This window comes from Neopsephotus bourkii, unplaced genomic scaffold (genome assembly GCF_033783945.1).
Source record: "Neopsephotus bourkii isolate Nb327-2 ecotype Australia unplaced genomic scaffold, CSIRO-AGI_Nbou_v1 NB_1760, whole genome shotgun sequence".
In the NCBI taxonomy this organism is placed as follows: domain Eukaryota; kingdom Metazoa; phylum Chordata; class Aves; order Psittaciformes; family Psittacidae; genus Neopsephotus; species Neopsephotus bourkii.
Genome location: NW_026902234.1, coordinates 5,625,515 through 5,697,460, shown reverse-complemented (window position 1 = coordinate 5,697,460; position 71,946 = coordinate 5,625,515). Strand labels below are relative to the sequence as shown.

At 40.2% G+C, this 71,946-nt stretch overlaps 1 protein-coding gene across 2 annotated transcripts; it reads right to left on the bottom strand.

The window, feature by feature from the left end:
* Positions 1–21,663: 21,663 nt before the first annotated feature.
* MRPS9 (mitochondrial ribosomal protein S9) lies at positions 21,664–55,940 on the bottom strand. Of its 2 annotated transcripts, none has more exons than XM_061377621.1 (11): positions 55,847–55,940; positions 48,745–48,924; positions 40,469–40,531; positions 40,348–40,378; positions 37,948–38,027; positions 31,645–31,727; positions 28,906–28,981; positions 26,069–26,237; positions 24,178–24,286; positions 23,187–23,356; positions 21,664–21,859 (listed from the first exon to the last, which is right to left on the bottom strand). In XM_061377621.1, exons 1-11 carry the CDS (start codon positions 55,922–55,924, stop codon positions 21,768–21,770), a joined length of 1,131 nt encoding a protein of 376 aa, XP_061233605.1. In that variant the 5' UTR covers positions 55,925–55,940; the 3' UTR covers positions 21,664–21,767. The 2 variants fall into 2 exon arrangements, with proteins under 2 accessions (XP_061233605.1, XP_061233606.1); XM_061377622.1 differs by lacking the exon at positions 55,847–55,940 and adding an exon at positions 53,972–54,114.
* Between the last annotated feature and the right edge of the window lie 16,006 nt (positions 55,941–71,946).

Here is a 71,946-nt window from a genome sequence, read left to right as displayed (position 1 = left end):
GCAGTTGTGCTAAAAATGCCAGTGCTATAAAGTCACAGGTGAACATTTAGTGTTACACTCTGCCATAGGGTGGCAAAGTCACTACAGTGGCAATGCAGAAAAAGAAAGGCTGATTAATTGCAGCAGCCGTGTTTTATCCGCAAGGTTCAGAAGCCAACTTCACAAACTGCTCCCATCCTGGAAAGCAGCAAAGCCATATGGGATGGGTTCCCCTTCCCTACAAACTAAACTGAAGAAGATGTGAAGTAGTTTACTAGAAATCTGCTTTTCAGTGACAAAACTTGTTAAAAGAACAGAGTTCAGCATAACCAAAGTATGGTGGAGGGGTTTTTGTCTCAGAAATATGTATTTTTCCATTTTTATGAGCACATGTCACAAGCAGTTAATATCATTAGTGTCAGTGTAGCAGAAAATTGATTCCATGGTGCTTTACACCACTGCAATTTTATATGTAGTAATTCCTAAGCCTACTCCTCTACCTGTGAATGCATAGCGAGTCTCTTCTGGTAGCTCTGGTAACCTTTCCTAGCTCTATTTGCTTTGTCTGCTTTTCTGTCACTTCCTACCCCCAAGCCCTTTCCCTCTGATGCAAATAATTCCCAGCAGAAAAAGACCTATGCTCAAAACCATCTTTTCACCCCGAATAAGAGTCCATGCAAATTAAATGCTCAGCCAAGTAAAATCCAGCTTGCTAAATACCAGTGAATTTATGTCATGGAAACAGACTCCCATAACCTGACTTTGCTTTTACCTACCACTTGTCAGACATGATCGTAACAATAGCAAATTAACTTTAGGGGCAAAAAAACCAACCCTGACAGGGCAAAGATACTCGAGCAATATTCAAATGAACCACTTAACCTTTTGGTACTAAAAGCTCCCTGCAATAATGAAACATTAGTCATTAACTCAATGTGCTTTGTTAAATATTAGACAGGAGCTCACATTCAATTTAGCACTCACATTTAGTTAGCAACAAAGATCCATCTGTGTTGACTACAAGCTCCAGGATGGAAGGGTGCTGTGAATGGCCCTCTAGCATAGTAAAGCTCTGGTGGTGAGGCAAAAATGCATAGCAGCCAGTACATCATGGGAAAAGGTGATCCAGAAAGGAGAATAATCCTGTTTATGAGGCTGTTTGCCTTCCTCAGCTCTACCCAGCCTGTGCAAGCACAAAGGTATTCCTATTCCTCGAAATAAAAGACTTACACCTAGCTAATGAGTAGGCAAGGAAAACTCTGCCCAAAGTAGGGTATTGCCTGTGCTGTTTGCATGGTTTTGTGAACAGGTTGCAGCATCTCACTCCTTAAACTGGGAGTTAGAATTCACTGTCACTGGATGGCACAAGCATTGTGACAGAAGCAGTGCTTGCATAAGCCCCTGAAGCACTGACTCAGGGGTGCTGGGTAGAAGAAGGTGAAGAGAGCAATGACTTTAAAATACTTGCCCAATTAAGCATGTGGACACAAGGGCTGCGTGAGTGGGACCTACATCTAAAATGTGCCAAGTTCCTTCATGAGCAAAGAAAAGAAGGAAGAGTTTTATTGCCTACCAAAAAGTCATTTTTGCCTTCTTGTGTTCAGTCCAGAAACTGCTGTGTGGTCCCCTTCCCCACTGGCCTTTCCTAGCCCTTACGGGCTCTCTGTTCACTCTGATTGAAGTGCAGTCGCTTGTTGGTAGCTAATGTCAGTAGGGCTGTGTCTGCTCTCCAACATTTGACATGAGGGATAAAACATCCTGACATACCTCTGCTGGCCATCTGATAAAACACAGATGTTAGCCCAGAGCATGTCAGTGGATCCTCAAACAAAGCCTCTTCAAAATATCTGAGTTTCATTTACTGTATGATTAAAAGTTTCAAGATGAGCTTCTGAGCCATAAACCACTCAATTTCTTCATTTTAAACATGTGTATTGATATACACATTAATTCATGTTAAAATAAGAAACATTATTTGGCTGTCATCATATGTATTTCAATTGCCTGTAATTTCTTTTCTTGTTCCACAAGAACTCAGAAAGTGCTTTAGACAGCTCCTGACCAAGACACAGTACAAGTGTTGTCTTGTTTAGCTTTAATGATATTGCTCTGGGCAAGGTCAGCTATTTCATATTGTTCTGTCAAGAAAAGAAAACGTATAAGCAATAAGATCTGAAAGGTTTCAGGCCTTTTGGGAATGCTTCCTGTAAGGATCACTACAGCAGAAAGTCTCAACTGGAACAACAATGAAAATATGTGGCAATAGGAACAAGCTTCTATAGCAAAACCATTATATTTTGAATTATTTCCAAGTCCTTTAGCCGCAGAGAAATGCTTTTACAATTTCTACTGAGCCCTATAGAGGGCTTTGCATCAGGCACTTGAAAATTCAGGGTATTCTTTACTTGCACAAGTTCCTTATTTGTGACATATATCCAAGCCCATAGTGATGTAGTTCCTATTCGGACAATACCACAGTTAAGTTTCTGGAAGCAAGCAACCAAAATCCCTCTGAGCCACAGTTTCTGTGTATTTGGGGTTTCTGTGCGAGCTGGTTGGTCCCCACTTTCAAGAACAGAGGTGATCTCTACTTAATCTTGGAACGTCTATTAAAGTTGTGAATCACAGGAGTCTTCAGCTGGTGCCTGCTACTTCTGTTGGAAGATGCCAGATAGAAGCACACGCAGCTTAAAAACAAGCGTAAAACAATCGTAAAACAATTGTAAAACAGCAAGAGAAGATTTGCTGCAATTTGTCCTGGATCTCTTACTACAGATTTTTTTCCAGCTACTTCTCTACAATGAAAGTCACCCTTTCCAGACACAGTGAAGAGCTGAGAATATATTAAGTGCCAAAATATAAAGCTGAACAGTTCTTGTCACAGTACATTATGATATGATGATAGTGCTTTGTCTGAATTGTTCCATTAAAAAAGCTATTCTAAGGGGAAAAAACATGGTTAGCAGTCAAAATATTAGGAAGAATTCTTAGTAAATGCCGCCTTTAAAAGTCTACTAGAATAGCTGTGGAGATTGCACACATGGAATAAAAAAAAACCCCAAACAGTTTTATTCTAAACCTATCTTTAGCTAGGTTTAACTGAAAGATTCAACCTACATTAGGGCAACAGAGCAAAGAGGGAAAGATGCTTTTTTTGGAGTATTCATTTTTTGGCCCATAATAAATAGTTGCGTTAAGGGTAACTAGCAAAATGAATTTGTAACTGAAGAGACCTGCTTCTACTGTGAAATATGAGCAGGCACCTTGTAACAATCTTCCAGTACCTAAAGGGGCCTACAAGAAATGTGGAGAGGGACTTTTTTACAAGGGCATGTAGTGACATGACAAGGGGGAATGGCTTTAAACTGGAAGAGGGGAGATTTAGATTAGATATAAGGAAGACGTTCTTTACTGTGTGGGTGGTGAGGCCCTGGCACAGGTTGCCCAGAAAAGCTGTGTGTCCTGGGTTTAGCAGTAGCGGTCATTTTTCTCCTTGGTAATTGGTGCAGTGCCGTGTTTTCACTTTTGGCCTGGGAACAGAGCTGATAACACTGATGTTTTGGTTTGGCCAAGGACTTTGTGAGCCTCATGCTCTGCCAGGAAGGAGGGGAAACCGGAAGGAAGAAGGGATGGGACACCTGACCCGGACTGACCAGAAAGGTATTCCATACCACAGCACGTCATGCCCAGGATGTAACTGGGAGTTACCCAGAAGGACACGGGGTCTTCTGGGTCAGACTCGTTTTTCAGCGGGTGGTATAGTATTCTCTTCCCTTGTTATTTTCTCTTATCATTGTTGTCATTGGTGGTAGCGGTGGTGATTTGTGTTGTACATCGGTTGCTGGACTGTTCTTATCTCAACCCATGGGAGTTGCATTCTTTCGATTCTCCTCCCCATACTGCCAGGAGCGGGGAAGGGGGGAGGCCCCAGGGGCTGGGGAGCACGGGCCTCAACTGCTTCCAGCCCAGCACCACTCACTGGGAATGAGTGCACAAGCTGTCTGGCTGGGTTTAAACCATGACACTGTGGCTGCCCCATCCCTGGCAGTGTTCAAGTCCAGGCTGGCAGGGGCTTGGAGCAACCTGGTCTAGTGGAAGGTGTCCCTGCCCATTGCAGGGGGGTTGGGACTGGATGAGCTTGAAGATCCCTTCCAACCCCAACTGTTCTGTGATTCTAAGATTCTATAAACTCAAAATGCCAGAGGAGGATTTCAAGTGAGGTTTCCCACAGCTCTGGTATGAGTTTGTGGCTCATTTCTGAGCTGCTCAGAAGCTGTAACCAGCCCCAGCTGCCCCAGTGGGGACCTCCTTGCCTCCCCTCCCTGCACCAGCACCTCCAGGAGCCCTAGCTGGGGGCAGACTCCAGGGAGCACCGGTGGCCTGCTCTGTGGCTGTGGGGTTTGGTGGGGAAATTCCACAAGGGTCACCTACAGGCAGGCAGGCTTGTCTATGTACAGACATCCATGTACCTGCATGGGACATTTCAGAAGGATTTTGCAACTAACTTGGGACGTTACAAACTGTTTAAAAGAAGGTGTTCAACTCTTTAATAAAGGTGGGTTTCAAGTTTGGCTTAAATACACACTATGTGTTTTATCAATGCATGTTCAACACATACATATGATTTTGTATTTGCATTTATATCTATACACATATATATTTACATATGCACCTATATATAACTATGCAATTGTCATCCTTAACGACTGATTCCTACAGAGCAGCAAAATAAGCACCATGTGGTTGTCTCATATCATTATGACAAAGTTCGCCCAGAGTTGAGGGGGAGGAGGAGAGGAGAGGGAAGGAGAGAGAAACTGCGTATGAACATTTTTGTTTGGGGGGATTGAAGGCATTTAAGGGACCTTTACAAAACCCACATTTAAGAGACCTCTCGTTCATCTCGCGAATAGTACAACAACAGCTTGCAGGAAATGATAATTATCTCCTACTACCACTTATGGTACCCTATAAAATATTCTTTTTAAATAGCTAATGTGTTGAGGTGTGTCAAGTAGCTTTTTCACCACATGATGTGTGATAAACAGGATATCTCTCATAATCAGAAATCTACAGCACGCGGAATGTAAGGATTAAAAGAGCAGTGTTTTTCTTTAAATGAATGTAATCAATGTGCTTATTAGTTTGCTGCGGCAGAAGGAGGGAGTGGGTGGGTGTTTCAGAGCTGGCACATGTCTATTTGGCAACAGTGAATAGCCTGAGTGTTTATAGAGAGAGCTCTGTGGAATCCCTAGATTCTGCAGATTTCCTTACCAATTTTGTCTCGGATAATTAAGGATTTTAAATAATAAAAGGAAAAGTTAAAGAGGAAGTACAAGCTCCAGCTGGATCAAATAAAAAATTAAAAAAAAAATAAAGAAGGGTTTTTAAGTTCTCAATATTGCCTTAAAACTAAAAATCAGCACTAAAGCACAATTTGGCTCTTAAAAGTAACTATGGAAAACTGGCACCTGCTTCCTCAACAGATCTACTCCCTGGATGTATCCAGAGATATATCTTCTTAAACCAGTGATTACAAAAAGTTTCTACAGCTGCTGGACCTGCAAGACACAGCCCACAAATGGGACAGGATTGAGCTGGAGACTTTCTGGTCTGTACCTAGCCAAACTGCACCACTGCACTGACCTGAGTCCCCAGCCACAGGTTCAGTATAAATAAAGCTGTTGTCAGTCACAGTGATATGCAAGCAACAGCCCCAATGTCTTCAAATCCCACTGTGTCCTAGAGGAAAGCTGAGGTGCCAGCAACGCTCCTTGGCTAAAATGGAGATGGATGTCAGTTTGCACAAACACAGCCTAGCCAGTCATGCCTGGGAATAACGGTGGCAGCTCTCCAGATGGGACAAAGCCTCCCCCTCCGGTAAGCAGGAGCACTTAGGCTTAGGCACAGCGTGTGCATCGCCCATGGGAGGAAACTCAGTGCCACAAGCTGGACAGAGCACTACTAGACCTCTTTTCATGCACATGAGACTCCTGGAGAGCCAGTGTGGCTGCTGCTGCTGCTGTTGCTGCCGTCAAGGAGGAGGTGAAGACACAGAGAAAGAATATCACTCATTTTTGAGGAAGAACTGTCACCAGTTTTGCTAATAGCAGCAAAACCAAAAGGTCTGCCCTGCTCTCCAGACCCACCTTTTTCTCCTTTCTATGGCTCAGCCCAGCCACACAATTCTACAATTACAGAAAGCCATTTTGGGCCAGTTTTGACCACCATCTAAAAGTTACATAGCCATATTATATTTCAAATGTCTCAAAAGCCTGCTGAACTGAGGCCTTGGAGGGCTGGGGGCCAGCTTAGAGCAGATAAGGAGGCAGCACTGTCCTCTGAGAGCAGCATCTCTGGTGCTCTCAGACATGAAGACTTGGCTGAGGACCCAGCACGAAGGCAGCAACACAAGCATCAGCCTGCCTGCAAGCAACCATAAGGATGGACAGACAAGGTCAGGGTGCCAGGCAAAAGCACTCCTTTATTTGGATTCTCAACTGAAAGCTTGGACATGGTCAGAAAGACCAAGAGCTAAATAGGCACCCAGTGTTACCAAGCTCCTGCAGCTCATGGTCATGGTTAGCAATTTCTCTGCAGTCACATACAAGCTCTGGAAAGGAGCAGGAGCTGAACTATTTCCTATGTCCTACCCCAGCACCATAAGAACTTCTCAATTGCGATAATCCTGAATTGCTCCATTCTTTATAGATAGATGATTTCCCTAAGTCATACCTATAGCACGGCTATCAAATTAGCTCAAGAAACACTTTTTTCCCTATTTTTTTAATCAGAAAGAATAAACTACCTTCTTTCTAATACATATAATATATATGTATAAAACCTAGATGCATATGTGTGTGTATATATGTGTATGTATACACATATAGGTATATAACACACTGATCAAATACTACTTTATTGCAAAGTGGGAATGTCTGGTTGACCAGAATCTGTTTTCTACCTTCACCATGACTAAAAAAGACTGATACTCTCTGGCAACATATTATTTTGCCAGTTACAAGAAATCAAAAGCTAAGTAAAATCAGCAGTGATTCAGAATGGGGTAAAAGCTCTATATAGTAGAGATGTTACACCTGGTTTTGTCCACTCAGTGGTTAAAGGAATAGATAAAATAGTGTTCAGGATTATCTGGGTTTTTTTTCAATGCATACCGACTAGATGCACTTTGTCCTTTTTTCCTTTCTAAAATGTAATCCTTAGAAAGCTACACTAAGCCACCAAGCCATAGAACATCACCATGGTCTGTAATAAAAATTCCCATACCACAGCTCTGCCAGACCCCATTGAGGAGGCTCCTTCTTTCCTGTGATGCCAGCTCCTCCTCAGACACTGGCACCCTCCTCCTGCCCCCCCCTCCCCCCAACAAAAGAAAACAGTGTGTGCTCTGATACTCCCTCCGAGAGCCACTTCCTTATTGCTGAGGAGCCGGCAGCTCAGCTGACGCGAGCAGGGACTCTCAGGGGCCGGAGCCAGGAGGGGCGGCACCAGACCTGAAGGGGTAAAATCCTGCCCCAGGGAGCGCCGCGACCGGGTCTGGTCGAGGCAGAGGAGCGCTCGCTTCATGAGCAGGGCCCGCTGTGAGAGCTCTGCTCTGGCTGCCCCGGCGGTGCCCAGCGTAGGCACCCAGACGGAGCAGATGAGAGGGGAGGCTGCAGTGCGGAGCTCGGAGTGTAGGGGGTGCCTGCACCGGTCTGGTGAGGGGAGGGTGCACAGTGGGCAGGGCTGCCCTCGGTGCTCCCTGGGGGAGGTCCTCCTGCAGCAGGGGCTGAGCTGCGGAATGCTGTCAATAGGCTGCAAGATGTCAGGGAAGCTGAGAGGAAGCAGGAATGGTTGCTCCCTGCCCAAACTGTGCAGGGCCTCAAACGTCCCCCATAGCTCATGGAGGAAAGAAGGAGGCAGTTAACCCGGGAAGATGGGAGAGAGCAACAACAAAAACCAACAACAACAACAACAACAAAAAAAAAAAAAGAAAGGAGGAAGAGGACAATTAAAAGCAAGGGGCTTCCTCCTAAATCTGTTGTCCCTACCCAGAGCCGTTTTGCTGTCCTGCAGGGGCTGATGAGGAAACCCACTCACACGAGGAATAGCTGGCTAAGGCACTGCTAAAGAAGATCACTATTGGTGCTGCCAGGAAAAACCAGAGGGTTGTAGTAATAGGGGACTCTACTTTGAAAGGGACAGAAGCACTCAGCTATAGGCCTGACCCAGTCTCAAGGGAGGTGTGTTGCCTACCAGGGGCACGCATCAGGGGTGTTGCAGAGAGGCTGCCTGCTCTGGGAAGCCCCACGGACTATTACCCACTTCTAGTGATCCATGTGGGTGCCAGTGATATAGATAGCAGTAGCCTGGAGAGTAATAAAGAGGGACTGCAGAGCCCTGGGGAGGTGGTTAGAGGCTCTGGAGCTCAGACTGTCTTTTTGTCAATTCTCCAGGGTACAGGGGAGGACCTTAAAAGAGCTTGGAGGATTGCCCAGGTTAATAAATGGTTAAAAGGGTGGTGTCATAGTCAGGGGTTTGGGTGTCTTGAACATGGGACCCAAGTCAGTAGCCCAGGTCTACTGGGGGCTGGTGGAGCTGCTGAGCAGCTTTGGTAGGAGGCTTGCCAGACGAGTCAGGGATGCTTTAAACTAGTTGTGTTGGGGGAAGGGGGCATCATTCCATCCCATCACACCCAGTCAGTTGCCAGCCCTGTAATAAATGCTTGGAGCAATGTAGAGATATTCCAGCCACTCCAGCCAATGAGCCAGCTTCATTTGGAGCTTGGCTCAGATGCCTCTATACAAATGCCCATAGCATGGGTAACAAACAAGAGGAATTAGGGATGTGTTCACATCTACAGGGGTATGATATAATAGGCATAGCAGAACCATGGTGGGATGGCTCCTATAACTGGAGTGTTGGAATGGAAGGTTACAGGCTCTTTAGAAAAGACAGGCCTGGCAGGCGCGGAGGGGGGTTGCCCTTTATGTGAAGGATAGGCTGGAGAGTATGGAACTCTGTCTGGGGACAGGTGAGCAGTTAACAGAGAGTTTGTGGGTCAGGGTTAAAGGGAAAACAGCGATGGGAGATATTAGTGTGGGGGTATGTTACAGACTGCCTGATCAAGAGGGATCTGCGGATGAAGCACTCCGTAGGCAGATAGGAAAAGCCTCACGCTCACAGGCCCTTGTTTTCATGGGGGACTTCAACCACCCTGACATCTGTTGGAATGATGGTACAGCCCGGCACAAGCAATCCAGGAGGTTCCTCGATTGTGTGGAAGACAACTTCCTTCTGCAACTAATAGAGCAGCCCGCAAGCAGAGGTGCCATGCTTGACCTCATGCTCACCAGCAGGGAAGGGCTCGTTGGAAATGTGGCGCTCCAGGGCAGCCTTGGATGCAGCGACCATGAGATGGTCAAATTCAAGATCCTCAGGACAGTGAGGAGAGAGTGCAGCAAGCTCACTGCCCTGGACTTCAAGAGAGCAGACTTTGGCCTCTTCAGGAAGCTGCTTAGTAAGGTTCCATGGGATATAGCCCTAGAGGGCAGGGGGGACCAAGACTGTTGGTTGATATTCAAAGATCACCTGCTACAAGCTCAGGAGTGTTGCATCCGAACTAGAAGGAAGTGCAGCAGGAGCGCCAGGAGACCTCCTTGGATGGATAAGGAGCTGCTGAGGAAATTTTGAAGGACAAAAGAGGCTTATAAAAAGTGGAAGCAAGGACAGGCGGCCTGGGAAGAGCACAGGGTTACTGTCCAGGAAGCTAGGGACCAGGTTAGGAAAGCTAAGGCCCAGTTAGAATTGGACTAACTGATGTTAAGGATAACAGGAAAGGATTCTGTAGGTATGTAGCGAATAAAAGACAGACTAGGGACAACATGGGCCCTCTCTGGAAGCTCTCAGGAGAGCTAGCTACCCTGGATTTGGAGAAGGCTGAGGTTCTGAATGACTTCTTTGCCTCAGTCTTCACTGGCAAAGTCTCTGATTGCACCACCCAAGCCTTGGAAGGGAGATGCAGGGACTGTGAGAATGAAGACCTTAGGCCTGCTGTAAGAGAAGATCTGGTTCAAGACCATCTTAAGAACCTGAGCGTACACAAGTCCATGGGACCTGATGAAATCCATCTGCGGGTCCTGAAGGAACTGGCAAATGAAGTTGCTAAGCCGGTGGTCATCATATTTGAAAAATCATGGCAGTCAGGTGAAGTTCCCGATGACTGGAAAAAGGGAAATATAACCCCCATTTTCAAGAAGGGGAAAATGGATGACCCAGGGAATTACAGACCAGTCAGTCTCACCTCTGTGCCTGGCAAAATCCTGGAGCAGATTCTCCTGGAAGGCATGCTAAGGCACATGAAAATCAACAAGGTGCTTGGTGACAGCCAGCATGGCTTCACTAAGGGGAAATCCTGCCTGACCAATTTGGTGGCCTTCTATGATGGGGCTACAGAACTGACGGACAGGGGTAAAGCAGTTGATGTCATCTACCTGGACTTGTACAAAGTGTTCAACACTATCCCACACAACATCCTTGTCTCTAAATTAGAGAGACATCAATTTGATGGATGGACCACTCGGTGGATAAAGAACTGGCTGGATGGCTGCACACAAAGAGTTGTGGTCCATGGCTCAATGTCTGACTGGAGACCAGTAACAAGTGGTGTTTCTCAGGGATCAGTGTTGGGACCGGTCTTTTTTAACATCTTTGTCGCTGACATGGACAGCAGGATTGAGTGTGCCCTCAGCAAGTTTTCCGATGACACCAAGCTGTGTGGTTCGGTTGATATGCTGGAGGGAAGGAATGCCATCCAGAGGGACCTTGACACACTTGTGAGGTGGGCTGATGCCGACCTCATGAAGTTTAACCACGCCAAGTGCAAGGTCCTACACCTGGGTTGAAGTAATCCCAGGCACAGCTAACGGTTGGGCAGAGAAGAGATTCAGAGCAGCCCTGTGGAGAAGGACTTGGGGGTGCTGGTCAATGAGAAAATGAACATGAGCCGGCTTCAGTGTGTGCTCACAGGCCAGAAAGCCAACCGTATCCTGGGATTCATCAAAAGGAGTGTGACCAGCAGGTCAAAGGAGGTGATCCTGCCCCTCTCCTCTGTTCTCGTGAGACCTCACCTGGAGTATTGTGTGCAGTTCTGGTGTTCTTAACATAAAAAGGACATGGAACTGTTGGAACAAGTCCAGAGGAGGGCTGCGAGGATGATCAGGGGACTGGAGCACCTCCCATATGATGATCGGCTGAGAAAGTTGGGGCTGTTCAGCCTGGAGAAGAGAAGGCTGCGTGGAGATCTCAGAGCAGCCTTCTAGTATCTGAAAGGGGCCTATAGGGTTGCTGGGGAGGGACTCTTCATTAGGGACTTTAGTGATAGGACAAGGGGTAATGGGTTAAAACTTCAACAGGGGAAGATTAGATTGAATATAAGGAAGAAATTCTTTAAGGGTGGTAAGGCTTTGGAATGGGTTGCCCAGGGAAGTTGTGAATGCTCCATCCCTGGCAGTGTTCAAGGCCAAGTTGGACGAGGCCTTGGGTGATATGGTTTAGAGCGAGGTGTCCCTGCCCACGGCAGGGGGGTTGGAACTTGATGATCTTAAGGTCATTTCCAACCCTAACTATTCTATGATTTTATATGCTTATATCGGACTCTCTGTCCAACACCAGTATAAAGCAATCTTTACTTTAAGGCCATTGTACTGCAGCCTCTCCCCACTTGGAGGCATTCTGTCATCTGGGGAACAAACATCAGGCCCCAAACAAAGGTCCCCCAAAGGGCATGGCAGGGCTTGCAGCTCTCTCAAGGCACTCAGTGTTTAATGCCACGCTGCAAGAGGTAGCTGCAGCTCCAGAGGCTTTGCCAGCTTCAGAAGACTCACCAACCTTTCTTGTCACAAGCTGTAGAGGGTGGAGAGGCCTCTTGACTCAGAACACTTCTGTCTGGTGGAAAGGAGAGGGAGAAGGGATGATTCTCCATGCTGTTCGCTCTCTGGTGGACTGGTGGATCTGAAGAAGTCATGGGAGGAGTGCAAACCCATAAACCACACTGTGCCATAGGCATTGATGGAATTCCACAGAGGATAAAGGTCAGATCTTAAAATTCTTAAAAACATAAGGGCCTGATGTAAAGGGCCTTGAAGTCCGTATGATTTCGATATGATTTCCACTGACTTTGAATCAGGTCCTGAGGGTACCACACAGTGGGATACCATCGTTAGGCAAGACCAGGACAAATGTCATCCAGAAGAGGCGGGCTGAGAAAAGAGGCTTTTGCTCATTCTGAGCTGTGAGGTACAGTTGCAGCTCCATGCTGCATCTGTTCTCAGTGCACATAGCATCTGGATAGAACATTTTAAATCGTACCCTTCAAAGCACTTCCCAACTATTCAGCTTTGGCAGTGACCATTTTCTCACGCGATGTTGATTACCCCTACCATTTCCATAGCCATCTATTATAAATAATGGCCATGCACAGAACTGTGTAGGTGAAGCACATTAATGTGCTTATACCACTCTGCAATGGGGGCATGCGAAGCTGCTTCTATGGGAAGGTTCCTCCCCCCTCCTATTTTGATTTTTCTGCTGCTATACTTGATGACTAGCAATAAAAATGGGTAAACAGATATCCAAGGGAAATGAAACTACATCTGCGGAACATTCAGAGCCAAAATACACAAGGTGGATAATTTGCATGCTGCGTGTAAAAAGTAGTTACGCAGCTTTCTTCCTACTCTTTACATCTCCATAAAACATAATAATGGATTTCTAATTATACATCCAAATAATAATAGGCAAGCTGCAAGATGCTGGGAGAAATTGGAAAGAGGGAAAGAAACTAACCAAAGGTACAGATGTAACGAGGCTAGTGACATTTCTATAAAGATGCTTTAATGGCTGTTAAGTAGTCATTTTGAAACAGAAAATTTTAAGTGTCCTAATAGGAGTTTTCATTTTCAGACAATTTGCTACGCAGTTAAGTGATGTCAGACTACAAGCTGTAATCTACTACAATGACCGAAGAGGAGCTGTTTTCACGCCCACTACAATATATAATTGATTCTTAAATTGGCGTTCTACAAAAGAAACCAATCAGATTGATGCCAAATTCAGACAGTGGATGAAGTCTTGACTTTTGATGTTAAACATCTGATAAAACTTTATGCTAAAGTAAAGTGTTCTATTTGTGAATGGTAAGTTCCTTAAGGTAGAAACAGACTCACAGCGGGTTATGAAACACAGCCAGCGGCCCCTTTTCATTGGCAGAATTTGGACTGGCTACATTGCTGTAGGGAAGGGGCACATCCTCTGCCCGTGCAAGGTGTGACAGCTCTGGCTAGCAGTTCCTCCTTCCCTTCCCCACCATTGTCCTGCCTAGCTGAGGCCAGCCCAGCTGCCTGCCTCCTGCTGGCCAGTGTGTGGTGGGGGAGATCCAGGACCCCATCCCTCCTGAATGAAGGGTGACACCCCAAAGGACTGAAGTGCTAGACACCATCACTGCATGGGTTGGTGCTGCAGCATCCACACTGAGCAGCAATTAGCTGCCTGAGCTTGCTTTTCTCCCAGAACCTCCCCAGCCTTCAGCAGCCACTAGAGTTGACCAGATGCTCTAAGTAAGTTCAGTTGCCCTCGACCCTCTGCTGCTGTTCTGAACTGTTCTGCCTCCTGCCTAGTTTTTGTTTTGTACCTTGGGATAACCTTATGGGACAGCCATTTTGCACATTCCTAGTCTGAGGCATCTTCCAGAGGGTAATGCATATTTTTTGCAGGTTCAGCCCATCGATATCGGCTCCATCAGCATAATATCTGATGCAATCAGCTCTCCCCAGCGTGTTAAGGCAGAGATTACCCAGTAATCTTGCTGTTGCAGAAACAAAGCAGCAAATGTTTTTCTAATGAAATTTTCTAAATATCGTTTTCCTTTCTCATTTTGCCTTAGTCAAATAAAATCATTAAGTGTTCTTTGCAGCCTGAGTACAAATGAGTCCTTCAGCCTTGGAAGCAGGCAGTGAGAGGAGGAAATAATCTACCTGTTTGCTTAACAAATTGCTTTGAAATTAAATGGAGTTCAGAGGTAATGTTAGGGGGAGATTTAGACAAGTCTCAAAGTGACTTTTTCACAGGGAAAGAAACACTTTGAGGGCAGCTGTCTGTTAAACCTGAGTGTCTCATCAGCTCTCCTAGCAGAAGCAGTAACTACCAGAGAGTTGTCTTAAGTGAAAGATACAGGAGGGACCCTTGTGGCCTTGGCTCAGAAATGCCCAAGAGATGTCAATGCTCTTGTCAACATCTTCTCAATGTCTCACTAAAGAACAAGGCTTCAATTCCTAGGAATTTAACTGCAGCTGAGTGAGGAGGAAACAGAATTCTGCTCCACCTTGCAGTGGGCACACCTGCAAGGCCCAGGATAGTGTTCCAGGCAGTGGCGTGGGGCACAGCATATGTTTCCAACCATCCGGTGGTTGCTTCCACCATGGTAAGCACATGGTGCTTGCCTTTGCAGGTCGGTGGCAGTGTGATATAGTCAATTTGCCCGGCCTCCCCATATTTATACTTCAGCCATCATCCTCCATACCAAAGAGGCTTTAACCGTTTGGCTTGTTTAATTGCAGCACGTTTCACACTCATGAATAACCTGGGCAATAGTGTCCATTGTTAAGTCCACCCCTTGATCACAAGCCCACCTGTACGTTGCATCTCTGCCCTGATGGCCTGAAGTGTCATGGGCCCACCAGGCCAAAAATAATTCACCCTTCTGTTGCCAATCTAAGTCCATCTGAGACACTTCAATCTTAGCAGCTTCATCCATTTGTTGGTTGATCTGGTGTTCCTCAGTGGCCCGATTCTTGGGTACATGGGCATCTACATGGCATACCTTCACCACCAGGTTCTGCACCCGGGCAGTGATATCTTGCCACAGTGCAGCAGCCCAGATGGGTTTACCTCTGCGTTATCTGCTCCTTTGCCATCAGATCCAGAGACTTTTTTTCCCTTTGAAGGTGCTGGATAGTGTTGAACAAGGCCCTGTAAGCGTAGGCCAAGCCCCAGCATGTCGCCATGATTTGTTCCTCTCTGGTATGACCAGAATGACAACACACCTCATTTAAGTGTTTTACTAATTTTTATGGATTTTGCACTTGTTCAGTGGTGAACTTCCAAATCAGTGGAGGGGCCCACTGGACTAGATACTTGCCCATACTATCCCACACACCCTGCCACTCATGACTGTCCAGCTTCAGGGAAAATCTCTTGGTCCTCCTACATCATCGTCTAACTCTAGACACGACCCAAACCTGACTCTGCTTAACTTTCGAGATAGATGAAATGGCCATGGGTAAAACACACTCTGTATGTGTGCCAACGTGGTGATCCCATCACAATCACCAGGCAGGTCTCAAGGGTATCCGAAGGCCATTCAAAACTTCAGAACTCTCAAATGATGCTGTAAATGGTCTGGTGGGAAGGGCTGGGAAGGTGAGGGAATGTCTCCCTCACAGGCTGACCACCCGAAGAGGGGAAAAAAGATGTGTAATTGCTAAACACTTCTATTATATACCTCCCTAAGTATAGAGGTGGTGACCACACTGGGAACGCAAGCCAGATCAGTTTCATGATCAATGATTACTGTATTACAAGTCATTACCATAAAGTACAATGAGACAAGAACCTGAGCCCAAGGCCCCCCGAGCTACACTAACACAGCAAATACTGGCTGTAAGTAAAGTATGACATGCTGAAACTGTGAGATAAAGAGCAACAACTTTGAGAGCCAATAAATCAGCATTATGACTATTAATCCAAAACAATGAATGCTTATCACAAACACACTCCAGTCAGATGTCGTTATCTCAACCCTTTGAGCCCCACATTGGGTGCCAAAATGAACTGTCATGGTTTAAGCCCAGCCAGCAACCCAGAACCACACAGCTGCTTGCTCACTGCCCCCCTTTCCTCCCCCTGCTCCCGGAGCGATGGGGAGGAGAATCGAAAGAATGTAACTCCCACGGGTTGAGATAAGAACAGTCCAGTAACTGAGGTATAACACAAACCACTGCTGCTACCACCAGTAATAATAAGGGAAATAACAAGGGAAGAGACTACAACACCTTACCACTTGCCGACCGATACCAAGTCTGACCGAGCAGTGATCCCGCACTTCCAGGTAACTGCCCCCAGTTCTACATCCTGGGCATGACATGCTGTGGTATGGAATACCTCTTTGGCTAGTTTGGGTCATGTGTCCTGTCTCTGCTTCCTCACGGCTTCTCCTCCTCCGTGGCAGAGCATGAGACTCAGAAAGTCCTTGGTCAGGGTAAACATTACTGAGCAGCGACTACAAACATTGGTGTTATCAGCACTGTTCCCAGGCCGAAAGTCAAAAGCACAGCACTGCACCAGCTACTAAGAATGAGAAAAATGACTGCTACTGCTGAACCCAGGACAATGATATAATGGATTAACTTTTACTAAATAACAGATCCTAGATATATTACATCTACATGAGTAGGGGTAGCCCTTGCTTTAGTGATGCTGGGCTCCAACCCCACTACAACTTGAGAGTCTCAGTGAGACCCTTCCAAGCCTCACACCCCCTTTGCAGTACACACAGACAAGAAACATGCCAGCACCAAGCAGTTGATAGTGGGGGCTCCTTAGCTACCTCCAAAGTTGCTTACAAAGATGGGAATGTCCAGCTCTGGCTGTGCATGAAAGGTGGCTTGCAGCAGAAAATTAGCAGATCACAGAATGGTTTGGGTTGGAAGGGACTTCTAATGATCACCTCCTTCCAACCCCCTGCCATTGGCAGGGACACCTTCCACCAGACTGGGTTGCTCACAGTCCCATCCAACCTGGCCTTGAACACTGCCAGGGATAGGGCAGCCACAGCTTCTCTGGGCAACCTGTGCCAGTGCCTCATCACCCTCATAGTAAAGAATTCTCTTCCTAACACAAATCTTCCCTCTTTCAGCTTAAAGCCAACCCCCCTTTTCCTGTCTCTATATGCCTTTCCAAAAAGTCCCTGCCCAGCCTTCCTATAGGGCCCCTTTAGGTACTGGAACACTGCTCTAAGGTCTCCCCTGAGCCTTCTCCAGGCTGAACAAACCCAGCTCTCTCAGCCTGTCTTTATAGGAGAGGTGCTCCAGCCCTCAAAGTGTTGTAGCCCTCCTCTGGACTTGCTCAAACAGTGGTTCCAAAGAATGTTTACCAATATCGTGATAGGCACTTTACATATATATGAATATATCTATACAAAATATAGATATATTTCTTATGTTGGGGCCCAGAGCTGAATGAAATAAAAAAAAAAAAAAAAAAAGCAAATTCTCCTTGGTTTCAGGACTGATCTTTCATCTGTTCCTCCTTGCCTGGTTATATTTTCTATTAGTAACAGCTCTTTGTCAAAAAACACGATGCCAAGAGAAAGGCGATTGCCCCAGTGGGACCAGGGTAGAAATTACTCAAAAATCTCAGCTGTGCCCAGGTACAGTCCTTATTTCAAGTCCCAGCGCAGCCCTGCGAAATGGAGGTTGGTGGTGCTTTGACCTTAAATACCTTGTACCTTGAGTGACAGATCACATGTAGGTATTGGCAGCTGTGAAGTTTTTAGCTGGTGGAGGTATTACCGGGATTTCTTGTTTGTTTGTTTAAATTTGTGTTCATATAACATAAAAGAGAAAAATACTGTGCAAAGCAAAAGTGGTATAGAGTATTCATTGTCAACAATAAAATGGTATTTATTGTTATAGTGCATAACAGAGGAAAAAGAGGTCACTGCTTTGTAAAGAACCTTGTGACTATCTTACTGCTTTTCATGCTTGGCTGAGCACCACGTACTTGTCTCTGCAAGTGTGAGGTTAGCCAGAAAAATCCCCACTGAGAGCTCCTGTGCAGGGACACCAGTGCCTAGCAAAGCTATGTGCATGCTGAAAATACTGTGTGAGACAAAACATCTGCTTCATCCAACTTCAGTGTAAAAGGGAGAACACAGGCACATGGTTACATGATATCCTCCCCCCTCAGCTCACATACAAAACCATAGGGCAGCTGGGATCTCAGGATCTTCATCAGGGACTGTAGTAATAGGACAAGGGGTAATGGGTTCAAATTTAAACAGCAGAGATTTAGGTTGGATATAAGGAAGAAATTCTTTACTGTGAGTGTGATGAGGCACTGGCGCAGGTTGCCCAAAGAAGCTGCGGCTGCCCCAACCCTGGCAGTGTTCAAAGTCAGGTTAGATGGGGCTTTGCGTGATCTGATCCTTTTAAGTTTAAACCTTTAAGGCCCCTTCCAACCCAAGCCATCTTATGATTTTAACTTTATAATGACTGGCACAATGTTACTGTACCATTTCTAAGCTTCACACATTTGCAGCTAGCATTTCTCAGCGTATACACTGAAATTAGGTTGCTGAAAACTAGCAACCTGATATTTATTCACTGAAACCTCTTTCCAGAAGGAAAAAAAAAAAATCCTGGAAAGACAATCTGAATCTACCCTTTTGAAACCCAAAACATTTATTTTCATATTAATCTGTTGCTATAAAATCATTATAAGGAAGACTCATTGTAATTTCTTTCTCAAGTTACATACCAGTTCTGAAAATAGCTCATTTCATTAGATTGCAAACTGCTCCATCTTGTGGTAACATATCAGCATTAATGCAAAACAGCAACATCCCTACAGCTTTACCACCTTTCCCGTTATATTCCATTTGTCTTAGCGACAGTTTGGTATCTTAACTCAAAGCCAAACATCTATGTGCTGAAGGTAAAAAGAGGAACCTGGATGAATCACAACGTACATCAACTAAAACCACAGACAGCCTTTTCCTTTTTGAACCATGTTCAGAATATATTGTTATGATTGAAGTACAAGCACAAGTCATGTTCAGGACACCTTTCTGAAATGTTGTTGGCGAGGTAAGTTGCTCCACACAAAGCGGTTCAAAACAGAGGCCTGAGAAGCCTGGCTTAGACACAGTTAGTAGGCCGATGTTCAGGACTGCTTCTTTCAGTAACTTTGGGAATGCAAGGGAATGAGAGGAACAGCGCATTAAAACAGATTACTCAAACTGCTTAACTGATTCTACTACTGTGCTGCTGTCACAAACCAAAACTAACAACCCCAGTGAAATGTCCATATTTGGTTCTCCTGTAAGATACTTCTGGTCTGATAAATCTGTAACAATAAGAGAAAAAAATGGTAGTTTCACCTATTGATCAGCTTTAACGCTACAGAAACAGTCCTTCTTAACCCAATCACTTCATCTCCTAAGCCGACATGTATGGCAAATAACTGAGACAGATTTCATACAAGTGAAAAATTCAGAATTAGTTGGAAGCCTGAGCAAGTAGCTGTATAAAAGCAAGCAACCTGGCACATTAATAGTGTTCCTAAGGACTTCCCTAGAAAGTTGCGATAAATTCTACAGCTTTACCCTATCTGAAAATTTTAATAGATCGAAGCAGCAAAAGACCCACATGTACATTTTTGGACAGTAAAACATCAAGAAATCCTTTAAAGCATAATAAAAAAATCCTGTATGTTTTAAGTACTGTTCTGCTGTTGCACTCTTCCACCTCCATTACCCAGTGCTGAGGTAGGAAAAAAAAATATGGTCAAACTGATCCATTTTCATTTGTCTTAAGATAAAAACTCTACTATTAGATTTCACTCTCCGTCTTCTTCAGCTAGCACCTTCATTTAAGTCTGTATGTTCTGTTACGTAAGCATGTCAAAAGAATCCTCAGGTACCTGTCCCAACATAGACATTTACTGAGTGATTTTATAACAAGCCACAGCTTTTACTGAAACATGATCTAGAGTCATTTTGCTACACACAGACAAAGAGCTGGATTAGCAGAAATGCTAATTAAGCCACCTTGTATTTGCCTTGGTGTAAAACATGTCTCACGTAACTTGTTTGTTTTTCAAAGTGAGATGAATTGCCTCAGCTGTTGAATTCAACTTACGTCACAGCATCATAGATTTAGGTTGGAAAAGACCTTCAAGATCACTGAGTCCAACCATTAACCTAGCACTGCCAAGTCCCACGACTAAACCATGTCCCTAAGCACCACATCTACATGTCTTTTAAATACCTCATGGGATGGTGACCACCACTTCCTTGGGCAGCCTGTTCCACTGCTTGACTACCCTTCCAGTGAAGGAAAATTTTTCCTAATATCCAGTCTAAACTTTCCCTGGCACAACTTGAAGCCATTTCCTCTCAATCTATTGCTTGTTTCTTGGGAAGAAAAGAGACCAACACTCACCTTGCTACAACCTCCTTTCAGGTAGCTGCAGACACATTTTGAATAAGACAAACTACCTTAGTTTACTGAGTATTCTCATGAAACAAGAGTTAAAAAGCAGAGTGTTTTGGGGGAGTAAGGAATCAAATATATCAGTCAAGGATGCATACCCAGTTTATGAACCTCCCTGGTTTACTCAGTTCAAGAGATCCATTTACTTGCTGCCCCCTTCTTGAATAGTGCTCGGGAAAATAATGACATACTGATCACTCGTAGCTGTTTATGACTTGCATTGCCCTGTCAGCAATTTTTGTTACCTCTGAGGTGTAACAGCTTTGGTATAACCTACAGCAAATAAGAAGTGGGGCAGACACTTTAGTGATTAGAAAATCTGCCTGGGAAGGAAGAATTCCAAGTACTGAAGTCATCTAAATTAAAACAAAGTTGGAAGGTGCTCTGTTGTTAAAAATTGCTGTTGAAAAGTTTTACTCTGCTTTCTTTTGGTGTAATGAACCTTATACTCTTTTTTGCTGTAGTTGAGTTCCTATGGGCTATGCTCTTCCTTGGAAGCTCTATATATCTGACCTCGGTCCCAGGGTTGGCAATAAACCAAAACCTTGCACTTCTGGGTGAATGCTGTTAACCACTATTCTATTTTGGAAGGATACAATTATAGATACTAGGTGGGCAGCACTGTCATCACCTCCTGCTTCTGATTTAAAAAAAGAAAAGTTATGACTGCTTTTGGCAAAGAATCCGATGCTATCTTTGTGCATTAGCCATATTCGGAACATGCCTCCTTGTTCAAGCCCCTTGAGATTTAAGGGGTGGGGAAGAGTATTCTGAAAGATTAACTTCAGTCTAATCCCCTCAAGCTCTTTCTGCATTTGGGGAAAGAAGAGAAAAACTGACTCCTCCAGAGGGTGATTCAGAGCACCTAAATTTAGGTATTGCTCTGAATCACTCTCTACTTAACCTGGGGAGGCATCCTGAAGACAACTGATTCCACAGGCAAAGGTTATGCTCCGTGACTGTTCCTTTCTCAACATCCCCTCAATTGTCAGTACCATTCTCGCTAGTTTCTTGACTCCACCACAGCTTAGGTGGGAAGTTGTCACTAATCCTCAGATACATATGAGGCAGAAAGGGAGGCACGTCAACGCTGTCCAAATACCTGGTTACGAGCTGCCTCATTCCAGAATTCCAATAGTGAAGTCATTAAACAAATAGACTGATTTTTAGAAGTTACAATCTACCACCAGTTTCATAAATCATTACTGACTTCAGTGGAGCTAAGATGCAAAGCTGGGACTCACGCTATTATTTTAGATGTAGCATTTTGGCAAAACAAACCACTGTTTTCTGCAATTCTAAGTAAACTTAAAGAAAGTTGCTTATTGTTTTTGAAACAAAGAGAAGGTGGTCATTATAACGGAAAAAAATCTTTATTACTAAATATATTTATACAACAGTTTTAAATCATAAATCAACATGTTCTGGAATTCTGGTAGCACTCTGTTGTACTCAGACTTATCGCTTTTTCCAGGTGAATTTCCGTCTGGCTCCCTCCTGACCAGGCTTTTTTCGTTCCTTCACACGTGGGTCATATGTTAGTAGTCCAGCTACAAAAGACAGAAAAGCACCCATTTGTTTACTGTTACTAGTTAATATTAGATATACTACATGTGGGGGATCCAAGGCAGCCGATAACTTCGCATATGAATTGGAACATCTAGAAGGATAAAGATTCAATATAAAACACAGGGAAATAAATGTCACCAGATCCTGTAACTTTTCAACTTTTCTTCAGTAACTGAAATTTCTTTACATTTTACTTTAGAAACCAGTACAATCCCACACTCTTTTATATCTATACTGCTTAAGCCTTTACATCAGTGGTGTCCAAACTTTCTCAGCATGCACCCCTAACATACAAGTATTTATTAATTTATAAATTATACAGACTACCAAAATTCTAGTATTTTCTTCCTGTATTCCCATGGTGCATCTTGCACAACACCAGGATGCACACACCCCACTTTGGAGACCACTGCTTTAAAGTGCACTTAGTGTTTCCAAAGTATATTTAGCAGTGTCCAAAACATGTTCAGAATTATGCTGATGTCGTTACAGACACCCAACTCAATACAGTGTCAGTTTACAGGAGTCAGTTTACAGCAAGTCATACTTGCCAGTAGGTCTTGTTGCAAAGATACTAGCATGAAGATAGCTTTACTTCCATGGATGGCAATAAAGTGAAAAAAAATCATAGTTGTTGTGCCAGTAATGCACACTGGTATGTCTCCCAACCAGCCCAGAAAGAACATAGTTAAAAGCTGAATTATGATTATTTTTTATTTGCTGAAACAGTACAGAATCTAATCACTGAGAAGCATCAAATACTGCAGTTACTCAAATAATTTCTATCTTATCCCAGGTAGCTTGTAAGCTCTAAATAAAGCAATAGAGGAAAGAAGCTCTTTCAGTCTGGTTAGTTGCGTGTAGTAAGTTTATGCGCATTACTATCCCTTCAAAGCTAACCCTCTAGGATAAAACTTTTTAAACATCAGTAAGATGCAACTAATCAAGTAAAACAAAATACAATCTTAATACCTTACAGCTCAATAATGCCTGATCAAGATTTGTTATAGCGAGTACACATTCATGAGTTGTAATTCTATTTTTCGCAATAGAAGATGGTTAACAGACATAACAGAGGTCATGAGCAGATGGAAAGAACGCTCAAAAAGTCACCCAAAATGTACACAAAGGATGCTATGAAACAAGCAAAAACAATTTAGAAGTAAATGAAGATCCCTTCATAAAATATACAAGGTTTCACTGGGATTATTTACTCAAATCTGCACTATCTGATCCTAAATGATCCTAGAATTAATTACATTAATTACCAGAGCACATTAAGAAATACTGAGGTAATTTCAGTCCTACCTTGCCTCATTAATTCCACCTCCTTTTCTGTCACAAAGCTCCTTAAGGCTTTTGCAGAGGCTAAACGTATTGCTCCAGCCTGTGTTGATCTTCCTCCACCAGAAACTGTGCAAACCATATCGTGTTTTCCAACTCTGTCAAGAAACTGGAACGGGAACAACAACTGTTCTCTAAAAATAAATAACAATAATAAAATATATACATGTATATAAAGTTTCATGCTATGTATATTTCTTATCATAATATATATGAAAACATAGTTAACTTTCAAGCAGAGATCCAGAAAGACATTTGTATCTCTAATTTCCTACTGGTATCAACTAAATCAGTGGGAAATCAGCAGCTAGAAACTGACAACAGTTCAGTATTTTAAGTATTTTAAGTTAATTTTACAACTAATTAGTGAAACAAAAGTATCTATAAATGCCAAGATCCTTCAACTCTGGATATTAAAACTGAGCAATCTCTCACTTTATTCCTGAGCTCAGAAACCACAGCAGAAAATAAAAATCACATGAGGGATAGAAACCTCATGTCAGCCTTATGAGAAGTCTTCTCTATATTAGACTGTGCTCATCCTCCAAAATCTGAAGCTTTACATGAAGTGTCTCACCTTGCTTGCTTCCACTATGTTACTGTATGCCATGTACAATCTGCAGATCTCTCAGGAAACACTTAAAAGACATTGTGTATTATTTACTTATTTTTAAAATAAACTGCAAGTGGGGAACAAAATTTGAGGTACGCAAATACCCGTGCTCTTGGGTTTTGCATCCCTTCAGAAAGGGAGAGACAAGAAACACAGAGCAAGGCTTACCTACCAGTTCTCATACTACTGACTCCTGAAAACTAGGAGGAAAAGCAAGACAAAAACAAGAGGAAAGCATCACCTCTGTGGTGGAACACAGCACCAAATATATAATTGCATGGCATGACTTTCGCTGGAGTCACTTACGTACAGTAAGAATACAGCATTCCATAGTGCTCTCACCTGTCCTGCAGCACTGGGAAGTAATGTAAAATGTCTATCCCATTCACTGTAACTTTTCCACTCCCATTGTCATACACTACTGCAGTAGCTCTTGCAGTTTTTCTTGAACCTTAAAAGGAATTAAACCAAATCTGTTATGAGGCTTCAATATTTCACAGAACTTCAAGTGCCCAGAAAGTTAAGCAAATCTCAACACTTTCATACTGTACCAGCTGTTTCTTTTTGGATGCTGAGGTAACATAACAAAAATTAAGTGCAGGAAATAAATACAAGTGATACACAACTAGCTTTCAATATTTGTACTCATGTCTATAAAAGAGGTGGGGAGTGTGTGTTGGGAGGAGGTAAAAGTAGCACTCTACCTCCCATAACTTCAGTAGGTCAGGATATTTTCTTGACCTGGTGATGTCACGTATATGAAAATAAACAGCTTGTTGAACTCCCATGTTTACTGTATGTACATTTTCTAGTAATATTAAAATACTTTATAAAATCATAGAAAGGTACAGAAGTTTAAGGATATTCACATGGGAGCAGTTAACATTTTAATTATAGTCGTATAAACAATGCCTATGCATCAGTTGGCATAGCTTCCTCAGAAACTACTTACAGTTAGGTCTCTAGGTGCATTAGCTTCAAGTTAAATCAGAATAAACTTTCTGTGCCACAGCCTAAGACCAGTTTTCTGAAGCACAAAGGAAGGAATCATTCTGATAATTATGAAAAAAATCAGACATTTTTCTCAATTTAGGAGGGTGATGGGACACAAGACTGTTCTTGAACTTAAATTCTTACAGCTTTTCTTAAGTAAGATGAGCTGTATGTTTATCAAGCTTCAATAACTACTGTTCTGAAGAGACTGTTGAAAACCAGTGTGGATTAAACCCCAGATTTGCATTCTAGCCTCTCCTTGTTGTCACATCATCTTGAAGCCAACAGCTAGAACAGAGCTCTCTAGCCATTTTGCCCTCAAATTCTCTGCAACCTTTTTTCTTATTCTCACCTGCTGTGTGCTGCTTAAGAATACACATCACCCCTAAGGCTCCTCTTGAACATACAGCATAAAACGTGTGCGCACACACATGCTTTGTTCATCAAGTCAGACTTTCCTACACATGTTGTCGCTATATTACTTTTTCTAGGCAATCACTCATACCATATATCATTCTTCCCTCCACTAAAAACATAATCAACCTGTGTCTAGAGGATAGAAATCTTCACAGCTTTTCTCTAACATCACCTCTGTCTTGGTGATGACAATGACTAATTCTTGTCTCCATCCCATAGCTAGCTCTGGCCATCCACTTGTTAAAAAAATTTAGGAATTCCTTTTTTGCATCTTCGTAAGCTGTTTGTAAATATCCAGATTCCTCCCTGGCATCTTCTTCAAAGTTCTCCTTTGCTGGACTGCATACAAAAGTCATGATACAGGTTACTTAGTGGCCTAAGCATGCCACTTCTATACCAGTGTTACATCCATGTAATATACAGTAACAGTATAACAACACTGTTACAGCCATTGAATTCTCCATATGCTTGTACTTTCCCAGTCCTTTGCCCTTTACATTCAAGTGTACTCTTGCCAGAAATTGAAGTCCTTTTGTATCCTACAATGTGCAGCACAACAGGGTCCTCTCTACTGAGGCACTACTGTACAGAAATACAGATAAAACTAACAGTTGATAGACTCTGTGCTAAAAATTCCCACTTTGTTGCCAGACCATGTCATACCTTAGTATGCCATATCATAATAAACGATCATACAGCAATATACACAGAAGCATATAAAATGAAGTAGTGACACCTTCAGCAGCATTGTACATATTATAAAGAAAGCAGTGTGAAGGGGAAAGAAATTCTGCATCATTACCAACCAACTTGAAATTATTACCTTCACCAGTGCTGAAGGCCACTCCTTGCTCATCATACTTCAAGGGCTCAATAGCTACCTTTTGTAACTGCACAGGAACTTCTTTGGTAAACTTCTGTATATACTTCTCTTCGATGTCACCACATGGCAACGTCATCAATTTTTGCAAGAGCTGAATAAACCTTGAATACTGAGGACAACAAGACTTCATTAAAGGATGCGAGTGTAATTGCATTTGCTAAAACTTTCTATTTTTATATAATTGATCTTTCCTACTTCACTTTTATTGATGATTTCTGACAAGATGACACTTTTGCACCTACATGCTGATTTAAGAACAGCATGCATCATTTTCTGTGTGACTAAAGATACCTATTTCTTTCTTCAGGCAACAATGAAACTTTAACTCAAAGCATAACCAACCCCTTTGTGATACAGGATTATTGTATTAGAATGAAGTTCATGTCACTTTTGAAGAGAAAACATTGAGGGGGTCTTCATTCTTTTATTACTGTTTCATTAAAATGGCAAAAGGAAAAGATTTTCACCTCGTTTTCAGTAAAGTTAGCATGTTCATTGACTTGGAAATAATTTTATTGCACTAAACTGAACCTCTTAAATGATTATATTTCATAATATATACAGGAAATACCTATCTATCTATCTTTGGCTGTTCAAGCTGAGTTACTTTAATGTTTATGATTTCCTTTAAAACCGAACAATCAAGCTATTTAAAAATTCAAGAGATACTTGACTTAAAGGGCAACCTCTTGAAATAAATTATCCTTTGCTACTGTGTGGTTCTCCTTCCCCCTTACACCCCCGCCAAAGTTCTTCAACATGTGATTAAAGAGTAAACACCACTGTGTTAACCCATTTGTGCTAAAAGCTGGGATGTCCTGTTACGAAGTGTTACCGCAGGAGCACTGGACAGCTGCTCACTGGATATAAAGGTATGCTATGATCTAAAATGGATTTCTCATACAGATATCATAACCTTATTTTTGAAATAACCTTTACTTACAAGCTGCTATTACAAGTGTTTTTTCTTCTCTCCATTACCAGAGCCTTCTGCACAAAATTAATACTTTTCTCGTAACTGAGCAATAGTCCCTAAACTCTGACATCACTTAGAAAGTTGTTCTAATGATATGACACAGACGTGGTAAATCCTTTGAAGAACAGAAATACAAAAATACAAGCATTTAAAAATTGTAGAGGCTACAGATGCAGAAAGCTTCCAACAGTTCACTTGCAGAGTGCAAAGGGAAAAAAATATAAACAGCTCCGATTTTGTTTAATCATGCAAACACCACAGAAAATTTTGTTGCAATGGCAAAATACAAGAATTTGAGCAGGTAAGATCAGTAGCTCATATGGAGACATTTCAAGTACATGCTTTTTTCTATAGGCTGAGGCTTTGTGGTCTTACATGTGAGAGATCAGTTAAAAAGCTTTGGGTTTGTTTTGGGAGGTTTCTGTTTGGTTTTTGTTTGTTTGGTTTGGGGGGGGTTGTTGGGTTTTTTTGTTTGTTGGGGGTTTTCTGTATTATTATTTTTTTAAGTTTAGTGCAGTCTGCTTTTACAGCTGTAAAATATACAAAACCCAAGCAGTGAAGAACTCTAAACTGGTTGTACAACTAGATCGGTTCCTGGCACTCTAAGAGGAAAAACAGCTATTCCAAATGGAGGAGCCTCTGAAAACACTGAAATGGCTCACAGAAGAAGCAGTTACAAGACAGAGGAAGTCTCCTGGCTATCCCAGGATGGAGTATTTACAACAATGATTTCTAATTAATGCTTATGGAATACAATCTGCTCGAGACCTTTTCACATTGCCCCTAGACAAGGAAGCCATCGCATGTTACTGCTCTGGATGACAAGTGAGCAAACGGCATGTTTGCTGCTATTATGCTATTTTTGCAATGATGCTGTCCACAGGACAGAAGATATTGAAGAACACTGTTTCTCTAGGTGAGAAAATACTTGAGATGTTCAGACAGATAGTGTTATATTCACCGGTACTATCATATTCAAGCTTAAAATTCCAAAAGAAAACTGAAGCTCGCCCCATAAACTGAACCTGCTGTTAACAAATTTAATGGTATTTAGGGGACTGTAGGAAAAAGCTCTGAGAAAAAATGTACAACTATCAGGATGTATACAGTCTTATTCCCAGAGATACATGTAAAGAAGGACTACAAATCTAGACAGTGACAGAGTTTGCAGATCCTGGAAAACTGCAAAACCCTCCTCTCTCCCACCATATATTCATATCAAGGAGAATATAACCAGACTACTGTATCATACCATTGATCTGTATAACTCTGTATCTTGTTTTTGGTATTTGATTCTGTAGCCAAGCAGTAAGAAAAAGGACCCCTCATTTCTGTGCAGGTTTACCATTAGAGAAAACCACCATGTCTCCCATCTTGAACATTTACCCCTCCTCTACAATAAGCAACAGAGGTTTTAGCTCTGTCTTTCATCTGTAACTAGAACAAATGATTATTTATATCTATTATAAAGTGTTACCACACTCCCGACTACGTAATTAGATTACAGGGAAAAGTGCCCTAGGCCTCACAATGTTACCAGGAGAAAATCTGAACTATGTTAGTTAACAATGGAAAATCCTTAACAGTTTTGTACTGTGCTAGATAAAAAAGCAACACAGCTCACTTTTCTTGAATGTGACAGTGCTGTGAGCATATACAGACTTTATGAGAAAGAGGAGTATTCTTTTGAAGAGCACCTGCTTCTGTTCTGCACAGTACTTTTTCAGCATCCAAAAATGCACTCAGAGTTCGTATTTTTAAGACGCAAGCCTCCTTAAGATTAGAAAGATTAATTACTTACATCATTATCTGACAGTTTTTCTAACAACATTTCTTCCAATTCAATCTTAGTCAGCCATCTGCTGCCAGCCAGGTTTCTGTTTAAAATATCACATATATTCTCCCTTTAATTAACCATGCAATTAGAGTTACATCACAAAGGACCACATATAAGTCAGTCTTCCTTCAGAAATACATTTTCCAGTATAAATGAATACTGATCACATTCCTATAGTAAACATAAGAAAGCCTACATTGATTTTAAAAGATCTGTCTTTTGACAAGGAAGTAACTTCACATATTGAATTAACCACATGAAAATTAAGAGCATCAGTTATGCATTATTCATATTATCGAAGTCCAAGACTGAGCTAGAGTAATACTGTAATAGTGAACTATCTTCCCCATAACTTAGGGCTTAGTTTTAAAGGGCTGCTGCTAGGAAAACTTTGGCTTATAAACAGCCAAGAACAAAATCAAAGGCAGAATGTTAAAAATCATATTCTAAATTAACAGAATATTGCCTCTGGTCTTTACTCTTCTGATCAATACAAAAAACTCCACTAGCACTAAGCATAGTCAAAGTACTACTGCAGCAGTGACACACTGTATGCTGTCTACTGTGTAATCTTGACCTGCTCAGAAATTGCACTGATGATAGCAAAAGCAGAAATTTCTAAGAATATAGCCTCATATGGGAGTGCTAACACAAAGAAAAAACAAAGCTTGAAATAAATCTTTATGAAACACCTGTGATACAAACTGACCACCTAAACAGAATGCCACCATAAATATATATGCCAAGATTATCAGCTAAATTTAAGGCAAAGTTGCAAATAGCTTCTTTCCTCTTCAGGTTTTTTAGAAACAATCTTAATGAATGTTTTCAGCAGCATTAAGGAAGCTGTGATTCAGAAAGCACTCCTTCTGAAGGTTGATTTAAAGTAGTACTTCTTCTTAAGTATATATTTTAATGCTTTTCTGAGTCAGGGTACAAGAATTGTTTATTTAGAAATGATGCCAGGTTTAACAATAATTTTAAAATGCTTCCAATCCTGAGAGAGTCAAGTATATACTTACATTTACATATCACTACTTCCAGTGAAGTCAGTGAAATTTTTCACATGTGAAAAGCTGTAAATTTAAAGTACTTCAAGATCAGGTCCTAACCCTACAGTTAGTATTGCAGAATGGATCCACAATAGATCATTTTCTGGGGAAAAAGAAAAACAAAATAGCCCTTCCCACCAAGCCTTCACCTATACTTTAGAGATGAATTACCCAAACTAATCTCAGAGGAAGTACCATATCCAGTGTGCAAAATAGGTCTCAAAAATCCTTTAAATTCTCTGAGCTTTTACAAACCTAACAGGGAAAAGACCTTTCATCTCTGACTGGCTTTAGGTCATTTTTCACATCAGTAAATCCACTGGCCGAGCTCCGTAAGGAGTCAGGTTATTTTTCAGCAGCATACACCAAGAAACTAAATTCATTTCCCTGTCTGCTCGGAAGCTAACATGAATCTATGATAAAACATTATGTGGGTCATAGGACACTATTTGTATCATGACGAAACATGAACTTCTGTTACTTAATAAACTGAAATAATCTCAGCAAATTAATCTTTTCTAACACAAATAACAAATGTCTGAAATTAACAAATAATAAACCAACATGATGTGGAACTGGAACAGCACATAAATCTGGCTAGAAATCACACAGCAAGAACAAAGATAAAAACAACTTGTACAGTGAAAAACTAACTATACAGAAAAGCAATAAATGCCAAAATTAAAACTTTCTCACTGTATCCATTTCTTTTAAAAACTTCCTTATTTTAACACTCTAATATACCATAAAATCCTTGCAAAACCCCCTCAAAATAGAAAATGAAGAATATAGCCTAAGAGAAGCAGACAGTTCTTAAAGCATATGCCCAGTTCAAAGACAATGCTGACTGTATGCACTAAGAAACAAACAACTGCAGCATCTCCCATAGCTTCTGGTTGACATGTATTTTTTCTGCCCATTGGCTAACTAGCTGAAAAGACCTCCCTGTGCATACCACAGAAGTTAAAGAGGAAAAAGAAGATAAACTAAATTCAATTACTAACAATGGTGGTATTTAAACAACCCCAACCAAATAAACTTTCCTAAAATTACTATAGCTTTTGATGATTTACCTATTCAAAGCCATTAGAAGAAAAAATAGCAACATTAAGAATTTTTATACTCTTCAAGTTAAATATTGGTAAGTAAAAACATTCAAGAGCTGTTATTGATGAAAGAGCCATAGGCCTTAGGATTTTTCCAACAGATAAACAACTTATGTATTTTTAAAGGCTTTATTTTATTACAAAGAAATTATCTCCTTTTTCAAAAATGTTTAATAAAGAAATAATTAGAAAACTTCATCTACAAAAAAAACCCCAGAATTCTGGATATGCTGATTTTCAAATCAAACTTTTATATAGGAGAGAATATTGAAAAGAGCAGGAAGATATTAAAGAGCAGGAGAAACGGAGGCGGGGGTTGAGGGGTGTGCCTATTCAAACAGTGAAAAGCAAGCACTGCAAACATACATACTACAGGTAAGGCTTTTCAACCTGAAATTACCATGCAAATATTAGACAAGGAATAGTGAAAAAGTCTGAAAATGTTCTTGTGGAATAAAAAGGCAGGTAGCATGGCGACCCACAAGAAGTGCCAAAACAACGTACTGAAGCATTTTAATCAATATTCAGTCTAACTGAAAACTTACTTTTTTTCCTTCTGAGGAGGAAAGTCTTGAGCTGTCAGTTCATCTTCATACTTCTGAACGTTCAGCAATTTTTCATATGTGTCCTAAAATGCATATGGAAAAAGTACTTAAATGCATTTTTCCATTTAACATTAAATGTTGTTATTTAAAACACATGCTTATGTGGTTTTACTCTCCAAACACTTAAAAATGCAGGGGTCAGAAAACAAGCAGAGCTCTTGACAAAAAGAGAATACAGCAAGTTAAATCTAAATCAGTAAAAACTTAGACAGTGCATATAATATTTTCATAAGCAGGTCAAAAATGATTAATTTTTAATTCTGATATTTTTCAACAAATGATCATATGCTTTTTTAAAAAAAAAAATTCTCAACTGTATACAGACTAGATTCATATATTGGATATACTGCACAATACTTTCATCAGTGCAGCTACAGTTTAGTTTGACTTCCCTAAAATACTGACAAGGTTTAATTTAGTTAAGAGTTTTGTACTTCTGGAGTGTGAGCTTTATCGGTGGTCAGTACCAGTCAAAACTCTCTCTTCCCCAGGCATGTCTATAGGGACATACATGGTTGTATATTTACCATAATCAGAATTTCTGTTCTTTCAAATGTTTAATCTGAATTTTGATTATTTTTTCCCCTCAAAATTCTTATCTATGCTATTATTTTCAAACAATGCTGTGACAGCCATTTACCACTTCAGAAAAACAAAAGGAAAAAAATACTCCAGAAATTCACACTGAAAATATCACAGAAGAAACACATTTTTAATTAAGTATTTTCAGGTGTTTTTCCCAGTTAAGAAACTTTCAGAGACTATCAGGTTCTGAAACACAACATCTAATACTCTGAACTACAACACTGATTCAAATCACAAGTTTAATAGGAGTATTTGGAGAAATAATTTTAAGTGATATTGAAACAAAATAGGATTGCTGTACTACAACGAAGTATTTATTTTTCAAATAGATTACTTCCATTAACAAGTGAAAATTATCACTATCATATACTTTATTAATATAATGATTAATAAGCAAATACTACACAGAAACTATGGTGCAAGAATTAGAAAGCACAGGAAACAACTGTTAGGGTTTTTTTTTTCCTTTGCATTACTTACAAAAAGCAGTAAGAGAAGAAACATTAGCTCAGAAGTTAATCACTGAAACATTAGTTCTTAACATAATACTGGGATGTGCAAAAGGATGCAATGAAATTCCTGCATCAGGTTGCATTTAAAAAGAAAATGCCAAGACAAAACCTGCTTGCTTAGTTATAAACACCTACTGTTCAAGCTGATTTATCCACTAATATAATACACCCTCACATAGACTTAAAATATTTGTACTGTAAGTGTATGAACTGAGAACAGATTGGTATCTGAGCGGCACTCAAAAGCATTTAAATAAGGACAACTCACTGAAGTCTTTGATGCTGGCCATTGGTGACATTTTTAACAGCACAGTGGAACAAAAGCACTTTTGGAATAACTACAGTATAAAATCATGAAGCACAAAACTGTCTACTTTTGAGACAGCGTCTCATCACAGTAGCATGCCTTTCAGAAATCTTTTATTTTTTATAGAGATAACTGTATCAGATAGAAACTGTGAATTTTTCAACTTAAAAAAAAAATTCATCTTCAAACACAGGAAACATAAAAGAGTACAAGAAATCGTGTTTTCAAATACTTCCAAAACTCATAAATAATCTGTAGATCTCTAAGATAACAAGATACTGCAGCATCACTGTGGGCAAGATGCATGTCACATCACTAATAATCTTAACGTCTCCATTCAGAGCTATTAAGCTGAAAAAATTACTGCCTATACATTAAAAGCACAAACATGATTTGGGTTAGAGGGTATGAGATGTGCCTGACACTAGGCAATTTTTAGGCATCTGTAGTTAGACATAAGAAAGAATCAGTATGTAAGGTTCTGTCTGGGACTGTAGAGGGAGGGAAGGGGAAAGAGTGCTGTGGCTGTCCATCAGCTGCTTGGAACAGGCTTAAAGATTCCTCCAAGCTCCGTGAGTTTCTGCATTTTGGAGCAGTCAAACCAGGCATGAAGACAACATTCTGCTGTTAGATGATCAAAAGAGGTACTGGGTTACTAGGTCTTATGTATAAGGAAGTTTTTCACTTTGGTGCTAGTTGCCCAGCTTACCTCTTGCCTTTGCAAGGCACAGAGTGTCACCTTCCTAACTGGCAAAAGCAGTCTGCAGTCTGCCCCCTCAGATAGCCACCACCTTCACTACACTCCAGCATATACATTTATGTACTGGAACGGTCAGCAGAAAAATACATGAACCAGGAGCTCAAAAAAACCACAGCTGTCCTTTAAAAAAGGACAGAGGGAAGGAATCACAACTGTTAAGACTGGGACAGACTGATTACAGTCAGAATTGCTTCTGAACAGCAACTGAAGGATTTTCAGGTAAGGATTTTGTCATCATACACAGAAACTACCAATAAACACAGGCAAATAAAATGAGATATAGGTTGCCATCCACTAGTTTTTAAGTCTCAGAAATTTGTTGTTAAAATGAAAAAGCAAGCTTTACAACAGCTGGAACAAGATTTTCCTGAAGATCCTTCCTTGGTATTCCCAAAGAATACCAACACTCCACAGTCATTTAAGTTCCAAGGAAGTGTACTTCTAAGAATTACAATGATCTCTTTCAACTGTCCTTGTTAAAATACAGTAATTATGTCTATTCCTACAGAAAACCTTTTATGCAGGAAATTAAGTCAAATGACATTAAAAAGTAATATTTTAAAATACTTCCAAGTGTAAGAAAACTACTAAATATAATTTCCTGCATATTTCTGGCACTGATAGTGGACTTGCATCTCTTATGAAATAGAATTTTGGTCTGAAGTATTAAAAAAAAATTAATGCATGTATTTAATCTCTGTATAAAGATGAAGTCAACAGACTAAAAGGACCACTCACGTGTGAAGTATGGTGCATGAGCCTTTGCAAAATCAGGAATCACATGTAATGCCTAATAATTTATCTGACAAATCTTCACTCCCCAATGGTTAAAGAAAGCTTCTGAAGACACACTTGCTTTTTCAAAGCTGACAGGTGAAGATTTTACTAATCACTTCAGAATTCAATAGTCCAATTCATGAATGTACACATCTGTGTGCCTTGTAAACTCAGCTATTACACAATCAAAATAGCTGATTTTACAAGATGTCCATATACTGAAATGCTTCCATTTATAATAGAGATCAAATTTCACATACCTAGAAGGATGCTTTCTCAAAATAAAATCTTGTTTTACTGTGCATAAAAAGAATAGTGATGAAATTAGCAAATGAAACCTTAGGAGGATAGATTTTTATTATAAAAAATATCTTAACATTTTGCTTAAAATATGCTGCAGATTATATTTTACATCAATTTGCCTTTTTCTTTTCTTATGTGGTTTTAACTTCAGCATATACTTGGGCGGGGGTAGTTTTGGTGGGGTTTTTTTGTGGGGTTGCTTGTTGGGTTTGTTTTTTAAGACTTTAAATGCTCTGCTGTTAGAGCATTTGCCTCTGATGAACCTTTGATATTTCCAAAAAGGTACAAGAAACACATAAAATTACTACTTTGTTAGACAAAATCATATATATTAAGAAACCGTTTTGTCTTGTTCTGCACATTAGAAATGTATTATTCTGGAAAACTCTTAAGTGATGATCAAATACAATATCAGACATTTGTGAAATGGTGTTTCATGCAATAAACATTATTTTGTGTATCAAAAAAAATAAATTGTCCTTTTCCCTGCAGCTAAACTTTATTCAACAGGCAGAACAAAGACAACAATCGAGTATAAAGCAAATATCCTTTATGAAAATTCACTTAATAGTCAAGGCGTAACAACACATATATCGGCGGATATAATACATGCAAATATACACAGTTTATTTTTAGGAAGTGTATAATATTATTTATTAGCATTAATTAAACAAATAATGCTGTGATCAGTTATATTACTAGCAATTCATAAAATTCATGTTCCACATGAGTCTATGCAGTAATTAATGGCATACAAGTTTAAGCTAAATATTATGTTTATCCGATTTATTAGGCTTAATACAGCAATTTAAAAGACATCCTCAAATGGGATTGATTACTTACACTAGACTGTATTAACATACATCCCCTTCTTTCCCCAGCCAAATTAATTAGCTTTGAGACTTAAAAATACATTTTGTTAAATACACATTAGTCTAATAAGAGGTTAAAACAATGTTGGGAATTTCATGCAGATTTCAGCTTTCAGTTGGCTGACTAAAAAAAACCCTGTTAGACCTCACTTAACGGATTTAGATTTATAAAAGCCTATTTAATGAAAAAATACAGAAACAGTAGAACACTCAAGTATCCTATACTAATGAAAAATGCATTTGTCAAACCCATTTGTTTGAAGGTGGCTGCCATACTGTTATGAACAAGATGCACACTATTCTGTTAGAGATTTCCAAGGCAAGCTTGCATACCCTTTCTAACTGCTAGGAAGAGCTAAAAATAAACTCGTGCTCCTTGTAAAATTTGTAATTTCTTCATTATGATGGAATGCAACAAAACATCTTGCCCTTGGGTTGCTCTGTTTCAGCCAAAACAAATGCAAATGGCTTGTCAGATGACAGCTGTTTGATAAGGCTCCTCTACAAGACCTGCATGCTTTACTTTTTTTCCGTGAAACTTGGGATGAAAGGCAGAAGGCAGGAAGAGAATTAATGTAGCATACAGTCTAAAGGCAATGCTACAACCGTGATTAAGTAGAAAAGTTAAAAGGCACAGATTTTCCACAGCCTTGCTGCGTGCAACCCATCCGTGTAACAAGTTGACAGGCCTAGCGCGTCAGCTCCATCATCCTCTCCGACAGCTAAAACGCAGCATTGCATCCCTTTTCAGAGAAAATTTGCGTCTGCACCATGAAGCGTTGTACATTATTTCTTAGCACTGCAGGGGGCTCAAGTCCATATGGAACCTTCACAAATATTACCACAGATCAAACCAGCGGCGTTTCGAGGCAGATTTGACATACCTATTTAAATGAACAGCAGGGGTCCTCGGGCTGCCTCAGGCTGTGCAGAAGAAAACCTCTGTGGAAAGCCTATGCTGCAGCTCCATTACTCAGCAAAGACACACTCTACATTTATCATTCATTTCATTTCTGCCAGGGCAAGAAGCTCATTTGCCCAAGGTCAACAAAAACAAAACAAAACAAAACAAAAAAAAAAAGGGGGGGGGGGAGGTTGAGGGACTGGGGGGTGGGTTTTATTCTCCCAAAGAAATAAATGTACCTGACAAGGGTGGATTTTGTCCTCTGGGTAGGCAGAATGCAAATAAATATCAGATAATTCCAGTAAAACCACTACACTCAGTAAAGCTGTGCACTGAATTTGAGAACACGAAGCTTATTTTTCTGCTAACTGACTCACCACAGAACTAACTTTCTAAGACTATCTAATAAGGAAACAAAATCTGACATGATTGTCCAATTAAATCTTTCTGCATACATTATAAATTCTTTTGTCTTCTCTACATACATGAAAGAAACATGCACATCTTTCTATAAACTCCTCTAAAGAGAAAGAAAATGCTGGCATCATTGATGGTCATAGATATGAAATGTCTTCATCATCCACATTAAGACTCAGGGTCTAGTGATGTTCTATTAGTCACAGCCTTTTTCATATAGGTAAACAGATGCAGATCCTTTACTCCTGAAACCATACTAATCAGAAAAAGCCTGAAGTTTGCATGAATGGAAGAGTCTTAGAAAAATCAATTAAGCAGTTTAAATGCAAATTTTCTTCACACTGAATGTCAGCACAAACAGCATTTCCTACAGCTTTGCCCTTCACGGGGGATAAAAAACCCCACAAAAACAAACCCACAAACTAAAACTATTTTCTATTCTACACTGAATTTTCCTAAAACTAGGCATTTTTGTTGTATATGCATTCACCACTGCTAACCAGATACTGCCTACAAGAAAGCATGTGGACTATTCAAACCAAGTCCACAGCGAGAACTGTAAAATAAACCAAAAATTAATAGTGAGAACTATTATGTAGTCTGCTCTCTTAAATGTGATATAAAAACACCACTAATACTGGGTATTGTGACATAAAAATATACACTGCATTTATTAGCTTAAGTGATGATATTAAGGCCTACTGTGAAAACATAAGTAAACTCAGGAGCACCTGATACGCACCTCTAGAATAACACATATTTGACTGGGATCTAACATTACTTATTACAGATTACAACATACTTACATGCATTAATGAATAATACGCCTGCTTGCCAGTATAAAAGAGAAAGTGAAATGGTCGGCCATCTTCTCCCCACTGGATTTCTAATGAAAAGCAAGATTAGACAAGAAAGCAATATACACTTACCAAATAAAATTTTCTGTATTTAATTGCAGTTATAAACCTCTTCCATAATACCTATTATCTTTTTAAATATCAGAGAACAAAGACATTTTACGGGTGTTCAACCTGTCTGGAAATCTAATGATTTAGACTAGCTTGTTAAAAACCTATCTCCACCTGCAATTATAACCAAATGTTTAATGTTTCTAAATATCATTTAACACAAGGGAATCCCTCATGTACATCCCAAATAAACTTTCAAAGACTGTATAGCTGGTATTACAGATAGAATTATCCATTTTAGGATAGGAAGAATTACAAATTAAGAGATGACTGAAATCTACATAATGACAGTGAAAGATTAACAACCCTAGAAAAAAGGTGCTTTAAACCCAGAGCAAGTTTCTTTTTAGTATAATACTTCTAAACTAAACCAAGTATTCATAAAACTGTCTTTTGCAGGTAACACAACTGTATCAGAACTGGATGATTTTAGGACTTGTTCATGTTGATACACTTGGAATATGTAAACACAAAGACCAATCCTATAGTCTGTATAATTCATTCAGAATGAAAAAAATATGTTGCATATAATTCAACACATCCAGGGTTTTTTTTATTAAAAAAAAAAAAGTTATTTCAGGAAAAAAAATCAACTTACAGGGAAAAAGAAATAACATTAAAAAGACATTTTCCTGTTAAAGTGACAAAAATAACCTGAGAGCTCTTTACAAATTGAAATGTAGAGAAAATCCAAACCACTTTATCCACTGAAGTTCAAATAAGGTATCTATAAGCTATAGAAAAAGATAAGGCTCCAAGAACCATGATATGTATTGCATTAAAATGTGCTAATATGGTAGAAGCTGACTGCAAAGATGCAAACTTACTAGAATAGAAAGACTACAAGAGGCTTTTATCCACACATACTAGTAGCGGAATATGTGAATTTCCATATATGCAGCAAAACAGACTTCCATGAAAGTCTATTTCATTGAAATTACCGTTCAGGTAATATTCTGAAGTATCAATTTACATTTTTGTGCTTTAAAGTTATCAAAGATGTAATGCATAAACAAGACAAAGCTGCCTTAAAATAAATACTTAATTGCAAGTGTTACTTTTAGATATAAACACAAATACACACATTAATACTAATTAGTCCTTACACTCCTCAGGACACAGCTAGTATTTCAAAGAATTCTTTAGTCCCAGTAACATAGAGAATAGTAGTTTAGTTCTGCTGTAAAACAGCCCTCAGATTTTTGAAACTGCATAATGACTAATTGCCTCCTACCTTTTTGCTTCCTACTTTTCACTTCATAATACTACGAAATTTGAAAATAATGCATGACACCATTTGAAATCTGAAATTCAAAAATTTCAGATAATTCAGCTTTCTAAAAGACACACAAAACCTCAAAAATACCAAGTATCAATTCCACAAACAGGAAAAGGTTAGAGAATGCTAAGATATCCACTATAGATTATCCACTGATAATCAGATGTGTCCATTTAGGACTTGTAGTGAATGTAGAATTCAGTGAATATAGAGTTTCATTTGATGAAATGAACTACATTTCATGTAGTTCAGTGAATGCAGAATTTCACACCCATGCTACTAGTTCATACTAAACATGAGTAAAAAGTGGCCAACAGGTTTTGACACAGCTCTACATCAAACTAATTTGGCAGTTTCAGTAAAATTCTCACTGACCAACACACTGACATATATCACTGACAACTGGGACTTCACACGGCATGTATGGAGCAAGACCAAAGACAGTACAGACGTAAGGGCAGAGTTAAAACTTTCAGGTCAAAATCGAGGCAAACTCAATTCCTATTCTCTCAATTGGCAATTTTAAAGCTGTGATTTCTAAGCTTTTAGAGCAATGAAGTTAACAGGAAAAGTTTGGTTTAAAATAGTATTAATGAATATTTTATGCCTGTGATAGACAGCTCTGACAAAAAGCTACTGAATTCAACAAAAGGTTTTCCCATGACTTCAAGAAATTCTGCACGTCATCCTACCTATTGTTTATTTTTAAACAACAAAAAACATTTATCTATAGTCAGTTAACAAGATGTCTGAAAAGAACACTGGTATTCCAGAACCTAGCAGTACTTTTTATCCTGAAAACTAGAATATCAGATCAGGCTTTTGCTGCTTGTGTCTTAACAGTTATTAGGAACATTGAAGAAAGAGTAAATGTGTGAAAACAGGAAATTATACACATGCAAAAATTCTAAATAATACTAATAATAATAATAATAAAAAAACAAACTATGAACACTTACTCCTCTGCTCTGGAAAAATTTCAGTAGGATGCTGTGAACAAACAAACAAACATCAGCAAAAGGGAAAAGTTACTTAAGACCATACTACAGTTATTTAGAAATGTAACTGGAAAAATCCTACCTTCATCATGGGCCTAGCTCGCTTCTCAAATAAGCCAGAAGGAAAGAGATAGGCAATAGCTCTCTGAAAACAAAAAGAGAGATCATATATGTGGGGTTTTTTCCACAAAAAGCATCATGGAAATACTTCTTAGGTACTTTCCCATAGGGAAAAAACAGCATAACTTTTGTAGAGTAGGCAACAAAACCAGTAAGAAAGAATGACATACATGTGCTGTGCTGAAAAGCACATCATTTCCATAGGAATCCTCAGGAAAAGTTAAACCTCATTCTGAAGTCTGCACTCTACTGTATCAGAATAAGTGAATTTTCTCCTTCAGTTTAGTTTTTATGGTATGCATTTATCATAACTTACCAAAACTACCCTAGTGCAAAGACCACCTTTATATACACAGTGATTTTCCCCAAAATTTCACGTGCTGCAACTTCTAGAAGAGATCACAACATTTGTCTTTCTGAAAATACATTAACAGACCAAGCATGTAAATTTTACTTAAAGCAGATGGACAAAGCAAAGTTTTATACACTTAGAATTTCAGTTTCTACATAGTTTTCTCTAGAAGTCTAAAAGCAGTGGTTGCAGTGGCAGTAGAAGACATTTTACATAGCCTAAAAAAGCATTTTATTAACCACTGAATTTGGAAATTGCTACGCATCACTACAATCTTTGTTGAACTTTCACTGCACAGAAGACAGACTTACAGGACATCTTTCTTCTTAAATACCTAAGTGTTTGCTAAAACAATTCAGAAAAACATATGACATTCATTACACACTCATTGTTTTCCACTGTTTTCACAAAGTATATCATTTGCTTTTACTTAACCAGTACCTACCACTATTCATGTCATGTACAAAGTTAGTAGTATTTGCCTCCAACAAGTAAAACAGGTATACTAATATTCCACATCCATTTGTTCAACATCAACTTGCCCTCTGCAGCATAACTAAAGCATGATTTAAGAAAGCAAAAGTATGCATTTATGAGAGCTGTTTATTTCCATTTGTTTTTAAAAACAGAACAAAAAAAGCTAGCCATCAAAAACCCCCAGAGGCAAGGGTCTGGCAAGAGTAGCCAACTTCAGACAGTGAGCAGTAGTGCTTAAGATAGAAATCTTGTGCTTGTACAGTAACAGTGACTAACTGAATAAAACCCTCTGGCAGTAGTCTTGTTTATATTTCCATTAGACAGTACAGAAAAGTAGAATTGCAATAAAATCAGAGTTTAAAATCTTAAAAAGAATGGCTCTTTGTTGGTTAGTTTACCTTAGGGCTGTTGCTTGCTGATATTTTTTTCCATGGACATGGAGTGGTTTGTCAGTGCTTCAACTGATTTAATATGCATGGAGTGTAAAAAGACCTAACCTATTACTTTCATTAATCCCCTACTGGCAATCTGAGCAGAAATTTTGAGAATTCCGAAGCAAACAAAAGGCTTAACTTGATTTTATTAAATGGTAATTTTGTTTCTCTTAGTGACTACTGTATTCCCATTTGTTAGTCAATGGGCATTTTATGCATACACACAGTAGGTGAACACCTATTTATGAACAAATGGGGATTAATTATGATGACAATAGAGAAGTCAGCTGTGAGCCAAATGATGTTAAACAAACACCTTATATAATATATTAACAGAATTTATTACAGGATACTGAGACTGACTGTGTGTGTACTTAAGACATAGTCTTTATACAAGCATTTCCAGAACCTCAGTCAAACCAGCTACTGTAACTGTGACACCTTAATAAATGCCAAATATAACAATTTAACATTTATAATGAATAGAGTTGCTGCCACTGGAGACCTTCTACTAGAAAGTATATTTTATATTGCTTGAGTGTACACTGGTGTCTTTCACACCAAAGCATAAACAAACCCTGCATCAAGAAATCCTACCATCTACTTTCACCTCTTCACACAACTAGCAAAAGAATAGTTCACTTTGTAAGTTCACTTTTTTGTCATTCTGAAATAAGAGAGCAAAGTCCTCCTGCCTTCTCCTTTTTTGTGGAACTGTAATCAAGGATGGTGTATTTGCCTTTACCTCCCATTAGGAACTATGCTGGAACACAACAGAACAGCTTTGTTCAGAAGTTTCTCCTTAATTTTAAATAGCTCTGTCCTCAGGCTGTACTTTCAGGAAATACATAGCATTATCAGTCAGCCTCTGAGAAGCTTCATGTATAGAAGCTGATTTTTGTCCATGCAAATGTTTGGTTTGTAAAAAAGGAGCATTTTTGAAAAAACTGTAATTCTCAACACTCATGTGTACCAGCAATAAAATAAGATGGTGGAACAATCTTAGGAATGGCATCAGAATTAGTCTCTCCAAACTGCAGCTGGAGCACATAAATAACCATGAAATATTTTCCTGAAATCTTTTGACAATGTCTTCAGATTTGGAACACAGGCTTCCTTTCAGGAATCTCCATGTCTCAAGTCAAAATTCCCTATAGAATTACTGCACATTCTGCATTTCCCTGAACATACAAGAAGCAGGTGAACGACCCTCTTAAAACTTTATAATCAAGGTTTTAAATGGTAGCAGTAAAGCTCCCAAGAAGCCTTTTAGGTTTAGCTGCAGTCTTCCATTCAAGGAGTGGTTTTCAGATTAAGGGTCATGGCCAATATCCTCCTTTTAGTGCTTAATTTGATTTGAACTCTCGATGAGAAAGGAAACGTCATGCTGAATATGACCAAGAACTATGTTTCAGCTATGCAAAGTTCATTCACCCTGCTCTAGCCTCCAGAGGTTCAGGACTGCTATTTCAAAATTCCATTTGTTAAATCACACTGTTACCATTGTCTTTGGAAATAAAACACAGCCTTCAAAAAAAGAAGCATCCATAATTATTTTCAGCAGAAACCCAAGTAAAAATCCTGATACCTAATGCTAAAATAGCGTTTCCCAAAATCATTACACAAACTACTGGAAAAAGGTGCAAAAGACACAGCCTGCTTCTGCTATGAGTTACTAAAAAAAAATAGCCATTTCTTTTTGGGATTTAAAAGTGTGTGTTTTTAAACTCTAATAGTAATCTATATGAGGGGAAAGGGGACGGGAAATTCAGTCACACCTTTAAAAATAGCAGATAGTAATGAATACATATTAGTAACAACATGGTTTACTTCAGACGTTTCTTAAACTGTGCTGGTGAGCTTAACGTTCCTGTAACAAACTGAAAGGAATCCTATTATATCCTTACTTGTTGAGGGACGGACTGAGTCTATATACTGCCCATAGGACCACAATGTCTTTCGCCTTCAGCTGTAAGTTTGAATTCAAGCCAGTCTGAATAACGAGAAGCTTACATCCCTATTAAATAAATACATATCTGGCAGTCCTTCAAACACACAAACCAATTCATTAAATAATCTTTCCAGCACTGAAGGTGCACATTCTAACTTCTGAACCTCCTTCCATTCCTACCTATCTGCAAGCCAAAAAGTTTTATTCATTCACTTCTTAAACATCAGACTAACTGAATTAAACAAGCTCAGCTGGGTCAACAGGGGTTACTTTTGTTTTTTCCTTAAGTCTTGAGAAATGAAGAATTCAATACTTTAGTTCAAACAGAGTTGACTGAGTCATGCTGGGACAGGGGAAGGAGACTGAAACAGTTCAGTCCTTAAATAACCTGCCATAAGGAGGAGAGGTTTGGCAGGGCAAATCAATCTTGCCCAAATGTCTTCCCATACTTTTGTTGAATCTACAGTTCAAAACATTCCACTGATTTTCACTGCTTGAATCCCATGCAAAGATGGTTATCCAAGTAACATCCAGTGAGAAAAGGTATTTTGTAGAGAACAAGGAAAGAAAGAAAAAGAAAAAAACAAAATCAAACCTCTACCCTGGAGTTCCCTTGCAACAGCATCCTTTTTGGAAGGGGACTCAAGAATCCAGCTCATTCTTTTTTAAATATACACAAAACTTTAATCATCAAAACACTGAAGCGGGAAGTGACACTTTACACCATCACGCTTAATGAAACACCTGAGCAATAGCTGTTTCAGCTTCTTCTACTCCTCAACTTGATCACACAAGAGCCACTTTTCTTCTTAAACCTTGCCTCTTGAATCATGCTATTTAGCCTGTGTACTTCAGCATTTCTCAGACTGAGATGTTTGCTGGAACAGCTGTTTTCCTTTCTAACCACACTAACAGTATACTTTAAAACTTTTCAGCATCCAAAATCCAGAATATCTGAGGCAGAAAGAGGAGTGAATGAAAGCATGGGACATGAAATATTAACTCTGAAAGGATTTTATTTATTTAACAAAGGTTAAAAAAAATAAAAAAATCCATGACACACCTAAGTTTGCCTTATAAAACAAAAATCCTTCTCTAACAGTTAACTACTAACATTTACTGAAACCACCCAATTAGTCATCACTTTATCTGAGTTCTGGCTTGGACAGAAAGAAATTTCAACTTCACAGCGATAGATCATTTTAAACCCATCACTTGAGGAAATAAGAAATGCTAGCATTACATTTAAAAAACACCTTTTTTATTACATTATTTTTATACTAATAATTCCAAAACAGAAATTAACATCTTGTCCTGAGCTTGCAGAGCACAAAAATACCAAAAACCTGTTGAAAGAAACAGTCATTATTCCCATCTTCATTTTTGAAATTTGATTTTCAAAACTCTGGTCAATATGAAAAAGGAGCTAAAAGAAAACAGCAGTCATCAATTCAGATGGACTTTGAAACAGAAGCAAGAAAATACTAATGCAGAGTTTGGCTCCACTGGGAAACAAAAATGTTGAAAAGAGCATTCTAGCTTCAACGATTTAAAATAATCCAGTATTTCGTGTAAGCACAATGCTGGACAATACACTTCTTGCAGGTATGCATTTGCATTTTGACCTGAATAATGTTCCTCACATTTCACATATGCCAATATTCATTCATGTCCAACACTGTGTTACTAAAATTGGAATGTTATTTAGAAATTGAGCCACTTTTAAAAGCAACTCAATACAACCTATTTTTTTATTAAAATCTTCATTCATGAAACAAAACTATACCCTATGAGGAATGAAATTTTTCCACATTTAACGTTTTCATAGTCAACAAACTTACTGATAGTTTTGCAGCAATATATATGCTAGTGAAGATAAATATGTATTTTAGATACAAATTGTTGCCAAGCAGGTAGAATGATCTATTGGGTCAGAGGGCAGACAAAAAGAGAAAATGAGCACAGATCTCTCGCTTTTGAGTTTTACTAACTCTTATGTGGAAAGAGTATTGCTTTATGATGAGCTCACATGTGGGAAAGCATTTAGTGACTGCATAAAAATGAATAAAAAAACCCTGGGATATAAATAGGTCATGAAGATTAAGATGCTTTTTGTGTATTAATCTTACTTCGATTTCTGGGCTTTAAAGTAGAACAGAACTGACAGTGGAAAATGAAGGTGGGCTATTTACTATAACCATAAGTTAAAGTTAAATCACAAAATAAAAGGATTACAGACTCAACCGGAGAAAAGCACCAGGTCAGGACTGTAATCTCTATTAATTAGTTATCCCAGCTGGGCAGTGGGTATGCAGCTGTTAACTTGATCAATGACTTACCTAAATGTCATCTCTACTGATTCGCTTATAAATTACCAGCAAGTGAGACTAATGTACAGGTGCTAATTTATTTAAACTGTTCTCTGCAGTTCTACATAGCTTTATAAACTGCATCTGGCACCTAATGTTAGCTGTCAGTTGTACTTAGACATGCCTGTCCTAACGACTCTGTTCATTAGAAATGAGCACAAATTATGAAATATTGTGAAAAATGATACATCAAATGGAATGGGCAAAGCAAATCAATTAGAAAAACTTCATAGCACATATTCACACATAGGAGAATAAAACATCCTAGCTTCAGACTGAGGTCTATAATACCAATTAAAAAGCAATTGGTAGACTTCTGCAGAGTTATATATCAATTTGCTGGATTTTTTTTTCTCCTCCAGAAATACAGTTGTAATGCACAGCTTAACTTTTCATTCCTAAATAAAAGCATCTCTATGAGGCAATTCTGCTTCCACAACATCCAGAAGGATTAGCAAGTAAGTCAACTTATTTTCCTGCTTAAAACTTCACAAGGTTTAGCTTTTACTAAGCTATACCTAAAACTCCAGGGAAGAACAGAATCCTGTGATGTCTACTTTAGAAATACACTGCACAGGCTGATTAACAGTAGAAGACATGGAGGTATATAAGCACTCATCAGAAAGAATTATTACTATGAAATGTAAAGCTTGATAATTCTCCTGCTAGTGCTTAAGCAGCTTTTATATTTTTATAACATAAATTTAATTATGCATAGCAGACACTATTACACACACTAATTATTTTCCAACACCTGATAGAATACGGTGAAATTAAATATGTACCATAGATACTTGGTAACACCAAACAAAACATTACTCTTTTGACTCCAATTCTCTATCTTTTCAGAAATAGTGTAAAGCAGTCCCATACCTGTCACCTGCACTGCATTCGTAAAAACTTGTTTCTAGAATGTATCTGCTTTTCCTAATGATGAAGCTCAGTTAATTTTTTGCAAACTATCAGTGTTGTGGATTCATAAAGAAGAAACCACTACTTAGATCTGGTCATTTTCAACTTCTTGCAGTCTTGTAAGCCATCTGTAAGCCTTCTCCCTAGACCCTATCAATGAAGGAAGCCAGACTGCAGTTTGATGCATTCTCCCACTATTAGGTTTTTGGGCAAGCAAACACAATTACTAGCAGCAGCATCATACTGTACTAACACGGGAGGTATTCTGGTGGCAGCTCTGTGCATGAATCTGAGAAAGTAACTCAAAAAGATAAATATCATTAAAGGTAAGAAAAGAACATCTGAAAAATACAGGAAAAGAAACTTCTATTGGCTGTACAGAAATAACAAAGCCAAAGTAAAGAAACAGGCTGCTATTACTGCTGACTCAGATTCCTCAATGAATACTTTTACTGCAGACAGGAAGTTATCAGCTCTACACCAAGACTGTAATAGTCTCTGCATTGGCACTTCTCTGTAGAAGAGCAAAGGGACGTCTACAATTCTGAAAGTAGCCACAGTATTAGAGCAAAGATTTGTACTCATAAAGCTTGATTTCCTACAGATTTGTGACTTGAAGTCAAATTTCCCTTACGGATTTTCTGGTATCTTATAAAAGTCAAGTGTCCTTTCAGCCTTTTTCCTAGCAGGCCAGTAACTGTGTGTCTCTACTGGCTATTTTTGGAGTTTTCAAAACTTAGTTTTGAAGCCTGTCAAATGTATTTGAAATTAGCCTGTATCACCACCTACAGACTTAGATCTTTCTTGGCACAAACATGCTGTCAAGACCTTTTGTGTAGACACAGTTTTGCTGACAGAATCTTGCCACCGAGAGAGGCAAGAAACTCCTCACCCTGAAAAACCTAAACCACACACACCTCTTATTTTGCACATACCACATTACTATGTCTACCCCAAGGCCCCTGCTGATATACTGTGCTGCCATGCCTATCGTAACAGTGCTGCTGCTGCACAGACAAAGCTTTGGCCATGAAACTTCATGCAGCTTCACCTAAGAGTGAATGTCACCAAATGACATTTCTCCCCGTACCTCTGATGTGTGATAAAACAAGACAGAAGTGAAGACCAGGTGGGACATAAAAAAATTTAAAAATCCATGCAAGAAAACATTTTTCTAAGTGAAAGGGAGCATATCTATACATGAGCCTAAATGACATGAGAAAGAGGAGGCCACCCATCCATCAGTTGTCAGAGGGAATGGCAGTAAAATAGTATGTTTGGAACTACTGATACGAGTTTAAATTCATGTCTGTATTAAAATCTCTAAGCTAAACCAGAGTGTTAGTTGTAAAACATCCTATAAAATTTAATTTGCACTACCACAACTATAGTATCATACAAGAAAACCCGACCTAAATATTGCAAAGTGCTACATAAACCTTTACAGTGCCTCTTATAACCTCAGATCAAGGGTATTATCCATTAGTACTTTCAAAAAGAACCTACTGTGCTTTAGCAAGATATGGTATACAGCTCTATACTATGATGCCTGACCTTACATGGTAGCAGGGGTAGAATCTCTATTCACAGTCACAATGTTTGCAATGTACAGTAGCATTCTTTCTTATTCTGACAGTTTGATTAAAATTCACAGAGAGCTGAGGGGCTCATGCTGAAGTAAAGTGCTTTCAATATCTGAAACTCTACAGAAAATTACTTCTCCAACAGAGCAACTGTACTTACATCAATATCCTCTTGGGTAAAAGTTTCTGGATCTTCTCCCATCATGTTGGCTAAATGTCTCTTTCCTAGGTTGAACTCTTCAATCTGTTTTTTAATAAATTCCTCTGTGTACTTTTCAGGTCCTGAGGCTCCTACATTTTTTCTCTGTACTGCTTTAGTGGTATAGATTAGCCTTAACACCTAACACACAAAAACAAACAAAAAAAAAGTGAGATTTTATATTTTTGGCACAGTGAGCTCTAAATAACATGAACAGTATAACAAGCCATTCATACCTATAACAAGTCAATACACTGTTGTAATAAGTTGAATAAAGCAGTGTTACGCATGAAACCATTTTCTTCCCATTGTTTAATGCCCATAAACAGATAAACACATTCTAAAAGTTCACATTTTCACACATTACAATTAATTCTGAAGATTTTTCTAATGGAAAGAAATGTATCGCACGTCAGGAACATCCAGCAGAAACAAAACACAGCACTGATCAAGAGACGCAATCTTCAGATAAAAATCTACCAGTAAATACACAGGTTTTGCCTTCACCTGTAGGCATCCCATAACAAAGTATGAAAATAATCTGTGGGGCAGCTCTCCAGTGGCTTTCAGATGTACATGGCTGTACAAATGGTGCTAAAGGCTCCAGAAAGGTTATGGAGTGCTCTTTCCTTGTTCACAGTACCAGAATAGTTCTTAAGCTATTTCAGCGTCTCGAGCAGAACACTCAGAAAACTAGTAGGTCTCACCACGAATACTACTGAGCATCACTCCAGCTCAGAAGTCATATGATCTTTGTGGGATATAGGTGGATATAGGTTTGGCTTTCCTTCTATCAAGATGATCAGTAGTTAAGATGACTGATTTCAATCAAGCGCTCTGCCAGACAAACAGGCGCTTCACTGACATAGCTATCTATAATGTCCCAATTCTGGCCTATTGCCAATATTATGCGCTATTTTGTCTCTCCAACATTAGTATTAAAGTCCTCTGCAGCTTAATTATTCCACAAACTGAATGAGAACTGATTATTTGTGTGGTCTTCTGTGGGCGGGAGGAGGGAAGGAATTGCAAGTGAAAAAGCTGTGTGAGACAGAAAAGCAAAGACAGGAAAAGAATCACTTCTGAATCAGAAAAATGCCCAGTTGTGTTCACAACATAGTACTCTGAAACACTTCTCTCTAGCTCCTTCAACATGACACAGCCTGGCTTTGTGAGCAGGCGGTGCAATTCTACAAGGCAGAGCAAGCCCACCCTATAGTCTGCCCTTACCAGCATTCTTTTCTCTGTTCCCTTCACTTGCCCTGCACCATTTCTGGCATTCAGACTCTTTTGCAAGGCAGCTCAGGTCCCTACATGTGGTAGAATTTCTGCTCCCTTCCAGTGAATGGCCACTCCTCAGCTGAGCTGGTTAAGTCCAAGCAATTCAAAGAAGGCTCTGAGAAGAGACAAAGTTGACATGAGGTGGCTGAACCACACACAACTGGGAGCAAGGAAGTAGAGGAGGAGTCCTCCCTTTACCTTCATTCCCGTTCAGCAAATCACTAAATTGCCTCTGTGTTCCTGGAGCTGCAGCCCCAGTCTGCATATAGCCAAACATTAAAACCCAAACACACACAACAAAGCAAACTACTTAGGATCCTCATGAGGAACAGAATAAAGCTAGTATTTGAAACAATTCAATGCTCTCCAGGTCCCAAGAATTATCTTCTCCAGGTCCCAATTTGGACATGCTGACCATTTTGATGGAATTTTTTCCCATTCCAAGTTATGCTAATATGAGCAGCATGAAATACTTGCTATCTTCCTGTAACTAATACATCATCTTCAAACCCAGCTATAACCAAAATTACGTATGTCTCATTAAAACAAGATTAGATGGATATATTTGCAAGACAAACAAAAGTGGATCAAACTTCCACCTTCTCTGGAGTAATACAAGTTACCTTGCATGAACTTCTCCTGTGACTAGAAGCTTTGGGTGCCCTCTATTACATTGTGAAGACCTACATGAGTAGAAAATGAAACACACCTATTCTTGCACTTTCACAGAGCCTGGCTGGTATTCTGGACATCTTGCAGCCCAAGATGGGCTGATCAAGCGCACATCTGTAAAGCTATTACAGATAAAATTACCTGTCCACGAATGTCTCCAGCTTCAGTACACAAAAACCTAACAACCCTACTTAAAATTTCAGTTTGGAATAAAGACTACAATATCCTGCCCTAAATCTATGTATAGTGCATGCCTGAGCTGCAGGATCAGTCCTATGAATTCAATAAGGTTTGACACAGCTGGCAAAGTAATCTTGGAATAACAAGGTCATATGATATGAAAAGAACTGACCTTCTATGCTTTTACAACCTGACATAAAGATATGCCCCCCAAAGTATGTTCCTCAGAAAAGTAATCAATACCTCTGCCAGAAAACATTTAAAAACAGCTCCAAGGCAGAATTTGGTGCTGAAGAGCCTGCTGCTGATTTGTTTCTCCACAGCTTATATGTATCATATGCAATGCTAGTCCTGGTTTGCCCCCCCCACCCCCTTTTAAATTCATGTTTTTTGTGAGGTTACATTAACATATACAGAATTAAAATAAAAACAATCAAAATTTAAAATGTACACATTTTTCACTGGCAAGGCTCTGGTGATTTCCTTGGAAAGCAGAGGTATGCCCGCACACTCCCTATTCTTCTCTCCCAGTCACTCCTCGGGAAAGAATTCAATTCATCTTCTGTCTTACTTGTCTTAATAGTAACTAATTATTTGTAATTCTTTTTAATGAACATATGATTCCTTATTATGTGGCCCAAAATTGCTTTCTCTCTGCTATGCTTTAAATGGAATACTTTAAAAAAGTCTGCTTTCATCTTATTCCTGTCAATTTCTATTGTAATTTTCTCATTTTTGTCCTCCTTCCCTCAAGCTATTCATATTCTTCCTTAGTTTCAATTCATCACTAATCAAAAGTCCCTGGACACACAAAATGTTCATAATTAGAAAACAGCCTCTTATGCAAATTAATATGTACTGCATTGGGTACCTCTTCTGGGATAAGAGTACTGTTTCATGGGTGGTACAGGCAAGAACTGCAAAGAACAGCTAAATGCTTCTGGCATTTCAGTCAAACAAGAAAGTGTCTCCTCTGCTTTCTAGAAGCTCGCATTCACTTCTTACAGGTTTCATAAAGCATTACTGCAAATAGCACCCTCGCAATTTTTTTACATAATAATAGTTATTAACAGTAGCCCTGAAATAATAGACTCTGCCAGGACAGGGGAGAAGGGAAAGCCTTTACTTCTGGATGCTCCATGGTACTAACCCTCCCCTCCAAACTCCTTCCCAAGCAACCTAGCATTAAAACAGCTTGGCAAATCCTGATTTTGAAGAGAGACTATAAATATATGGAAAATCAGCTTATATAAAATTTGCCTTAGAAAAAGAAAAAGGCATTTTCAGACAACTTCAACTTCTTGAACCTATTTTTTCCAAGAAGATAAGTAACTAGAACCTTTTACTTGTGCTGTTGATTCTGCTTCACTAGAGTTATCACATACATACAACATCAACACATATCACTAACAGAGGAATCAAGCTTCCTTTATTTTTGGAACACAAGGAAAGGGGAACCAGAGACAGGAGGCTTTAAATCAAGAGAAACATCATCCATTTGACAACAGATAGTTACAGAGACAAAAGATGACACCAAATGATATGGCACACATGCAGTTGCACCATTTTCATGCTGCTTCTATGCTCTAAGCTGGCACATATCAACCATAGCCTCTTCCAAAACCACAGAGCACACAAATTTGTACCGAAAAGTTATCCCTGGGAGAGAACTTCTATAAGAGATGTGGAACTGAAGCAGTACAACCACGTCAGCATGCAAGACAAAAGCTGCCCTGTGTCCACTGCTCCAATTACTGGCACAGTCAGTGCTGCTGAACCCAGCAGACAAAACACTAACAGTGGTCTTCTAGTCACTTGTTGCACAAGAAAAAACACCCGTTATGTAGCAATCACACAGAACGTAAGTGCTCAGACCCATCCCAAGTTTCTAAAGAATTACATTTCATTCAAGAGGTGACTTTCTGCTTTCTCATGTGCCATTTTACAAAAATGTGTTTTAATTTATTTACTTAAACAGTATAAACATAATCTCGATTTCAGTCAGCCTATGAAATAATTAGGTGAATCAGAGTTACATTTTAAGGAGCGTTCTGTAAAACACTTCAGGAAGTATCACAAGGTGTCAGCAAATATGCATAAATGATTCTATATTACTTTTTATACCCAGTTTCACAAAGTATTTAACCAGAAGAAACTTCTCAAAATAAAGCCTCTTCACAGGTAACTGTAAAACTGCATCTCCCCCACCCATAAAATCTACTTTCTGTGCACATTTGACCAAACCTGCATATTACGGTTTGATTATAATATATCCTATGGAAATAAATGACAGCTCTAAATGTATGGATACATGGCAAGGGGTCAGATGTGCATAAATGTGAACAGAATTTAGATATGGTTGTTCTGAGGCACAAATTATTAAATACCAACAGGTTCTTCAACTCTAGCTTAGGTAAGAACTGCAGAAAAAGCTACTCCATTCCAAGTACGCAGTTCTGAAAACAGTCACCAAAGTGCTTCCATCTCTTTCTGGTATCAGTACATATACCATCTACAGAGATTTAGATAAGGTAGCTGAACCAATCAAATTAAGTAGCACATATGGTACTCTGAAATCTTCTGAGAACAGCTATTCAATCACACCAGAAGTGACTAACAGCAACAAAGCTAGATCTTTTTCTTTTTCTCTTTAGAAATTGTGCTAAATCTCTGCAATTTGCTTATTAGAAGAACAAGAGACTAATCCTGTTGTTCAGTCAAGGCTAAGGGGACTGGAATTATAAAGTTTCTTTCCCACTTTCTCTATGTGAGACAGTTGCAAATAATAAATAAATAAATAAATAAACCGAACAAAAAATCCCCAAGAAATTGAACTGTTTCCTCCACTAAGACAGACAAGAAGTAATGAACTAAACTCCAGCAAGAGAGTTTTAGGATCACCATCATAAAAAAAGTTGCCCAACAGTAAGAGCAGGTAAGTGGTTAGCGTGAGAAATGGTTATCACAGGTGAGAACAAGAGTACATCAACTTATTGCCCTGTACTCAACAGCAACCGGTATCAAAGGCAGAACAAGATGACAAACAAGTACTGACCATTTTCCCAGGACTCTTCCCCAGTTTCCCGCAATCTGCGGTTCAAAGACATTCTGATAACTGCTTTTTAACAGTCCTCAGTGGAATTTTCTCTCAAGTGGCTTTTTGTACTCATATAAATGCTTAGTTTCCTAAACATCCTCAAAAGAGTTCCGCAGGTTAACTACACCCAATGGAAGGAATAGTTCCTAAAGTCTCCTGGGCCCTGCCTCCCATTAGATCCCTTAATATCAAAGAATTTTGGGTTGGACCTTAAAGACCATACAATTCCAATACCCCTGCCATGGCAGGGCCAGCTTCCACTAGACCAGGTTGCTTGAAGCCCCATCCAATCTCCCTTGAACACTTACAGGAATGGGGCAGCCACAACTTCTCTGGGCAACCTGTTCAGTGCCTGCCTCACCATCCTCATAATGTAGAGCCACCTCCTTACACCAAAAAAGCCATTCCTCCTCATCCTATCAGGAAACAGTCCCTCTCCATCTTTCTTGTTTCCTTTCGTCTACAGTTAGATGATCTGCACACAACTACAGACTTCGGTACTGATACCACCCCACCTCGGGGCGGGGGGGAAGGTGAGAGGAGTAGCCAAATGATCTCTCAAGGACCCTTTGAGCCCTGCCTTCTACAGTGACTCCTCCTTTGAGATCATTTCCTTATTTACAATACAAATCCTTTTCAAACTCAAGCAGGCGCCTGCCAGGAAAACTAAGTTATTGTCATAATCATACCTTTGATACAGGATAACCAGAACAACACGAACTATTCCAACTGCGAATGGAATCAAATTTTAGAATATTTTCAGACTTAATGTTTCGCATTCTCCGCTCAACTTAAGCACATGTATTTGTGCTGTATAAAGAGCTATCCAGATGGGCACCAGGTCTTTATCCCTAATGGATAAAGTTAATCTAGAAGTAACCAATATAAACAGGTCAAATTGCTCCTTCCAGTATTACCTTTCATTTGCTTACTGCATCTATATTCTGTTACTCCACAGCTTGGTTTAATTCTGTCACCGACCAGTTCTTCAGCCTTATTATCCTAAATTACTCTGTAATTTGAAAGTGTTACCAGCATGCCTTTTTATCCACTTGCTGGTAACTGATTAAATATACATACAGGTATATCAAATACCACTGCACAAACACAGTGGCTGTCCTCAATACTGACCGCAACTAAGCTTTTTAATTAAACATCAATCAGCTGAACACCAGTATCTCTAAAAACAAAGGGGTAACACCGTTTAATCATAACATACTTGTGGAGCACATTCCTGTCACAGAAACTGAAGAGTTCATTTCCTACTCACATGCTGAACGAACACAATTCAAAGTGATCAACCTAATATAATACTATCTAGTCTAGTGGAACGTGTCCCTGCCCATGGCAGGAGGCTTGGAACTAGATGAGTTTTAAGGCCCCTCCCATCCCCAAACCATTCTCTGATACTTCAACTTTGTGTCGGCTTTAGTCTATGCACTGCCCTGTTAGTTCTAGATGCATATGTAATAAATCAGGTCTTAACTACGCTTTCCATCAAGAAAGATAAGCTCGACTCACGGCAGGTCCGACCTGAAACAAGGCGCCGGCTCTCGCCCTCCCCAACGCCGCCTCCTCTCGGCCCCAGCTCCGCCGGCGCCCGCTAGGCCGCAGCCCCGCCGGCCCAGGGTCAGGGCCCGGGCCAGAGCAGCACCACGTCCCAGCCCAACCGGGGCCTCCGCACTGTCACCCCGGCAGGGACACCCCCGCTCCGCCCCTCCCGCGCCACCCTCCGCCTCGCCACCTGCCGCCGCACGGAGCCGTTCGCAACCGAGCAGAGTCGAGTGTACTCCGCACAACGGGGCGGCGAGAAGGGCCCGGGCCGGCTCTCACCTGGGCTCGCGGCCCGCCCGGCGTCGCCGCGCTCCAACGGCCTCCCAGTCGCAGTACGCGACCAACGGTGACCGCCATACCCACGGCTTCCCCGTCCCGGCCAGCACGACAAGGTACGGCACGGCGTGGGACGGAAGCTCCCCGCCGCAGGCCCCGGCGCCACCGATTGGCGGGAGGGGGTAAAGGGGCGGGGCTACGCCTGCGCGCTGCTCTCCCCACCTCATCGTTGTACCGGCTCGTTCGGCCCGCCAGGCTTCACAACCAGGGTAGCTTGTGCAGCGTGGTTGGGCTGCGAGCGGGCGTTGGACTGTATTTGAACGATAAAACCCTTCAGCGTTATTAAAGTTCAGGCTGATGTTTAAAAGGATGGTTTATAAGTTGCATTAACTTGGGACAAGGTCAGCAGTAGGCCCCTGGCGTGTGGCTGTCACCTAAGGTGGGCCCTTCCCTGGTGAACATTGCCCCTGGAGGAAGAGGCTGTAATGAAGATTCCTGTTTAGCGCTGGAAATCACAGCGTGTCCCTGCAACACGGCTACTCTGGAGAGTTGTAGCTAAAAGCATATTTCACCCTAGCACTGGGTTGGTTCTTTTGTGGTAATATGCCATTTTTCTAGATAACGCAGCAGTTGTCTCTTGCTGAGTGGGGGTTGGTATCGATACTGTCACCTCCCAAGGTGATGTTAATCTGGATGCTGTACTATGAGAGCTGGAGCGTTTTCCTCGAGTGTGACCAGCATGTCGAAGGAGGTGATCCTGCCCCTCTGCTCTCATAAGATCCCGCTTGGAGTATTGTGTATAGTTTGGTGGCCTCAACATAAGAAGGACATGGAACTGTTGGAACAAGTCCAGAGGAGGGCCACGAGGATGATCAGGGGACTGGAGCAGCTCCCATATGAAAACAGGCTGAGAAAGTTGGGGCTCTTCAGCCTGGAGAAGAGAAGGCTGCGTGGAGACCTCATAGCAGCCTTCCAGTATCTGAAGAGGGCATATAGGGATTCTGGGGAGGCACTCTTCATTAGGGACTGTAGCGACAGGACAAGGGGTAAACAGGGAGATTTAGGTTAGATACAAGAAGTTCTTTACTGTGAGGGTGGTGAGGCACTGGAGTGGGTTGGCCAGGGAGGTTGTGAATGCTCCATCCCTGGCAGTGTTCAAGGCCAGGTTGGACAGAGCCTTGGGTGACACGGTCTAGTGTGAGATGTCCCTGCCCATGGCAGGGGGGTTGGAATTATATGACTTTAAGGTCCTTTCCAACCCAAACCATTCTATGATTCCACAAATTACATAGTAGATACCCTTAGAGGTTACTGGAATTTGGCAGTAGTTTTTTCTACCACAGGAAAAATGGAAAATAATTAAAAATTTAAGGAAGTTCTACTTTAGACTTATGGGGACCTTCTCTCTAAGAGCTGTTATTGAAATGAATCTCTGCTTTTCTGGGTTTGTTTTTCTTTTCACATTTTCACAGGTGACACTTTCTTTGCCCTATGCAGACATAAGGATGATTTTCTCTCTGGGATGTAAAATGGGGCATAAGAAAACTAGCTGTGGGTAAGGGAAGTCACCCATGTGGAGAGGTCAAGGAGAAGCTGCCTGGAAAGGTGCATTTATTCTTGTGGTTACCAGCTGTGAAAATGAAAACGTCAGTAGTTTTATTGACATGGATACATGTGGACACAATGAATGCTGCACTGAAGAGCAGTGGAGTGTCTCTCTCCTGTGCACACCTGGCCAAGCACTGGGAACTGCAGCTGTGCTTTCATTCACGGGATGCATAGGGATGTCATTTGGTTGCCAGCTGTTTCTCCAAAAGAGAAAAAGGGGGTCAGGTTAGGGTCACAGTCCCACTGACCCACCTCCCACAGCAGCCAGCTGAGCTGAAAGGGTGGAGAAACCCAGAGATGGCACGGCCTTTTCAAGGTCCGTGGAGAATCTCATCTGCCATCTGTCACCCCGCAGCTTGGCTTTGTTCAATGGTGGAGGAGCTCCTCAGTCCTCACAGCACTGAGCAATTGTTACCTCTCACCCCTGTCAGCTCTACAGAAACAAAGCGCTGCTGGAGTGAACAGTTCTTATTTGCCATATATAATTAATTGTCAGTTAAACTCCAGGAGAAGGTCCACCTATAAAATTCCATCCACTTATACTTGGGAACTTGTTGATGTAAATGCAACTCCCTTGACTCCGTAAATCTATCTGTTCCTATCCCCACTGTGAAGTAAACCTAAATGATTTTGCAGTTGGGAGAATTTTCAATGATGTACAAGCTCATACAGTTTCAGTCTGAGGTTACAAAGTTGTTCTCACAAATTGCTGAATGGAGGCCATGGTATATGTGGAGTCCAGCATTTAATTACAAGGGCCATGTTGTATCCCTCTCAGATCTTTAGAGAGGTCAGCCCTTTAAAGTTAATGGCTGCCCCTTAAAGATGGAAAGTTCTTGCACAGATTCCAGGTATTTCCCAACCATCCTGCTGCTGCCAAAGAGTTTACCTGGGCTTACTTCTCCCTGGAAGACACTACAGAGATGCCTGGATGACTGGTTTCTAGACTGATTATATAGCTGAATGTTGTAGTAGGTAGTTATTACTTGGGATGCTTTGAAGAAAACGTACTTTTGTGGTGGGCACAGTTAATGTGTCCCAGAAAGATTCCTTCTGCGGAAGGACTGTCACTTCTGCTTGAACATCAGGAGTCTGGGTTTGCCACTTCAAAATCAGTTTTTAGCACAAGCCAAGATAAGATAAAAATGAGCAGAAGTTATTTACATGCTCAGTCAACCTGCATCCCCATCCCTCTGTCAAGTTTATTAAGATTTTTAAGAGCTAGAGGGAAATGCAGGGAAACCATGTTTAATCTGCTTATCCAAGATTAACTCCAAGGGGCTTCTCTTTCTATCTCTGCATTTAGTTGACAAACTGTGGATGCTTACCTAATCCATGCAAACTACCCTGATGCTTCACTAAGCCCTCTCAGGATCTTTAGTCTTTTGTGGCAGGAATGTCCTTTTTGAGCACAGCTGGGCAATGTTCAACTCCAGGGACTTGTTCAAACTGTGAACCTGATTACCCATATACTCGTGTAACTTGCCAATCATGCTCTGTGTAATCACAGAACTGGGGACTGTTGCCTGCAGCACGTTACCTGCTTTGTTTTGAGATTTAGGTAATAAGGGTAAGCATATAATTTGGGATGATGGAAGCTTTGGAGTACTAACACGAAGATAATGGTAGAGCTTGTAGTTTCCGAATTAAAAAATCACTGAATGCAAGATAAGGAAACTGGGCTGAGTCTGCCATGTGCATGGGTCAGGGGACAGCCTGAGGGGCACATCTGTAGTAGAGGCAAATTCTTTAGCACAAACCTAAGGCTGAGCTTCAGTCCAAATTTGCTGATTGCCTAGACTACCAACCTAAATACATACAGTTTTCTAGTGAGATTTGGGGTGTCCCTTCATAATTAGAGTCGGGATTTGTACAGAGCATGAGGTAAGGTTACTGGTATGGATAATATGAAAACCAGTTGCTTGAGAAACAGGTATCCCAGTGGCAATGATGGAGATGTATGGATCCATCTCTAGCTTACTGTGTCGTAGCTGCAGACAGAAAGATGTCAAGGATGATGGTACTGCATCAGACCAAAGGTCCACTGAGCGCAGTGGCCAATTATAGATGCTTACAGAAGAGTGGAAATATACAGAGATATTTCTCTAATAAAGTCTCCTGACCTGCAACAAGCTGAAGGCTGTATCTTAGACATTCTTAGAAATTCATGCAGGAGAAGAGGATAGGACTTAATGGAGAATGTAGCAGGTTCTGCTGCTATGCAACAGAACAAGCTAATCCACAGTAGAGGGGGTACAAGAAAAGGGGTCTCCATGAAACAGAAGGCAAAATAAGTAATTGTAAGAGGGTTAAAACTTCACAGGACGCCAAAATCTAAATCAACTTCTGAAGAGATGCCTAAGTGTTTTTAATGTTTTCCCTAAACAGAAATAAAATAGAATTGCTTTTGAATTCTGAACTGAAGTTGTTAAAAACTATTTTCTGTTCTCTTTACCCTGTGCCTTTCTTGCTTAGACTGTAAGTATTTTGGCTCAAGTTCTAGGGCACCAGTGGCAAAAGGGACAGCCAAGGGACAGGGCTCATCCAGGGACCAAGTGGTAGGTGACAGTCTGAGGATGCTAGACAAAGCATCTGCATGCCGAGAATATTTCTCAGAGCCTAACCAAGTGCACTTTCTGGATTCTCTTTAGACCCAGGGAATTTTAGGAACACCCAGGTCTGGTGTTCAACAAAAACCCTTGGGTTTTTGGCTAGGGAGAGCTCCAGGGAAGGGTGGCTTGACAGTAAGCTTTGGGTTGCAGAAGCTTATCAGTATGTGTTTGAAAAAAACTCAGAATGCATGTTAAAAATGCAGAGAATTCAGCAGTATTTTAGCTCTCTTCCAGTTAAGTAATTTCTAGATATTTTGTGGCATGTGTGTGCTTTTTGACATAGAAATTGGTTTGCATTGATCTTTTTCCTCACTATTGAAAGGCTTGAGGCTGATATATCCAGAAGTCATGCTTTCTTAAATGCAAACACATAAATTTTCTTTTTAAAAAGCTGGCAATAAGAACAACTATTTCATTGCACCTACTTTTCTTCAAATGCGGAGTGAGCACACTCCATTTCGTAGACTGCATACACTAGCTACCTAAGGGTTGTCAATTATGTTACGCTATAAAAGGCACAACACTTAGGGGGCTGTCAATCAAGTCTGTTGTGAGAGAGATCTCAAGAATCATTATTCCAACAGTATTTATCAAATATAAAAATAAACCAAATTTACATGACAACACCAAATACAGAGGTACTGTATTTCATTTTATAGTGAAAGTGGTTTGGATTGAACACAGAGTCAGTAAAGGGAAATCAAAAATAGCTAGAGGTCTTTGCTTGTAAAGCAGTGGCCCCTGTTTGGTTCATTCCTACAGCTTTCTGTCTCCATGAAAGAAGGTGTTACCCAGATTTTCACTGCACTTTGGATCACAGCCCTGCATCTGTTTCATTTTTATTTCACAGTCTGTTGGTTGTTGGTTGAGGGGTTTTTTTTCCACAGCTTATGGGTATTGTTGAGCACCGCAAGACATTTTGGGGAACATTCTTTTCTGCAGTATTATGTTCCAGCTCTGCCATAATTTATGTGCTTGAGTAGCCCCCATTGATTTTACAAACAGTTCTCAGAAAGAAAGAGAACTTGTATGGATGTAATTTGGAGGCATCTGAAGATAGTTTTATTCCACATGGATGCCAGAGTCAGCCCAAAGAGATCCAAATGCAGTGTCTCGGCCTATTTTTAGTTGGCAAGTGCTTTTAGACTATGTAATGTGTCTTTGTCATTTGTCTACCATACGCTTTGCCTCCATATGTTTATCACTGTTGCTATTGCTGATTCAGTATTTCAATAATAGAATCATTTGGAGCTGTTCTTTAGATTACGGTTTGCATCAGACTTTTTTGTCTCTATATAATTAGACTAATGTTATTACTGATCCCAGCAACAACTTAGAGTCAGAGCTGACATTATATCCAGAAGCTGTGCCTATAATGCTAAATAAAAGAGGCCAAAAGACTGGCCTAAAGAAGTGACCTTGAATGAGTCACACCAGGACTGATTAGGGCCACCTTTCCTGTACAGCAATGCTGCTTGGAACAGCCCCAAATAGAACCAGAAATACAAATAATCTACCCCATCCATAGATATGAGCAGTAGTAGTTTTCTCTCTTCACCACACAGAAGGAAATTTATTGCTATTCCCATTAATGAACCTGTTCAGATTTATAAACTTTTCATTATTGATTTTTCTAAGTAGCGGAGACATACATATATTCAGAATAAGTAGAACAAAACAGTAGATTTTCAAATTGTTTATGCTTCCCAAGATTCATTTGGAGATAGAGAGTAGACACTCTAAGTCGTATCTGCCTAACCAAATAACCAGGAAATACATCTCAGAGCATGCCCTCCTGGAACAAAGTGAGGGATTTGCCAATATACAGTTTATGGATGCTGCTGAAGGTTGTGAACTCCATCTGTATCTCTGTCAGACTACAAGCTCCATTCTGGTTTTAAGGCCAGGATGTGCCTTCCAGTGGCCTCACATCTTTCCTGATGGATTAAAAGTCATTCAGGGCACATAACGGTCAATGACCAAGTACCATTCCATAGGATGCTATGGTCCCAGATACTAAGTTACTCCTGCTGAGGAGACCAGGTTGTTGAGGACATGGTCACCTTGGCCACAGACTACTCTGGCAGAAGGCCACATTTACCTGCCATAAGATTAATGAGAGTAGAGAAGTTATAGAATAAAAGTGATCCTCTTGGTGTCTTTGGAGCTTGGGAAGTGGCAGATCCAGCACCTAACACTCCTGTACTTCTTGGAGATGCTCTGAAGGACAAAGTGGTTATTCAGAATTAAATTGCTTCTTCCCTCAAAATAAAAAATTGCAACCAAAATACCAAGCAATTCAGAGCTGAAAAGGAAGTTTTAACTCTATTTTAACAGGCCTTTGACCAGTCTCTGAAGTAACGAAGCACAAGAAAATATGATTTAAAAGATTTCAGGTTTTAAAACAGATGTAGCAGCAGCAGGTTCTGAGTCATCAGGCTTCCACAGAAAGTTGAAAGGAATACATACGATGCATATTCCACAGAAGTAACAACGAAAGGGAATGAAAAACTGGGTGTGGATTAAGGAAAAAGCACCAAGTACTGCTGTTACTTTCTGATCATTATTCAAATAATAAAGAAAATAATGTGTGTTTTTCTGTATAGAGCTCTTTACAGAAACAAGCAATTCATGTGCCTGTATTGAATCTATGTCAGGGCTGTAAACTGTCCAGCAAAACCACGTATCTAACATAATACAGATGTCTTCCCCAGGTGTTCTGAGAAAAGACCTGATTGTTCTTTTTGGCTTCTCTCAAACTGCAGCAATGAGGTTTACCTGTGGTTTACCCTGTGGGTGCCAGTATCTGAAGACCCAGTCAGCATGACATGTAGAAAACGTCCCTTCCTGTCATTCTGCTGCACAAGTAAAAGAACTTAGTCCACAATAATCCTGTTTGGCTATGGCTGCATGGGGAGGTAAGCACGGGAAGCTTGTTTACCATTTGAACATAAGTGCAAGATCTAACCTGAATGCAGAAGTAGTTCTCTGCTCTCCAAGAGCTAGGCTGGTGCCTGGAAAATAGTTTTGTCTCCAGGTGTTTTATGCTACCCTGGAGAACCAGTCAGCTATTGCCCACTTTGGGCAAGTTCCAACTGCAGGAAATAATCCTGAGGAGAAGAGTAGGAAGCGTTACTGAATGCTTTCTATTCTCAACCTTCTGACCTCCATGTTGAAAAGCACTCTCTGTTTTGACATCTCTTGCTCTGCTGTCTTCAGCAGTCAAAGAAAGCACTTAAGAGGGCAAATGATGCAGTCTGGAGCTAACTCATGAAATAGCATACATAATTGAGATTATTATACGTACCAGTAGAAACTGCCTGAATCATCACCTCCTTACATGTGAAAATCTAATACTGCATGTCAGCCTAAATCTGAACATCTGCAGCGCACATCTGTATTTCTCAGATTATGATAGTTCTGTTTCAAAATTGGAGGTAAAACAGGGGAGAGAAAGTTCGCAGATTTGAAGCAGAGGAAGAGAAGAAATCTCCAGCTTCTGCAAGCGTAGTCATAAACTGACTGATTTACTTACTTATTGATGGCACAAGTCATGTGTCATTTACAATGTGCTGCCAGAGTCCAGGTGGACATGGTTGGCTGGCAGCAAATTATCCTGAACGTTGCAGAGGTAAGTAGGCTGCATCTTATTTTAAGGGATGCCAGACATTTTGTCTCTTTGGCCAAGCTTTCTCAGTCATTTATAAAGCTACATGGAAAGGTCAATCTGTACTTAGATATACAATATGATTAAAACAGATCACATTAGATTATTTCATTTTACTAAATATATATATATATAAATATAAAAGCAAACCAAAATGAAAAAGCTTGTTAAATATCTTATGGGAGAGGACTTCACTGTCCCCTGGGATGCAGTAACCAGTTTTCCAGTTTTCTGGATACATTAAGAAAAGAAAATCAATCAATCAGGAGTTTCATTAAGAGTTTCTGCTGGAATCTAGAGGTTCTGAGCAAATGTGGAAAGAAATACAGTATTTCTTTTCTGCAAGGAACCTTCAGACTGGAGTTGTTAGGGAAAATGTGATACTATTCAAAATAAGATGCTACGGTTTCAAACATTAAAAATAGAAAGGGGGAGGAGTCAGCTACATGTAACTCTTCTGTGGGATCAGTAGGATAGGTATTTTTTCTCTTTGCCTCTCCTGTGTTTCTATGTGACCCTCCTCTCAGCACTCTTTTCTCTACAGTCCAATAAATCTACCACTGAACCAGAAGGCAAGAACTTGAAGGCAAGTCTTACTTGTCCACAATAGACGACATCATTTGCTATTTTGTGCTTTCATGTACTTCAGCAACAGCTCTATACCTTACTGATCCTGCCTATATAGACTTTACTGATCCGGTTTGCCTGAGTCTATGGAAGGTATGACACTGATCTTGTGACTGCTGGATCAGATCCTCTCTGGATAGCTTTTATATGTGCTCATTTTCCCTGGATTTTTATTCTGCTAAAATAGGAGAACAAAAGATGACCATGTGTTTAGTGCTTCCGGGACTAGAAACTGTTAAGAGCAGGACTTCAATCTCACAACAGGCAAATGCCATTGTGTGTGTGAGGACTAAACAGTAGAATGATTAAGGTTACTTTGCTTTTTAAAAGCGCTTTCCTGAGAAACTGCCAGCATTCTTGCTCTTCATGGGTGTTTTCCATAACTAACGAATGATATCTGCATATTTTATCAAAAGCTAGGAAGGCAGGGAGGGGTGGTTGATGACGTCTTGGATAGTGTGGGGCCTGAGCATCATGTACATGGTATGCAATAAGGGTTGAAGAATGTGCTGGTTTTGGCTGGAATAAAATTAATTGTCTTCATAGTAGCTGTCATGGGGCTAGGTTTTAGATTTATGCTGGAGACAGTGTTGATAACACAAGGAAGTTGAAATTGTTGCTGAGCAGTGCCTACAGAGTGGAGGCCTCTTCTGTCTCTCACCCCAGCCCACCAGTGGGCAGGCTGGAAGTGTGTAAGAGGTTGGGAGGAGACACAGCCAGGACAGCTGATCCCAACTGACCAGAAGGATGTGCCATACCATATGGTGTCATGCTCAGCATATACAGCTGAGGGAAGAAGAAAAAAGATGGAAGATGTTCCAGGGGATGAAGTTTGTCTTCCCAAGTAACCACTATGTGTGATGAAGCCCTGCTGTCCTGGAGATGGCTGAACACCTGCCTGGTAATGGGAAGCAGTGAAAGAATTCCTTGTTTTCCTTTGTTTGCACACACAGCTTTTGCTTTACCTCTTACACTATCTTTATTCCAACCCATGAGTTTTCTCACTTTCACTTTTCAGATCTATCCCCCATCCCATAGGGGAAGGTGAGCAAGCAACTGCATGGGGCTTAGTTGCCAGCTGGGATTAAACCATGACAAGGGGGAAAATGTTGCTTTTAGATGAATTTGTCATAAAAGTTCTGATTCTGAACAAACTCAAACAAATGAGTAACTTTACTCCTGTGAAGAATATTTAAAGAGTTCTTTCATGGTTAGACATCTGGCTATTGTTCCTGTATTACAGTACTTTCTCTTGACATCTGAGTAAGTGAAGGATTAAGAGATACAGCTGGCAGAGATATTTGTCGCACACCTGGATCTATCCTTTTGCCACCACTTTTCTCAATAGGGCTATTATTCTTGTCTTGATACGGATATTTTCCCTCCTATCTTGTCAAGGCTATTCCTTCATCTGACCTGATAATGATATCTCTTACTCAAGCTGATGGAGTGTTTTAAGAAGTACAGATGTGGACTTCTGTTATAAAAAAGAAACCTTTCTGGTGAGGAGTTTGTCTTTGTGCCATTTCATCCAATAGCCAATACACTGAAGAACGTGAAATTAAATGAGAAATTGGTTTGTAAAGTACACTCAGTGCTCAAGTCACTCTTTAAACACCATATTAGAGCCTGCAAACAGCTGTCTTCACAATACAGACCAGACTTCGGGAAGCAAATTTTGGTGTGCTTTTTCTGTTTTGAATTCTGTGCAAATATGTAGTTTGATACTTTGATTTGTTTATTTAGGTTTATTGAAAGAGGTTTTTACACCCTGCCAGCATATGATGGTCAAGCACCTTCTAATTATTTTGACAGTATGTTCACACTGGCGGTGTTCAAGGCCAGGCTGGACAAAGCCTTGGGTGGCATGGTTTAGTGTGAGGTATCCCTGCTCATGGCAGGGGGGTTGGAACTAGATGATCTTAAGGTCCTTTCCAACCCTAACTATTCTATGATTCTATGATTCTGTGAAAAATGTCTGAACAAGCTGACCCAAAAGAGGAGCTGTAAAAGGGAGTGGGCAGGGAAGTATCTTCTTTCTATTTAAAAACATGCTCATTACACTAACATATATAGTGTTTGTTTATGCTAACACAAGTAAGATTATATCCATAAATCAAACACAAGAATAAAATGAGTAATTAATATTCTCTCTTTTGTACCTATTTTGTGCTTGCTTTATAATTTCTAGCAGATGGAAGCCAAATGTTTTCAAAGAATCAAAACCAATTTTATAAGATGGTTCATCTTCTCTAAATAACTTCTCCTTAGACTGCCAGTTATACTTATGATTTTAATCTGTAAAAACATTACTGTTGGTATATGATAATATTTTGAGTAGTTCCAAATGAATCTGTATTCTTGAACCTCCCTTTATATACCATGTCTCAAGATTTTTTCTTTTAATACCACTGTCTCATTATTTTACTTGTCTTTGGAAAAATCTAGAAACCTTTGTGCCGCAGCAATATTCTCACTCTCTGGTAACAAGCTGTTAGGGCCTATTTGTGGTAGATTTTCCTGATTTAGATCAAAATCTGTTTTTTAAATTTATTTTACTGCAATGGCATATATAGTACGTTATGAGTAATTCTAACACAAACCAGTAAAGATGCCTGCCTTTTTTCTTAGTTAAGACTTAAAGAATTTGTAAGTCAATATTTAAAGAAATGAAAGTGAAGATATGAAAATAAAAGAAGCAGAGCTCAGTGAAGTAAAACAGCCAAGGATGTTGACAAAACAGGCTTTCTCTTAAGTGACAATTCCAACTACACATTTAGGAGTAAAATTAAACAGATGATGATGGTGGGACAGAAGCCTATGGCAGAAAGGAAGCTATAGTGCATGTCTAAAACACCCAAATAAACAAGACTGAGAATAAAAGCTCTCACGAGGTTTTGCGTAATTCCCTGTCAGAAGTACAAAAAGTGTGCAAAGCTAGGAAGTAGGTTAAGTTGTGTTAGAAGGCACATCATGTGTATTTTGAACTTCACATTTTGTGATGCCAGAAGTTAAATGCATAGTGTAACATTTGCAGAAGCTAAACTATGTGACAGTTATGATAATTGGGGATATTTCTCTACAAGGAGCGAGGTCCTAATAGTTAAGGAGTCAGGAAGTGAGCTCTAATAGTTAAGGAGTGACTCGATGTTAAAATAAAAATCTCCCTATGCATTGATTAATTAAATAAAAGGACTCTACTATTGCATAGTAGTAAGGCACATGATTTGTCCTTTCTATGGGCCACAGTATGTATTTATTAACAACCGTATCTGTGTTTACTGGAAGTTAAGACTGCAGCAGGACATACCCTCTTATCTGAAAATTGCAGCTATGGCAAAGAACACCTGAGTGGGTATATGTATAATCCTTTTCATTTTCATATTGACTATACAGCAGCAGTCCCATGTTCTGTGGTACTTTCATTTCCATCTCTGGTAGCTACCAAAAGCAATACTTACCCCACTTTCATTAACGAATGTAACTCAGGCCAACAGCAGCACACGCAGGGGAGGTACTGCTCTCCAGAGGTATGTCAGAGAGAGCCCTTGAGTTCTGAGGGCAAGTGAAATGGGTGTCATCTTCCACCCTCTCAGTGTCTCCGGACCTTTGGGGAGCAATATATCATATCTGGTCTTAAATTTCTGCAGAAGCTGAGAATGTCTTCAGTTGGCAGGCACTTAGGCTATGTTTGGTGGTATGCAAAGCATCCTGGGGCCCTGTTATGGCACTGAGGCCAACTGAGGCTTGCAACTATGGTAATAAAGTTCTTACCCTTCAGCAGAGAGCAGCCACATCCAAACCACCTGCTGGAGTTGGTGCCAGAGCTGTACTAATTCTTGAACTATGCTTAGCCAAGTTGTGTTTGGCACAGACCAAAGCTGTGCCTAGAACTATTCGAACAGTGTGATTTTACAGTATATCTGATGGACTTCCTCTGCCCAGGAAATTTACCTGACACTATTTCATTTATTAGTGTATAAACTGAAACGTTGGCTCAATAACGGAGTCCCAAGAATCTCTTGCACCACTGAAGCCAGTAGCAGCTTTTGGAACAGCTTAGCAGTTTTGGGGTGAACCCTTCTGTCAGAACTGCATGCAGTGTAACAAAGCACCATGGAATAATCTGACATTGCTTCAACCCTAGGATGAAGCTGAGGCTTAAGTTACCTACTGCTCTGCTAGAGGATGAGTACTGGCAGAACCAAACCCACCCAGTTCTGGTCCTGTGTTATGCATGGAAAAGAGCCATGCTTCCTTCTCAAGTTCCCTCAGGCCCTCTCTTCTCCATCCCAGTCCAGACCTTCCTTGCCTTCTATCTGCTTCTCTCTTGCTCTCTGATGAAGCAGACATAGGCCAAGGAATGCAATTTTCTGTGCCCTGGATTCAGGCATATTTAGGAGAAAACCTCTACTGGCTTTAAGATTCCCTTTCATAATGGCACTGAGGTCCCTGTGACAAGTATTGCCTCTGCTGGGAGATGTTCTGGTAGCCACCAAAATTTTGTCCATACTAGTCTGGGCTTAGAAGTGGATGACGCTCTCCCTTGAGGTGCGGAGGTGCTTAACACTAGGTGAGGTGACGTTTGCCCTTATCCGTGGGGAGCTGGGTGGTAGCATGGGCTTACAGAGCTCATCCTGTTCAGACGAGATCTGAGGTGTTTTCTCAGGATACAGCTGCTGGACACTTTGGCTTTTGGGGTCAATACTTTTATCAGTGTCTTTAAGTAGAATACTGTAGATTTAGAATTAGATGTATTAAGCTGTTTCTCCTCAGGTACCAGTGGTGTTTTGACTAGTGCTGAGCCACCATTGGTAGCATGTCAGAGTGGCTTCCTCATGATCTTTGAACTGAGGACATTGCTAAGGATTTTATGTTGTGGATGTAATATGTGTTTTTTAGAGTTTTTTAGAAAGGGGCTTTTTCAGAGCCTGTCAGGCCTGGTCAAACAACCAGCTTCTGAAATCTGTGCGGGCAGTCTCAAAACAAGAACAGCCTGGGAAATTAACTGGTACAGAGAACACTTTCCAAACTCAGTGAAACTCCTCTGAAATTCACTCCTGGCAAGACTCCTCCTTTTAGAAGTCTTTAAAACTTCTGTCACCAGTCCCTCTGCTTATTTCAGTTGATGCAGTGTATGTAACACAAGGCAAGCGGTTTAAAGGCTTAGGCAGTTCATCCCATGTTCATAGACTGACACTGAAGAAGAAGACCCAAGTGTTTTTATTCTGAAATCATGTTCCTAACTGACTCATCAAAGTTATTTTTGTTATTTAGGTTAGAGAAATATGATGATGGCATAGTGATAAAGACTGTTTCTCCTAGGCAGTCTACCTGTGATACTTGTTTGTTGTCTTGTAAGTACATTCTATTAATGGCATATATTTTTACTATGTAGATGATGCAATATTAGAAGCCGCTTTCCACACGGTTTATTCTGAGATTGTATGCCGTAACATTGCTTATACAGATACGAGTATCACTTGAGCTTACAGTGGCAGAGATATAGCTATCTCACCAGGATAGTAAAACAGCTGATTACTTCCTGAAGCACCTCTTTAAATCAGGAATCCTCCCAATAAACTGCCTTTTAAAAATCCTTTTAATATTAGAGCATGCAACAGTTAATCACCTTCAAAAAATGTAGGTACGGTGGTAAAAGGTAGAAAATGTCCTTCCTCTTTCCACTGTTACTTCATCCTTGTTTGAGTTTAAAGTGCAGCTTTGGTTTAGTAATTTTAAATGCCTGCATTTAATATTAAATTCAAAGAGGTTTTTTTTTTCAAAATCCTGAAGAAAACAAGGATGCAGAAAGCCTCCTCTCAGTCTAGACTGCAATTTTTTGTGTATGGAGGAAAAATGTTGGATGTCGCTCTTGAATAATGTTGAACAATGTTTTATCCATCAGAGTTATCCAAATACAAACAAAGGGCAACTCCATATTTCAGTGACCTGACTGGTCCCTTTGTTGGATGGCTAGCTCTACTTAGTTGCAGACATTCATAAGATATAAAAGTATAAGACATCACAAAAAGAGGTGCTGTGAGCTCTGGAATCTGGTTTTGCAGCATGTGCTCATATTTGCTACTGCACTTGATCTTGTCCTCACTAGAAAAGTTCTAAAAGTTTACATCAATTAATTGTATTTGATCTATGTAAACTAGACGAAAATCCCTGAGGCTGACACTGAATCCAGTTCAAACTTGTTTAGATTAACTTCTCTTAATTAGCAACCCATGTGAAAACAAAGCAAGGATAAAATCACTTCCTGTGCACCACTGATGGATGTGTCTTCAGTGAAGAGTTAACATGAATTATCCCTGCTTGAATTACTCTGTTTGTATTAGCTCTGTTTGCATGAAAGCAACCACACTGTGAAATAACACTTGAGTTTGTTTTGTCCATGCTATGCTTGTATGTCATACTAAGAGCTGTGGATGGGCATCCTATGGATTTCTTTACTGCAGCAAGCTGCAAAACAAAACAAAATGAAACAATGCAAAACAAAACAAACAAAACACCCCCATTAATTGCTTATAAGAAAAGGCTGACCTCTTTAGATGAGCAGAAGGCACTGAAGGATTGTATATCCTTGAAGTTTTCCCACGGAGCAAACATATGTCCCTGCTACAGAGAGATCAATTGTTAGGCTGCATCCATTAGTAGGCCAGCCAATTAGCACTCCAGGCATCACCATGCCAAAGTTAGGATTCTATGTACAAGTTAAACTTGGGCAACGTTTAAGCTGAAGTTAGCTTTGCAGGGATGCTTCTGCATTTGGGATTTGCACTCCTGCACAATAAAATGCAGATCTCCTAGTATAGCAAATCTCCTTGTATTGCTCAGATCTGCTTAGTGACAATAATATGTCAGATTTAGGGACGAGCTTGCCTGAGTGCACTGTGTCGACACGTGCTTTTAAGGTCAAGTGTCTGCTCAGAGTGGCAGTCTGAGCTTTGTTCTATGGTATACCCTCTTCTACCTATCATCTACATAGGTATAAAACTTAGTAATTATGTTAAAGATGTATCTTCCCTCCCCCAAAATTAGAAAAAAGGAAAGAAGGTAACAGTCTGTAGGGCATGTTAGTAAGCATGGCAGTTCACTGTTGAAGGATATTGAAAATACTAGCCAGCCTTTCAAAATAGGAATCTATATTTGAGAATCGGAATACATATTTGCTCACTTAAATGAATGGCCTGAGTTTTGGAGGCGCTGAGTTGATGAAAACTCTGAATGTTTTTAATTCTCAAAAATCTGGCCAATTCCTTTCATGTCTCTGTGTGGAATATAGTCACCCAAGCTTTTTTGGCTTTAAGGCTTGACTGAAAACAAACTGGCTTCAAAACTGTAGGGGAGGTTAGCAGCAGCTGCTCAAACCTATGTATCCAAGAAAGTAAATCTTAAAATGTCAAATGGATTTCTTCTCATGAAGTCAACCAGCAATAAACAGGAACAGAGACATACCTGGAAGGGTAAAACCAGACCTCAGCCTTCTGCTTCTTGCTCAGACGATGTTTCAGAGCAACCTTGCCCTGGGCCAGGGGCTCAGGTGGACTGCTGTACAGGAACCTGAGGCTTGTCACACG

Excerpts from the sequence above, each read along its gene's own strand:
- MRPS9 (XM_061377621.1), bottom strand. The coding sequence starts at position 55,924 with ATGGCGGTCACCGTTGGTCGCGTACTGCGACTGGGAGGCCGTTGGAGC. Across the intron at positions 40,379-40,468 it reads GAGCTAGGCCCATGATGAAG|CATCCTACTGAAATTTTTCC; the intron begins GTAGGATTTTTC and ends GTTTGTTCACAG. Across the intron at positions 26,238-28,905 it reads AAAAACTGTCAGATAATGAT|TATTCAAGGTTTATTCAGCT; the intron begins GTAAGTAATTAA and ends TGTTGTCCTCAG.